Below are 64,147 nucleotides of genomic sequence, written 5' to 3' on the forward strand. Positions count from 1 at the left end.
TCCCTGTTACCTAGGATATTGGTACCAAAAGTATACATATTAGAACCTTTTTAAAGGGTACCGTCCCAATGAAGGCTTTTGTACAATTTCTTTCTGAGTGTACCATATATCTCATTCTCGGATTCTCCGTACGGAGGTCAGTTGCTGGACAGTCATATGATTACTTAAAGCATTAAGGTTGAAAGTCTTATCTGTGGTGGCTGAGGCAGACAAAGTCTCTTATATTTCCTGTGGTGTCACAATGAAGACAGATGATCTTCCAGTGCCAAAAGTTAAGTAGAGAGAAAGGGGTTTTTCTACAGAAAGAGAATAACACAGGATAAGATATATGAGGAATTAGTACAGAAGTCAGCTCATTGCTGTTGCTTTTCTTTCTCATTGTCAGTTATTCTTTATTTACTTTCACGTATGCTTCTCTTTAAATCAGAACGTGAACTCTGCTTTTTTTATAATTGTGCAAGAGATTAAATCTGTGGAAATATGCGTGTGAGTAGCAGAAACCCTCAGGCTGTTCCTCATTACAGATCCAGAATCCTTGAAGTCACGTTCGCTGCATCATTATCAGGCATGATCTGAATTTGCTGCGGTTTGGTGGACTTGTGGAAAAAGAGGGAAGAAAAAGACAACTTTGGCCTACACAGATGCATATACACGCCTAATTTAGGAAGAATGGAAAGAAACACCCTCACACCTGGACACAGTTCAGTTCCTGTTTCTTATTTCATTGGGTTTCATTGTTGTTTATAAGTTTCATAAATGTTATTTAAGTCATTCTGGCTTTTGATACATACAACCATAAAATTGAATGAAGCTATTAAAAATGCATATTGTAAATCTACACAAATCTACATGTGTTAGTTAGTTTCTTGTTAGTTAGATGTTAATTCTGTTATTGTCTACATTACTATTAGAAGGAAAGTCACAATGTAAAGTCTCAAAGTCACAATGTAACTGAAGTAAAGTGACAAATCTTTCTTCGATATGTACATCCAGTGAAAGTGGCTATCAAAAAGAAAAAAGAAAACGTAGGACAGGGAGTTGGTTCTATCCATCGGTTATTGATTGAATGGAGGCTGAAAGTGAGCATGCAGTCAGCTGTAAGAAAGAGGCAGTGTTTAAGCAGAGGAAATTACTGAAGTCACGCATACATCCATTTTGTGCCGACTATCTCAATTCTCAATTTTTCTCCTCAGTGAGATTCTCAGATGTTTCTCTTGAGTAAAAGAAGAAAAATTATATTAAGAGTAAGATGTGTTTTGCTTGAACTGGGTATACACATTGTGAGCATATAGTTGCTCGCACTGAGAGCTTTTCTCTGATGCAAGAAAAGCCACTAAATTTCAAAATATCGCCAAAGTGAACTGAGCTGTGTCACATGTGCTTTAGGTCAGAGGTGAGATTGTGTTTGTTTGAATGTTTATGCCTCTTTACAGCCACAATAAGCAGAAGGTGCCACTGTGGACACATAGAGGGAATACTCCACATTCCTCCATGTTTTTGCTATAAAGATCCGACTGTATGTGTGTGCTTGTCCTGAATAGCCGAACAAACGCCTTTAGATTCCTGACAGATTCTTTCACATTTTGGCTGACTGTTGTGTTTACTCAAACAACAATGCATTTGTGATATGGGGGGGGGGGGGGGTTGTGATTTCATTTTTCTTCGAAAGAATTGCGATTTAAAAAAAAAAAGTTTTCTGTGCTTGTTTGTAAGGCTTTACAATTGATTATATATCATTATGGCTATAAAATAATTCTAACAATTACAACTGTAAAATCCCAATACTAATATTTATGGCTGTCTTAATTTCTTAATTTTTAAATGTTAATTATTTTTTGACGGAAAACCACAGGTAGCACTTAAAGCCTCTCTCTTGTTGATAAACGCTTATCATTGCAAGTTTTGGTAGATAGTTGGCGTATGTTGAGTTCCCAAAATCAGGTTGAAGTAAGCCAAACTCAGTGTCATGAGTGTGGGTTGCGTATAAAAGATAGCACAACACAGGACTACATACACACAAACAGTATTTAATACCATAATCCAACAGATAACATGTCATATTTAGGAGATAACACAACCACTTAACGTAGACGAGAAAGGACATAGAACTGAACAAACCAGGAAGTATACACACACAGCCTAAATGAGGGAGCTAAACAGGCACAACTGAACAGAAAGGTCACCTAATGAGTTAACAAGGAAATAAACTATGAACACAGGCAGGCTTAACAGGAACTAAACAGAACAGACATGTTACTCAGGCCTCATCCACACTACTGCGTTTTAGTTTAGAAACGGAGAATTAAAACGAATACGATCTCCGTCCACACCAGCGTTTTAGCTGCGTATTAGAATTGATCTCCGTCCGCATTAAAACGACTGAAAACGCGGATCACGTCACCATTCACCTACACTGGGCATGCGCGTGCCGGTGTAAACAGGGAACGGATTGACTATTCCTCAGATTTCGCCAAGGTTGATAAGTTCCGATCTGGACATTCGAAAGTTTTCGCACCATTCCTCAGGTACCACAACTTCATTGATAAAATTATCCCACCATGCGCTGGTTCTTCCCTGCTTAACCCAAAATCGACGCTCCATGTACGGTTGATACCGCCGCTGCATATGGGAATAGTCACAGATCGCTCGAATAATAGATTGCCTCCGGCGCTTGTAGGCATTTATAGCATTGTAAAATGCAGAATTTACTTGCACTAACGTAACTGGTAGTCCAGGCTGTTGTTGTAATTTTTTCTTCCGTTGTATGATGACACCCAGAGAGCCGAGCGTGAGCCTCTGCGTCATCGTTTCTAAAGTCCTCCGTTTTGACCCGTCTACACTAAAACGCCCTCCGGAGATTCAAAACGCAAAACGGGGTCGGCAGCGCTTCTAAACTTCTCCGTTTTAGGTCTTCGTTTTTGCCGTTTTAGTGTGGACGGGAGGTGCAAACGTAGCAAAAGGTCTACGTTTCTAAACTAAAACGTAGTAGTGTGGATGGGGCCTCAGAGTAGATGCAGAGATGGAGTGTGTCTGGAGCAACATTTACTGTGAACACCGGTGGATAATGAGCTGTTCATGTGTAAGAACACAGTGCTTTGCTTCGCTCTGAAACACGCAGAGCATATATTTATTTAATTAAATTACAGCCATTGTGATTTAATAATCACACAAAGCGATTTCATTTTCTTTTTGATCAATTGCGGAGCCCTACTTTTATGCATATTTCACCAAGGAAACGTTTACACGACAATGATGTACTAAAAACGGATATGTTTTTCCTTTGCGTTTTTCGCGTACTGATCGACAACTTGTGAAAATGATCCCGCGCAAAATGATTAAAAATGCTGTATTATGTTGACAGGCAAGAACTTGTAAGAAACAAGTAATAAGCATGCGCATGGATCACCATTTTCAAAAAATTTTTGTTTTGTTTTTTACACAGAGACAATGACGATATCATTTTTGAAAATTTTCACTTTGAAACCCTTTTTAAAAAGTTTGCTTTTACAGGCCCTCAAAACGCCATTTTGACATGTAAATGAACAGCTTAAAACACATACAAAAGTTTTAGTTTTTAGTTGAAAAAGGTGTCATGTAAGTGTGCCCCTTAATCAACAACTCTAAAGTCTGCTGAATTGTGTGTTCTAGAGCTCGTGATGATGTTTAACACAGATTATCAACATTATATAAAAATGTCATTCAATGCTGTCTCTAGTAAATCTGTCATTTTTAAAACATGACAGATGGAAAGGACAAAAAAAACTGTGAAGTGACTAATGACATCTTGTCCCATTTTCCCTTTCCATTTCATCATTCATAGGAATCATCAGCATATGAATGCCAGTCAGTCAGCGCACGAGCGCACGTTAAGCTTTCCACTTGCGTAATATGCTTTTATCACATTCATTCATATTCATCTAGACCTGAAGAATCATGAGGTCTTATGAACAACCACGGACGCCACAATGTGGGCCATGACTTCTACTGACCCACAATGCCTTTCATTAGCAGAGAATCAGCCTTGCTGATGTCTGAAACACAGGAAATGGTTTGGAATGGAGGAGTGGATGTTCTTCTGGCCTTGCTACAGTTGGAATGGGACTCATAGTGATAAGGACACACACACACTCTCTTTATATCTTGCTCTCTCTCTCTCTCTCTCTCTCTCTCTCTCTCTCTCTCTCTCTCTCTCTCTCACACACACACACACACACACACACACACACACACACACACACACACAAAGCCGGTTCTGTTGAGCTCTGTGGCTGGCTGCAGGGGTGTAAAGTGCAGATGAACAGTGATCGGCCGCCGGTGGCGACCATGATGTCACCCTGTGTGGCCACATAAAGACTAGCTTTGGGAGACGGGAAGCTGAGGTCAGAGTCCCGACCCTGATGCGGAGCGTCTCTGTGGCAGACAGTAGAATAGACATGTCAAGCGGTGTCCCACACTGATGCAGAGAAGAGACTGGCTCAGTATGAATGAGAGAGAGAAAGAATTGGGTGTATATTTGTGTCGTCTTAAAGTGTCTTCCTGTGTGTCTGAATATTCCATTCAAATTTGAAGACCAATTTCATTGGTCTGTTGCTCTTATTAGTTTTTCATTAAATTTAAGCTCTAGTATCTGTCACAGTAAATGTGACACTAATAATTTAATCTTAGCAAATCTCCAATTTGATACTGTACCTTGTTATGTTGTAGCATTTAAAATGACCGATTTTAGTTTTTAGTTTATTATTATTGTTTTTAAGACAAAATAGTATAGAATATTAGCCAATTATCAGTTACTGGCCATAACATTGTTACTGAAGAAAATGGAAAAATAATTATGGGCTAATTGCCCATTTTACACCCAGAATAATTTCTACAAAAATCATGTTTACAGTGATGTACTTATTGTGGATGTCAATGAATGAGGCACTGGATTGCATTAATGTTAAAGTATGTTTTTAAAAAAAGATTTGAAAGTAAAGAGTAGGCTATATCAAAAGTATCTGAATATTGAAAGTATAGCCACAAGACTTGTGCTAACAATGTGGAATTTTATATCCAACATTTCCAACTCTTGATATTTCATTCATAATAATATTATTTCAAAGTGCACGGATACCAGAAACCAACTTTTTACATAAAAATTCACTCATAGCAAATATCTGTCCTGCTAAGCCAGCATAAAAAAGCCATACTGTTCCATTGTATGTGTATTACTGTAAACCTTTTTTTGCCTGTTTTTACAAACGAGACGGGTTGAAATAATAACTGAGTCCGGAGCATTCCTTTAAGTACCTCCTAATTGCTTAAGTGCATTTGTACTTTCTCCTTATTTATGCAAACAAGAGCTTCTTTTTCTGTGAATACTCAAGGGTATTATATGACCAGACCAGACACGATGATTTTATTTTTGCCCTCACAGAACAACACCATTGCGGCAATAGCATTCTCATTAAGATAAACACATGGTGATCATTGCTAAGCTTGAGCGATGATGTAATACTGTATTGATGCTCTCTTTGGGTTAAGCTCAATAGCTCTTGTGGAAGAGCTGTCTGCTTGTCTGTATGGGCGGCAGTGGCCGAAGAGGAAGTCAGCGGGCAGTCTCGTAGCCTAGAGAGAGAAGGAGAGAGGGATGGAGAAAAGGGGAATACAGAGGGAGAGTGGGTCTTGTGAAGGGTCACATGGCAGCCGCACTAACCGTATGACCTCGGTGGATAATGCTTTTTCACAACCAAAGCATTCACATTCCTCTTCTCTAGCTCCATTACATTTTTACATGTAACATTTTTTTTACCATTTTATGTAAATTATAGCTACAATTATACAGTAAATCATACATAAATTGTACAGTAAAAAATATTTGAGATCTATCTATCTATCTATCTAGCTATCTATCTATCTATCTATCTATCTATCTATCTATCTATCTATATCTGTCTATAAAACCGTGTCAGCGGCTGCTAGAATAAAATCAGTTGGCACGTGACCTATTCGATTTTAAATATCTTACCCTAACAAACAACAATTCCAGCAGTAAATTTTTAGCTTCTTGATTGATGTTGTCATCCAGGCGTATCACTTATAATTGCTGGGGTTGAAATTCTTTCAAAAACTGGTATTCCTTTGCCAATTAACTACAGCTTTTCTTGAAAATCTTGAAAACGGTCTGGATAATAAATTAACAACGATGTCCTCCTCACTAACATTGCGTTCTGCATAGCAAATAGCGCTAGCATTTCCCCCCCACCCCCGATCACGTTCCCCACTGCGGTCGGAACTTTTCATAAACTTAGGGTACGTTTACATGACAACGATGTACTAAAACTGAAAAGATTTTCCTTCGCTTTTTTCACGTTCAGACAACAACGCAGTCAAAATGATCCCCGTTCACACAGATCAAAGAAAACGACTAAAAACGCTGTGTTTCGCTGACAGGCCAGTAGTTGGCGATGTCACTTTGTAAAGAAACACTACGCGCATATAGACTGAACAAGTAATATGCACCGTTTTTGTAGTTTACGCAGAGGCAATGATGGTACCATGTCAAAAACGTGCACTTTGAAACCAGATTTCAAAGCTTGCGTTTTCAGGCCGCAAAAACGCTGTTGTTGTGTAAATTAACGGCTAAAACACATAAAAAGGTTTCACTTTTAGTTGAAAACTGTGTTGTGTAAACTTTAGAACTGATGACTTTATTTAAAAATATTTTTTTTTTATTATTATTTTTTTAACAATAGTTTAGGCCCTAGAGGGCCCTGATGGTTCCCCTCTGATATAGTGTTTATTCTCGGTGAGCTGAAAGGGGTTAGAAGGATACATAGTGAGTGTGTGCAGCCTGTTTTCTTGCACCTGGACATCTAGAGCCTCAAACTCACCTGTCAAACCATTATACACACACATGAGAAGCTGGCCTAACAACTGAGTAAAACATTAAACTATGCACACAAGCACCACTGCCAAAAACGCGTACATTCACAAATATGTACAGTTGTGGTCAGAATTAATGGCACCCCTGGTAAATATGATCAAAAATGGCTCTAAAAAATAAATCTGCATTGTTTATCCTTTTGATCTTTCATTAAAAAAATGTGCAAACATCTAACCTTTCATTGAAGTGAAATTGAAAGTGGGGGGGAAATCCCATTATGAAATAAATGTTTTTCTCCAAAACACGTTGGCCACAATCATTGGCACCCCTAGAATGTTTTACGAGTAAATATCTCTGAAGTATATTCCCATTGATATTTACCTTTTTTAGCACACCAGTGGGACTAGGAACATGAAATTGTCTAGCTAGGATTAGCTATTGTACCCCATGCCTACGGTTAAATATACTGCTGGATCTTATATGTTGTGGGCCTATTTTTTGCTGGAGGTCCTGGACATCTTGTTCAGATGCATGCATTAGGGATTCTAGCAAATACCAACAGATAAATAATCAAAAACCTGACTGCCTCTGCTAGAAATCTTATAATGGGCCGTGGTTGGATAACTGAGCACAAAATGAAGCTTCTGCCATAACCGTCCCAGTCCCCTAAACTGAACCCTATAGAAAATGAGTGAGGTGAACTGAAGAGAAGAAGCACTAACATGAACTTGTGAATCTGAAGGATCTGGAGAGATTCTGTATGGAGGAATGGTCTCTGATCTCTTGTCAGATGTTCTCCAAACTCATCAGGCATTATAAAAGAAAACTCAGCTGTTATCTTGGCAAAAGGAGGTTGCAAAAATTATTTTTATAACAGGGAGCCAATAATTATGGCCAGCGTGTTTTGGAGAAAAGCATTTATTTCATAATGTGATTTCCCCCCCACTTTCAATTATTTTATCTCAATAAAAGTTTAGATTTTTGTGATTTTTTTAATGAAAGATCAAAAGGATAAACAATGCAGATTAATTTTTTTACAGCCATTTTTGATCATATTTACCAAGGGTGCCATTAATTTGGACCACAACTGTATAGGTGAAGCAGAGAAACCGAATGTGTGATTTAGTTCTGTTCCTAGTCAGCTTGTGTATTCAGCTATCTTCTAAAGCAGCATGAGTTCAGAAGATGAAAGTGAAGAATGGAAGATCATAAGTGACTGATTTGGGATGCTCTACATAGGCGGAAACTTTCGTTACTTCTTGCAAGCGGTAGATTCCAATAAAAGTTGGTATTAGCATATTAAGCTAACAATAATCACAAAAATGTATTGTATGCCTACTTTTTGCATTGATACTTTGCAATAATTAATAGCTTATAAACTTTATTGGTTGTAAAAGTTACTAATAGCAATTTCACAAACTTTTGTTTCATTTCTGTCTAATTGTACAACATATAGGACAGATGTTTTTCTCGAAAGAATCTGATTCAGTTGTTTATTGTTTTCTTTTGAATTCTGTCAGTCACATTGACTAGAATTTCAAGTGCTGCAGCTTAAGTCAGAACAAACGGATAATCAAAGCACAACTGGTTTGGTAAGAGAGAATCAATGATTCGGGTAAAGCTTTTACAATGATACCATTTTTAACTGCTCCTAGAAATACTGACTCTTTTCTAATGTTTTTTATTAAATATCACACATATCATTAGTATAAAATTTCAAATTAAAATGAGCATAAAATGACAAATGTCCTTTTTGTAAAAATGAAAGTATCTCCCTCTCTTTCTTCATTACCCTTTTTGATAGTCTCTTAGCGCAACAAGGAGAAACCAGTTGAAACTTACTGGAAAAAATGAGAATCACACATTCACAATCTTCCTAAGTTGGACTCTAAGCAGTCATGTGGGGGATTGTCTTATTGTGTCCCTGAATTGCTATCTAACATAGCATCATTTGATCACATTATTTAAAAGAGAGATATTAAGTTACCTAATCTGTTTAAGGGGTAATTTGTCCTACAGATACCACACAGTGTCCTCTGCATTTAGCTGCATTTATCCTTTTCCTTGAATCTGTTTGGGTGTATTCTTGAAGGGTAGGACTCATTTTAGACCTAGTATTAGCATGTAAACCCAGTTATCTCAAACCCGTCTACAAGGGCAATGTCACACGTGAGGAAGTACAGTCACGCTATGACATTGGATTGTGTTTTAACGGTGTAACGTTGGAGTGTGTGTAATGAGTTGAGTCAGTGACAGTGGCAGTGCCGCTACAGGGCACAAAGGATCGTGGGAATCCACTGTTGTGGAGATACCTGCAGAACCAGCTACACATGCAAACGAGGAGGAAAATGTATACAAAAATAGCATCCAGAAATTCCCACTATTAACTGTATGGGTGTGATAAGTGTAATATTTTCTGAAAAAAATGTGAATGGTGCTTGTCCATGCAAAACTCACTGCTGCAATGCTAGAGTTAGCCTGACTCTCCCAATATTTTATATGGAATTGCTAAGTTGTTTTGAGTGGTTTCTTGGCCATTTCTAAGGGGTTCTGAGTTGGGATATGCAAGGCTAGTCGACTAAACGATACTGCTGCTGCTAAAATTTACAAGGAAGATAACATTGCAGTGAAAAAAGTAATAATGGTAAAAAAATGGTGGTCACAACAGATACTGACTGGTTTTCAGACCCCCCCCCCCCCCCCACCCCCCCCCAATACAGTAAAACTGCACATTTTAGAGTGGCCTTTCATTGTGGGCAGCCTAAGGCACACCTGTGCAATAATCAAGCTGTTTAATCAGCATCTTGATATGCCACACCTGTGAGGTGGATGGATTATCTCGACAAAGGAGAGGTGCTCACTAACACAGATTTAGACAGATTTGTGAACAATATTTGAGAGAAATAGGCCTTTTGTGTACATAGAAAAAGTCTTAGATCTTTGAGTCCAGCTCATGAAAAATGGGGGCAAAAACAAAAGTGTTGCGTTTATAATTTTGTTCAGTTTACACACACACACACACACACACACACACACACACACACACACACACACACACACACACACACACACACACACACACACAGATATATATATATATATATATATATATATATATATATATATATATATATATATATATATATATATAGGCCTATATATATATATACAGTCATGGTCCAACGTTTACATGCACATTGCGGAATCTGCAAAATTATAATTATTTTAACTAAATAATTTTAATTTTATTTACATCAAACATGTTTACATCTTGTCCACAAGACAAAATAAAAGTTTACTTATAAAAATGACCCGTTTAAAAGTTTACATTCACTTGATTCTTAATACTTATGTATCATTACCGGTTTAGTTTTGTGCTGGTTGTACTTGAGTCGCTTGTTTGTCCTGACCAGTTAAACTGCCAAATTTTCTTCAGAAAAATCCTGTTCATGTGTAGCAAAAGCATATTTTGCATATTTGAACCCTTTCCAGTAGTGACTGTATGATTTTGAGATCCATTTTTGCACTGACAACAACTGAGGGACTCTACAAATATAACTACAAAAGGTGAAAACATTCTCTGATGCTCCAGAAAGAAAGCTCTATGAATTAAGAGCAGGGGATGAAAACTTTTGAACAGAAAGAAGATGTGTAATTTTTGTTTTGTTATTTCATATTTCTCCATTTAGTACTGCCCTTCAGAAGCTACAGAAGCGTACATGTTTCCCAGAAGAAAAAATAAGAACAATTTACTCTGATCTTCAAATTCAAAAATGTTACACCCCCTGGTTCCAAATGCATCGTGTTTGCTTCTGGATCATCACCATTTCAACCTTTTTGAGTCGTGGATCATCCAGGTAACGGCACACAGTATTAAGAAACAAGTGTAAACAGGGTCATTTTTATAAATTCCCCTTTTAAATCATATCAATTCTAAGGCTAACTTGTTTGTTGGCATTAGTCTGTGCGTTGTGAATTGGCCTTAATAGGTATTTTGGAATTGATCGTTTTCTGATTTTTCTAGTTTTTTGCACAAAACATGTGAATGTGAAAGAAACCAGAGGCCAAGAAATATAATCTTTTTTTTTTTTTAATCAATGGCAGGATGTGAGATGGGGTCATGTCACTGATGACCATTCCCTTCTTTTCATTAGCCTCGTGTGTAGCCGTAGGGCAGACAACATCAATAGCTACTAACATCTGACAGCACAGACTGACCACTGTCTGCCTAATTACCCTGAGGAATCTGACCCAGCACTGCCCCTGCTGAGAGCCCATCCGCCACTACTGCCCGCTGTACGACACCAAACACAAATACTGCCCTGAGCTTTCACTGTGCCCTTCACTCATGATTTTTCATATCAGCATTCAAGAATTATTTTATGATTTCACATGTATAATTGCACAAGGTGATACAGCTTTTAAAAAGCTTTCCTAGACTTGTTTTACTAAATTCACTTTTAAAGCCCCCCTGTGGTGAAAATCAAGCTTTTAATGTTTTTTATGTCTATGTGGTGTTTTTTAATATGCTTTAAAGACAAACCAACTCTCTAAAAAATGCTGGGTTGTTTTAACCCAATTTTTGGTCAAACATTTGTTTTTGGACAAACCCAGCCATTGGGTTACATTTTTGAATAACATTTTTAACCCATTGTTTGAGTTTGTCCATATTTGACCCAAAATTGATTAAAACAACCCAGCATTCTTTTTAGAGTGAAGTCGTCACCATTGCTGAGTATTTTCTCCTTAAAACTGCAGTGAACCAAAGACAGTCTCAAAAAGGCTGTTTGAGACAGCACAAACTATCTGTAACTATCTGGTCAATGTGTGATTGTCAAACAGTGGATGTCTGAGCTGTTGTGTGTGAGTGAAGGCGGGGCTAATTTGCATATTCATAGAACCACGTATACTAAATGAGGCAAGGGTGTAGAGTTACATTCAAGCTAATTTAAGGCATGAAGACATTTTTTTTCAAGGAAAAAACATTTAATATAAGTAATTTTGGTGATCAAAGATGAGTTTTAAGGGAAATGATGCAAATAAACACAATAGACAAACAATTGTTTTTATAGCTGGAAACATAAAATATGTTCCAGCTAGGATTTGGCATTAGACAAAATAGTTCAGCAAAGTTAGTTGACCATCATCACCTGATTTCACATGTCCGTGGATGTTTATTCTTGTACCTTAACAGAGTACGTAAATCAAACACTTGCCAGTCATGTATTAAGAATATAATCATGATAAAAACAAAAACATTTTTGAAGTATTGTCAAGTTGTGGTAATTATTTCTTGTGCAATTCCCCACTTGAAAAGGACAGTCCCTCCACATGAAGATCTTAACTGGATTTCACTCAATAAACAGCCATGGGATCAGTTGTTTGTCTTTTATTAACCATTCTTTGGTAGACAGTAAACAGGTAAAAAACCCCAAAAGAGAGATAAGTACAAGTTATTATCTGAGTTGACAGCAAAATTAAATAAATAAATTCATTCACATTTAACTCAGATAAACACATCACTGTCATTATAAGTTACAAGGTTTCCAATTTTAAGCAAATGTTATCCAAAAAATACCCACCATTTTAAATCAAATGATCAGAATTAGAATCTTTAGCCAAATGCAATACAAAATATTTTTTTTTAGTAGCAAAAAATTCTATTTACTTTCTAATCATTAGTTTTAAGCCGTATATTTCTAGTAAAGAATTATTATAAAGTATCATTGTAGCCACACAACTAGATATGTTATACCAAACAAATCAGTTGGTATTTTAATTTTCAAAATGTATATATATATTCATTTCCTTTAACCAAGTATCTTTTCTTTCTTTACCTTAAATTTTTTGATAAAACCAAACAACTTGAAGTCACAAATACCACTGCAAAAAGTCCTATAAAAGTCAACAAAAGTTAAGAGTCTGTGTTTTTCCAGAGCAACATTAGCACTGCACTGCTTAAGTCAATCTGTATGGTAACTTTCTCTTTCCTGAGAATTATCATTCAGGTCAACCGATGCATGTTTGAAGTGAACGTCTCAGACAGACATCCGTGTTGAGTAACCGCTGATTACAGCATTGTTGACTGAGATTCTTGGCTTGGATTTCAGGAAATTCGACGATCTGCCTTGTTGATTAATGTGTTACTCACTATTGATCACAGAAACGAGACTGATGCACACAAATGCTTTCCTAAAACCCTTAACTTAAGTATTAAACTTTGAAGTGTAACTCATCTTAGTAACTCAACAAGTACAAAAATCATTAAAGGATGGATCAAGCCTTATCTAATGACCAGAATATCTAATTGTGGTCTGAAATTAGTGGTAGACTGAATTACTAAAATCTGTTGAATTGTCAAGCAGGGACTGACAGATCTCATGTGACTTATTATTATAAGAGTGAATTTATTTTCTGACACCTGTTGGTCAATGCCATGGACAATTACAGGTGTGTGCCGGACGTGTTGATTGGATTTGGCTATACCTGTTGATACTTGTTCCCCAGTGACCTAATCAAGATGGGACAAGTGTTTCTGCAGGATTGATGAATGATGAATTTTTGCTCATTTATATTCAGCACATACAATATCAGCCTAGATGAAGATATGCGCATGAAATGTTTTGTATGAAAATGTATTACTATTTAATCTTTATTAATCATTGTCAGTCCAGCATCTTTGCTCATTGTACCTTGTTGCTGCAGTTTCTCTCACAATATATTGATTAAGACTGAACTAAATTGTTTTAACTCAAGGCTAAATGTATTGCAGATTATTTTATCCAAGTAACTAAACAGCATTGTTTACCACAATATGAATAATCTGTCATCATTTATTCACCAATCAACTCACAATGGGATCCATGTTTGGCATCCAATCTGGTGTGCATTCAAACATTTTTGAATATATGCAATGAGAATTGAGAGCAATTGTGGTGAATGATTTTCAGCGAATGAAAATGTTTTTTTGAACAATAGCTGGATGAATCATATGGACCACTTTTATGTTGCTTTTTATTGTGGTCCTTTTTGGACAAAAAAGGTCACTGTTTGCTTTTGATATATAAGAGCTGTCAACATTATGCTGAAATTAGAAAGAAAAGAAAGAAAGTTTGGAAAAAACATGAGGGTGAGTAAAAAATGACTCATTTGATGTTTTTAGCTGAACAAACCCTTTAAAACTGAGGATGATTTCAGCGCTGATCATGCATCATTAGGAGACTATAAAAATTAGGATGGTTTCTATGAGAATTCACCAATGCATTATGCATTTTTCAATTAGAATCTTCAAAGTCTTGAGACCAGTGAGGCAGAGATAGTTCAGCACAAAACAGTCTTGTCCCTCGCCAATGCGATCATATAAGTGCCTGATTGTTTCTTTGTAATCCACTTCCTCACACTCATTTTATTACGCATCTGGGCAGCCTGTGGCCCTGATTAAAGAGAAACGCAGTCCCTTTAAAAGAAAAGGAGTGAGTCTTTAACGTGAAATGCTGAGAAGTCACACAAAGTCGTATTACCCGAACCAGGCCCTGAAGGCATCCGTCCACATTACCGCTCTTTAAAAGTGCTGCATAAAGGATGTTGTGCACAAATAGCTGCTCTCTTCTCACACTAAACACATTAGCATTTAGAGGGCGGTCATGTGGATAGCATTTTCCCCTCTTTTTCCATTCTTTTCTTTTCTTTTTATTCTCCCTTGTGAACAGAAGGGCTTTGATGACCAAAACTAAAACATTCTTTGTCAATTATGACATTAATGTATGTCACGTTGTGCTTTATTTATTTCAGCATCACATCAACACACAAATAATCAGCCTTGTCTGCTTTAGGTTTCCTTGATGAATTCACTTTTGATCATTTTGTTTTTTTATGCTTATGTCAGTGTTATTATGAACATGTGGTAGACTGTTGTCTGTAACGGATTCAGGATTGGAGCCGTTTTAGCAGTTCTGATGACAGATCTGAATAAAAAAGACTTTTTGATGTTACAGGCCACAGGAAATGGGGCTCACTTTTGACCTTTGACCCAAGGAATAGTGCAGGGCCCCAGTCTGGTGTGTGTGTGTGTGTGTGTGTGTGTGTGTGTGTGTGTGTGTGTGTGTGTGTGTGTGTGTGTGTGTGTGTGTGTGTGTGTGTGTGTGTGTGTGTGTGTGTGTGTGTTTGGGAAGGATGGCATATACACATATGTGTATGACTATAACTTTGCTTGTGATCTGCATCCAAAACGTAGGCAGCATTATAATGATTTTAGCAAATATGATCAATTATGGCTTCAAAGATGCCTTCTTTGCATTGCAAATATCCTTCATGAAGAAAGTATTCCCAGAATGCATTGTGGGGGGGAAAATTATCCAATAGCAGAAAGTAATAATAATTAAATAATGATTATAAAATTTATAATAATTAGGATAAAAATACTGTAAAGTAACTATGTATTTATTGTTTATTTGAAAGTCTATTGTGTTAGCAAAATGTTAACATCAAACTCTACTGGATTCAGCTGAGACACAATGACAGACAGAGAAACTGACTTTGAATAATGGCTGCTCCCTTTTGGGACACAGCAGATGTCAACTTTATTTCTGCCATTTAACTCTGTCTGCTGGGTCAGACTGAACTGAAAAGGACCAGCTGTTTTGAATCTTGGCTCGGTCTGACGGTCAGTGTAGGCTGTGCTGAAGAGATCGTAATTACAGGGCGGATGTATTTCAATAAGTTGAGTGGGAGCTGGTTCACAGCATTGTGTTGCACCTCAGATCTGGAATTAGAGATTTATGAGATGTTAGATACTTTTGGTCTTAAAGTATTTTACTATCATATCACAGACTTTTTTATGGGTTATATTGTTCTCTAGTAAGTTTACGTTTTAGGTCAGATAAAGATGATAAAGATGCAAAAAGGTTCCAAAACAAAGGTGTTTATTAAATAAAACAAACACATGTAATCCACAGATATGAAGACAACGTAACAGCATAACACAACACGGCCAATACCAGACAAAGAATTGAATGAAATGAGGAACTTAAAGGTGCTCAAAGCGATGTCACGCGTTTTTTAGGCCAAAACATTTTTTGTCACATACAACAAACATCTCCTCACTATATCCGCTAGCTGCCTGTCCCCTGAACACACTGTAAAAAAAAACACGGTCTCTGCAGACACCCCAGGCTCCACAAACGGCAACAAAAACAAACTGGGCTTACCCGCACCATGAAACATAACAAACTGTTCCAGCCAATAACCAATAAGAAGGGTTTGGGGGTGCGGTTTGGGGGGTTAGTGCGCGGATCAGGAGGAGGGAGGGTCTAACTAGCCTTCGTTTTGTTTGACAATAGTTTAAACGTCAACAAGAAGTGATGTCACCCGACATCGCTTAAAGCACCTTTAAACACAAAGCGTGAATAAACTCAATGATAAACAAGACAACTAATCAATCAAAAACCATGGTATCAAATGAAGAGTGGGAAAATGGAACAAAGGAAAACAGGTAACTGAGAGAAACAAACTAAAAGTCCATGGAAATGAAGGTAAACAGGCAGAACATGGCAGTTTTTTTACTTTTCTGTCTCAAGAATGAGCTTCATTTGACTTGCCATTTTCTCAGACCCCCAAATGCTTTAGAAAATATGCAGATTTGCTGAATATTTATGCATAATATATACATAAGCATCACCTGGAAGGGCTTTATTTTAAGGACTGCCATGTAAAAAAAAAAAGAAATTGAAAGCACAATTTTTTATGAAACTATCTGGTGATAAATGGGACTGTTTCCTTTTTATCCTCAACCTTCACCAGTAGTGCTGACAATATTGTTTCTAGTCCTTATGTTTCGTTCACCTTGATTAAGAGAAGAGCAGTAAATCTGAGCAGGCCAGCTAACCTCAGTCCCCGCTGGGTTAAGAGCAATCACTGCACCAATTTACATCAAATCCCCTGTGTGCTCGCCTCTACTGCTGTCCTCATATCCAGTTACATCCACATCAGTTCTCACACCTGACCACACAACAGCCAATCTACACGCCAGGAATGCTTTGCATATATAGATATATATAGATATATAGATTTATATTATATTAAAATAGATTAGATTAGATTGACGCATTCATATAGAATTCAGTTGATGCTAGAAGTTTGTTTGAAAAGAGTAGAAATAATGATGTTTATGTATTTTGTTCTGAAGTGAGTGTCCACATCAGGATTAGAGGAGTGCAAGCAGTATGGTGTGGTTTCCTTCTCTGACTCTATAGGAGATTATTTGCATGACTCTGAAGTATACAGAAGCTTTCAACCATCTGGACCTCCAGCAAGAACGTCAGTGTCATATATAATGAGGGCGAACACACACACACACACACACACACACCAACACACGCGCGCATGCACCCCACAAATCATTCAGAGCAAAAACCACCAATTAAACTGTAGAAATAACAATCAGTTTGACAGCTGAGAGGAAGAGATTGAAAAGCCACATATGAGATTCGCATGGCTTTATTCTTTTCTTCTGCACCCTTATGTTTACTTGTTACCCACAAAGAAGGCGATATCCGAAATCCTTGTCCTTGTGGGGGTTTAGGGTTAGGAGAAAGAATATACAGTTTGTACATAACCAATCTATGTCTATGGAATGTCCCCATAAAACATACAAAAACGTGTGTATGTTTGTGTGTGACAGAGAGAGAGAGAGTGTGTATGTGTGTGTGTGTGTGTGTGTTTATAGATGCACATGTCTTGTTTAGAGCTTTAGATCAGACTGCTGTAAAAAGAAAGAGAAGCACAGGTCTCAATTAACAGTCTCTCAGGGCTTCAGGCCGCTTAATTACAGCCACATGCCACCCTACACACACACACACTCCATCTATCTTTCCATCTATCGTTCTGTCTATCAGTCTATCATTCATCATTAGTTATTTTGTTTCAATGCTTATTATACCCAGTTACAAAAGGTTTTTACAATGTAAAAGTTTCCCACCACATCTGTGTTAATAAGTGCAGCTTCTGTGACTGTTAGATCATCTTTTATGCACATTTGTCGCTCATCTCAACTGACTAAGAGCAGAGAACATCTGCAGCTGTGGTTTGTTTGAGAATACACTGTGAGCTTTTCACCCTCTTGCTTTAACTCTTTGTCACAAGCTATTCCATGAGAAACTGCCTCTTTAAACTCTGTCAAAGCGCCTGTTTATTCTCTGGATCACTTGGTGTACAAATATAGGCAAAATGTGAGGAACAGAATGATATACTGTGGCCTGTGCTTCCAGCAGCCTGTTACAGAAACATCCCTGCTGCTGTTGCCAAAACTGGCTGCATCCCGGCGCTGTGCGGCTCCGCTGAGGAGATCCAGATTGAGTGCGAGCGAATTCAACCAGTAATTTCACCCCTGGATGCGCTGTGCATGCGTGACACTCAAATAGATCTTTCTTTTCTTGATTTCATGGGCGTTTCCATTGACACAACCACACACATTTTCTATTTCAGACTGAGATAGGTGCGGCCCTTGATTGACTGCACAACGGACCACAGTAGGTACAGTTTTAGTCATACTGCATCTTTTGCCACATCATTTATGCCAACTCATTTATGTCTTTTTTTGCAATAAATCATAACCAGTCAGATTGCAACAGTATTTACAGTGTGTTTTGAATAAGGCTATCAATGTAATGTTAATGATATATAAATATAATCAATTATTATAAAAGAAATAATATATATACAGTATATATATATATATATATATATATATATATATATATATATATATATATATATATATATACATACATATCCCCTACCATCTGAGCTATTGATCAACAATATAAAAATAATATTATTAGAATAGAATGAAAATGTGTTCTATAAAAATATGTAGAATTTTATATGTATATGTATATATATATATATATATTACAAAAGATTCTATTTCAAATAAATGCTGTTCTTTTGAACTTTCTGTTCATCGATGAATCCTGCAAAAAATGTGTACACAACTGTTTTCAACATTGAATAATAATAATTAATGCTTTTTGAGCATGAAATCCGCATATTATAATGATTTCTGAAGGATCATGTGACACTGCTACAGTAGTGACGCTGAAAATTGATCAGCTTTGATCACAGAAATAAATTACATTTTAAAATGTATTAATATAGAAAGTATTTTAAATTGTCATAATATTTAACAATATTACTGTTTTTTGTATTTATATTCAAATAAATGCAGAATTGGTGAGCAGAAGAGACTTCTTTTAAAAACATGAAAAATCTTACCGATCCGATATACAGTATATAATACATTTTTAAATATAATCAAATTATTTAAGTTTTAAAATGTAAATGTTTTTACATACTTTCTAAATAGATTTTTTTTTACTATCTAATCCACGGACCCCCAAAAAATAAATGAAAGAAAATGTTTTAAAACAAATCCATATATTTAATCTATTGATAGCTCCAGTTTTAAAATGATGTGTTCTTTTGGGTCAATCGTAGGCCATGTGTTTTCATATGAGACATGTTGGCGGCAATGTTAGTCTCCCTTATTTGTGTGGAACCTTATAATTTAGGACGCAGCCTCCCCATAGATTCCCAAGTGCCCGCCTCGGCTAACCCTCAGCCCTGCTGGGTTGCTATAGGAAACCTCCGCCTGGCTGCCAGCACCTGCCCAGGTAAAGTTAAGGGCTTACCTCACCGTCCAACAGAACAAAAAGCTTTGAAGACGGCAGGCTGTGACATGCACTGGCGCAGAAGAATCTGCTTAAAGAAAATAAAAGGCGATGAAAATTCGAGGAAGTGAAACAAAATACATTGACAAGAAAGGTGAAATAGACCGAGGGTAACTTGCTTAGATAAACAAAGAAATGAAGATTAGCCTTGAACGCCAAAATGCACTGGAGTGGGCTATTGACCAATAGTCAAAAGACAGTTCAATTGCTCTAATGATTGGGTGTACTGTGTCTAGATGCTTTCAGACTCACAGTCATGTCAGAATGACTCGGAAAGGAAACTTTAATCTTGTGTTCTTTTGACTCTTTTTTCCTTTTTAAACTAATTGCACCTCCACAAGTTACTGCAGGGAGCTTTTCTTTTCTAGCGGAGCTCAGTTTTAACAACATCATCCTGGAATGACAAATCTTTCCATGGGCTTATTTGAATTTTTCCAGATGTCTTTAACACTGTTCAAGCATTTGTCTGAGAGAAGCCATGAATTACACAAATACGTGTATTGAAAAACTGAAAGTTTGATTGGAATTCAGTGAGATTTGTTAATAGAAACAAATACTGATTTGCTGTGGATCATTTGTGGAGTTTCTAAATGATAAATTAAACTGTATCTTTCCTGTAGGATTAAGTTTTACAGAGAATATAACGAGTAATATGTGGTAAAAAATCAGGGTCATCTCAAGCATGGGGCACGTCCCAGTGCAGGTTAGAGAAAGCGGGGCCCTCCTAGGTCAGTCAGTTCGCGACCCCAAAGTGCGGGTCCCAGTTGCACCGCCCAAAGAACGCCCTGGTAAAAATCATTCTCCAGCCAGAAGGGTGATGTTGCTTTTTAACATGCATTATTTATGTAACACAATGAAAGGAAGATGGTGTTGATTTAAACCCAGAACATTTTCATATTTAATGCTTGATTGCTCATGATGTTAAAAATACCTAAAGACTCCAGGAATGACCTATCTTCCCAACTGACTTCACTTTTGGGAGTGAAACTGTGCTCAGTTTGAAATATCTGTTAGCCTCCCATGTAGACTTTCCGCATTCTTACAAAAGGGAAAAGATCAACAAGGCATCCCTAGCGCTACAGTAATGCACACAGGACAGCCCAGGGGTCCTGCCTCAGTGTGGGGGGTCTCACTCTGGCACACTTCCTCCGACCCCAGGGTCATCTCCATGACAACCCACTCCTACGGCTCCCATAGGGAACGCTACTGGGTTGAATTCAGATGATCTGTGGTGCTGTCTGGTGGTATTGATTTAGTAGTTTAATTATTTTATTTTAGTATTTTATTTGGAAGTAGCTTATAACAAGATCCATCATACATCCATCCATTGGTCTATCTATCTATCTATCTATCTATCTATCTATCTATCTATCTATCTATCTATCTATCTATCAAACTGTTTTTATTTGAATTGTTGTCTTGGTAATAATGCATGTAAAACAATAATGCAGATGACACTACAAAACTGAGAGAAAGACATGTGCTTCTACGACCTTAAAAAAAACAAAATATACTAATCTGAATGGGTTAGAAGTGCTGGCAGTCAGTGTTCGTAAAGCCAAATAAATATCATGCTCCAGAAGCAGATATCCCATGACAAAGAAGACATCATAAAACGGAACCGAAGTTATCCCCTCAGCGCTGGATGAGGTACAGGACTGTTATACAATCAAACCACAGATCCTCCTGGTCAGCAGGTTATATAACTACAACAATCCTCAGCTAATGTAACCACCCTGACAAACACACATACACACACTTCATTCGAACATAATCAGCTGTATTTTTATGGTGTGTGTGTGTGTGTGTGTGCTCGAAGTTTCAGGCGTTCTCCAGTGCAGCAGGACGGGATGTTTGGGTTGACGCCAGGGTCAGTTGGCTCTGCTTTGACAGTTTTATATATACCCAATAGATGGCTGGCTACATTCACTGGAAGGTTTCATATCTTCACTCCCACCGGTATGGCTTTCTCTTGATTCTGAACTGGCTGTATTATTTACGTTTGCCGAGCTGATGAGACTCAGTCTGCGTGGGCGGCCCGTGGCTCCTTTCATGATTGGGTGTCTCCCGTATTTGGCTCTCCTTTGTGTTTATATTTGAAAATCTTGCCCTGAAACAGGAGCTGTCTGAAAGAGGAAGATTCAGAGATGGACTTGATATTTCTAACTGATAAAAAGTGAAAGGAAAAGGAAGTGAAAAGACAAAGTGGATGAGTATGAAAACCCCCTTTTCCTCCTCTGGCTTCTCTCTCTCTCTCTCTCTCTTTCTCTCTCTCTCTTTAGCGATTAGCACAGAGGTCTAGATCACAGGCACCGATGGGAGAGCAAATCTGTTTCCAATATGACTTCTTCCTGTGAAGGCAGGAAATGGCCCTTCACTCTCAAAAGCCCCAACAAAGCCTCCCTGTCTTCTGCACGAGCTCTGGAAACTGCTTCTCTGGCGTTCCTAAGGTCAGTTTCCCCACAGGAAGCCACATTAGAGCTGCCGAGGCCTGGGGTGAAGCCGTACCCGCCCGCCTTCAAAGGTCACGGAGTCACTGAAAAAATCTGACGCCCGTCAGCAACATGTGGAGCTGACCTGACACCAAACTCAATATGATAATGATATTTTCTTAGGCAAAAATATATGGGCTTTTTCAGGCCTGAGCTGCACACCTTTATATGAAGCGTATCAGAAATCAACAGACAAATATCTGAGCGTGAGTTTTGGGTTTCCACATTCACAGAAAATGTTGAACTCATTCCAGATCGCTTAATAAATATGCTGGAGGGATTGTGATTGGCAAAGCAGATGTGTTTGATGGCACAGAGTTTTCCTTGAGGAGCCATGAGATAAGAAGTTGATCCCACATTCTGGATTCATAAACGGCTTATAATCTAGGTTATTTCCTACTGGCCAGCACCATTACCATTTGTACTTAATTAGTAGTAGTGTTTTTTAAGGTAAGCACAAATTAGGGATGTACTAATATTAAAATTACAGGTTAGCTGAATTCCATATTTCATATATTTCCAATAATCGATAAATGGCAGATATTAAAAGTCTATACTTTTTTGTATAAATGCTAAAAGTACATTTAGGCATAAAAGCAAATTAATGTACATTGTGAAATTAGATATTTATTTAGAGATTTGCTAAAAGTCTGTTATTAAATTATAATTGTTTGTAAGCTTCTTGACTTGAGCCAGAAATGACAACTTGGCAACCACCTGGAAATTTTATTTTATTTTAATAAAAATGTAACAGTGTTACTAGATTATGTATAAACCTCTTAAGCCTCTCTCAGTATCCTAACATTCAGACGTCCACTTTTACATGCCCAAGTAGATTACATGCTCAGACTTTCATCAAAAAAAGAAAAAACTAAAAAAAAAGATACAAGTTTAGTATTTATTCTCAGAGACTGCCTTCTAACCTCAAATGGCTATTCACAAGTTGGCATACTATAATATGTTGTACAAGCGCAATGACACACTATATAGAGCACACTATAGGACTCATTTCACAAATACTAGCATATACGTACAACAGGTTATACATATAAAGTGTCATTGGGCTGGGTAGACTGTCCTAGAACAGAATGTAAACTCTTACTGTTGTCAAATGTCACCGTTTTTTTTTTTTTTTTTTTTTGCACGACTGAAGTTAATTGTCTAATATAAATATATTTGGAGGAATGCCATGTACTCGTGTTTGATGAATGTTTGTTTCTGTATCTAAGTAGTGTGCATCGTAAACCAGTTGCCAGATATTTTTAGTCTCCATCATTGCAGTAATGGATTGTTCTGTTCTTCTAAAACCCTTCTTATTATCATTGCTCAGTGTTTTATTTTGCTATACAGCTTGTAATATTATAAATGAATGTCTCTCCAGGTGATTAACCAGCGGTCAAACCATCTAACGACTGATATCCTCCATTCCTGAACAGTAAGATGTCTCACCTCCTGCAGTATGATTAGCTTCTTTTATATGTTTGACACTTTTAAAATGCATGTAAACATTCCAACTGCATGTTTTCTCCGAGCATGGTGGCCATTAGTGTCTCAATAGAAACGTTTGCCAAACACTATATGGAGATATGAGGAGCATTTTGGAGTGTGTCTGGGTCAGTGACATATAAGGTTATCTAAGATGATAAAATCGTTTTAGAAAACCTATATTAAAACCTTTAAAGATTTCTGGGATGTGGTGGAACGGGAGATTCACATCATAGATGTGCAGCGACAAATCTGCTGCATCTGCATGATGCTATCATGAAAATATGAACCAAAATCTCTGAGGAATGTTTCCAGCACCTTGCTGAATCTATGGCATGAAGAATTAATGCTGTTCTAAAGGCAAAAGGAGGTCCAACCCGGTACTAGCAAGGTCTACCTTATAAAGGGGCTGGTGAGTGTGTGTGTGTGTGTGTGTGTGTGTGTGTGTGTGTGTGTGTGTGTGTGTGTGTGTGTGTGTGTGTGTGTGTGTGTGTGTGTGTGTGTGTGTGTGTGTTAGTGAAGGTTGCTGGTACAGATCAGGTAGCTCACATGTAATCTGAGAACCCAATCAGTGTGCTCCAAGACCGTGCCAAATGCCCTGTTTCTCTCTGCCTCATTAGGCAAACACATCACTATGACCATTTACAATTTGCCTAGAACATCTGAAGACTGTTTTTAGGTCCAGTGAACGGTTTGTGAAAAAGCAGTATATTACAATTTCAGCATTCAGCATTGTCAAACTTCACTCTTGCAAAATGCAAAGGACAATCATTGTCTCTCAGAGAATACTTCAGTTTGGTGTGGGGGTATTTGGATTTAGATTAAACATATGTTCACTTCCTGTCTTTCATTTCTTCCATCTGTGTAGTAGCTCAGGTACACCAGACTCACACAAAGGAAACACCATGAATTACCACTATAGGGTAACTAAATACAGGGGCAGACTAAATCCCATCTGGCCCTTAATTCTCCTACCTGAGACCTTTCACCAGTGGGGTGTTTTTTCTTTCAATTGAAGACATTGATTTTATGGTCATGACTTATTATTATCAATGATTATGTAATATTAAAGATGTTAGCGAGCCCGATCTTATGAAAGTGCGTATCTATACAACGAATGTTATTTCTCGTGCCATTTATACGCCAAAAATAGTTTTCGCGTGCATATGATACGCACTTTATGGCGTGTAATATGCACGCACTCCCTATCCTACCCAAAGGGTTTTCAATGCGTAGCATATGCACGCTAAAACTGTATAATTGGCACGAGAAATAACATTCATGGTATAGATACACACTTTCATGAGATTGTGTTGAAATTAGCACGTAGCAACACATGGCTTACATAAAATGCATTTAAAAAATTTGGGGTCAGTAATATTAAAAATAACAATAATAATAATACTTTATTTCCAGTAAGGATCATTAGTGACAGTAAAGAGTTTTACATTACAAAAAAAATTGTATTTCATATAAAAGCTAGTCTATTGAACTTGTAAAAGAACACCATGGTTTCCACAAAAATATTAAGCAGCACAACAGTTTTCAATACTGATAATAATAATAAATTTTTCTTGAGTATCAAATCAGCATATTAGAATGATACCTGAAGGACACTGAAGACTGCAGTAATGATGCTGAAAATTCAGCTTTGCCATCACAGGAATACATTTAATTTTAAAATATATTAAAATAGAATAGTTTTAGAAATGACAGAGTGAATAATTTATGACAAAATTTTTCATTTTGTGGTGAACTATCCCCTTAAATTTTGCTGGTCAACAGCGTGGTTGGCCTAATCCAGCTAGTTAGAGCCAGACCAGCCGATACACCATCATAAAGCAAGCTGGTCCTTTCAACAAGGGAAACTGGCAAACTTTTTATTTTTAAAAAATTACATTCTAATTTGATTGACCAATAAGGGTGGCATTTCATTTCTGACGCGCACTGTAAGCGGTAGACCAATCACAAGACTGGGCCATCTGACCAATCAGAGCAGAGTAGGCTCTCAGAAAGGAGGGATTTATAGAGACTGAATAATTTATCGAACCATTTCAGACACTGTGAGAAAAGAGGTAATGCTGCAATGTATATTATGAGAAAACTAAAGTGTTTCTTGACATTGGATGGAGGTAAACCTATTGTAGGAGACATCCAAAACCAAAATAGAAATATTTAAAATAGCAGAATAGGGGCACTTTAAAATCAGTGTGTAGAAGCAGGTTTTCACAGAAGCTAGACTGCTTTATGAGAGCACAATAGAAAGGATTACACTATCAGCACGACCTTCACATGAAAGCTAATATAATCTCTCCCCCTCCTCTCTATCATGAACACTCGTCCACCCTCATAAGAGCTGCATTCATAATTCTCACCTCAACTGAAGCAATAGTTCAAGCTCTAACTCGCATGTAAATCTGTCATATACTGTAAATCTATTTTAGATATAAGACTCAGCTTTCCTTCTCACTTTATCACAGGCCTGGTGTAATTCATCCCAGATGAGTGTCGGTCAGAGCAACTGCCACTGGTTTAGGGGTCAGCAGGGGTCACAGAGAGGGGTTACGATTGCCCCGAGGGGGCCAGAGGTGACGGCAGCCGTGAAACAAGTCCACTTCAGTTACTCCTCGCTCAATGATCACTTCGACAAGGAGCTTTGAGTGTTTGACAAGTTTAACCGATAACCGCCTGTGCCTGATTCTAGATCTGATACTCATCAAAGCATTTTTATCAGACCTTCAACAACACTTTTACCGTTAACTGGTTGCAGTATCCGTGAGAGAGAACTGTGTTTAATTAAATTGCAGTCCTGAAAGGGAAAGTTCATCAGAACATTTAACTTACGTCATTATTTACTCACTCTCATGTCATTCCAAACATTTATGATTTTCTCCTGTGGAACATAAAAAGAGTTTAGATGTTAAGAGTTTAAGCTGTTGATGCTATGCTTTTCCATCATATGAATCGGTATAGAATGGTGACCAAAACCTATACAAGTTTTGCACTTTATACCAATATTTGTGTGTGAGTAAAGACTGAAATTTAAGTTTAGTCATAAACTTAAATGGAATAATAAATGATGATGAAATATATTTTTGGGAGGTGAACTATTCCTTTAACCATGTCAAATCCATCTATATACATTAGCATGATATTTTTAATAATAAACACACTCGCTTGCGATAGACCATGAACCGTCATTTTTGATCTTTAGCTTACAAAACAGCTCTGGAATTTAAGGGAAATGGGGTGTTTTTCATGAGAGGCCCAGTTACAACTTCTGGAGGAACTCTCTGCCCCTCAAGCATGGCTCTGAGCCTGGACTCGCTCCTCTGACAAAATCTATTATGTCAGCGTGTGGTTGCATTCAGTGTAGGGTGAACAGAGACATGTGTAGTTAAATGTGTGTGTGTGTGTGTGTGTGTGTGTGTGTGTGTGTGTGTGTGTGTGTGTGTGTGTGTGTGTGTGTGTGTGTTCTTGGTGGGGAGAAAGTGAAACGTTCACTAGTGTTCAAAAGTTTGAGGATTAAATTTCAAATAAAATGAATACTTTTATTTAGCAATAATGGTGCTTTAAATTGATGAAAAGTAACAGTAAAGACATTTATTGTCGGGGAGCTTGGGGGGTGTGTTTACATGCGCTTCGTGAGGCACACACGCACATTTGCACACACTCGCAAGGTCTTTCGCTCTCTCCCTGTCATGCGCACGCTACACGGTTTGGAGCTCGCGAGCTCTAGACCCCGGGAGATTTTAACTAATTTACGGGCATCAGGGAGCCGCTATCAATATGCAGGATTTTTATAGGTTAATTTTTTTAAACAATTCAGCACAACTCCAAAAAGGAGGACAAATGAGTGTCCGGCTTGAGGCTGCGTCGGACGCCGGACAGGGGGCTTAAAAGTATGGCCACCCTACCTCAAACACTGTATTGTAGCTGAGGCCTGGAAGAGTTTGGTTGGCAACATGTTGTTGACATGTCAAGAAGACTGTGTTTTCTGGGCGCGAAAAACAAATCCACTTCGTCAACTTCAAAAGGTTGAGGACTTGGACTTGAATTGATGTGGTAAATCTGACGCCATCGTTATTGTTCGTATCGTTGTGTATACAAGTGCTGAGGAAGCCTGAAATCAGATATGGTAATTGAGGTTTGGTTTCCGACATGCGCTGTAAGCGGTAGACCAATCACAACAGACTGAGCCATCTGACCAATCAGAGCGGAGTAGGCTCAAAAAAGGAGGGGTTTAGAGAGAGTGAATCCTTTATTGAACCTTTTCAGACACTGTGAGAAAAGAGGTGATGCTGCAATGTGTATATTATGAAAAAATTGAAAAACCTTGGATGAATGTAAACCTGTTGTTGGAGACCTCCAAAACTGAAGACTAGAGTAATAATGCTGAAAATTCAGCTTTGCCAACACAGGAATAAATTACATTTTAAAATAGAAAACATTTATTTTATTATATTACATTTATTTATCACATTTATATTACATTACTGATTTACTGATTTTTTTTTAATTAAATAAAAGGTTCATAAGACTTCCTTCAGTAATATAAAAAAATCTTAAAGGCTCAACTTTTGATTGTCGTTTACATAAATATTACATCCATAAATATGGTGAGAATAAATAGTCATGTGCATATAAATAAAAAATGGTAATAAATAAATGTAAAAAAAAAAAAGCTAAATTAAGTGTAAACAAATGGAAATTGAAAAGGTTGCTTGCAGACATTCTTGGAGAGAGTTCCCCAGCTCGGGTGTGTGTGAAGTTAAAGTTAGTGTGTATGATGACATCAGATGACATCAGGATGTTGTGTCTTTTTCGGTATTTTGTAATTATTGCATGTTTTTATGACCTTGTTAATAATGTTAACGCTTCTCATCTTAATCTGCATCTAACAAATATTTTAACCTGCTTTACTGACAGTGCATGCTACTTAGATTGCTGCTTTTACGCCTTTACAAAATTTGTTGTTATTGCTGCTTGTGCGTATAACTATGCTGCTTTTCAGAACTCATTTTACTGAGTTTTAACACTTTCATATTGTTCCTCTGCAGCAGCTACCCGGTAGCGGACAAACACAGCTGTACTACTATAGTTGTCCATTGTTTATAAGGTTTTATGCTTTCCCTAGGGTGCCACTGTACAGCTGGCCAACAGGACTACAGATGGAAACTAGCCCTTGGCTAATTCTGGCATATTACAGGTGTTCTGTTGTCAATATGCACTGTCCTGGTAAATAAATAAAAAAATAAAAAATAAATGAATGTAAAGTGTGTTTGGCTGGTATGAAGATGTGAGCATGGGGACAGTCTGGTGAATGAGCTTTGGACCAGAATGACATGTGGAAACCAGATGGTGGAGGGAGAGAGAGAAACTATGAGATGAGGAGTGAGGAACAAATAGAAGAATGAAAAAGAAAATTGCTTATGACAATAATGGCGGCATGACCATCGTCGTAAAAGTTTGTCCTGATATAGGAAAGAAACATCAAACTAGATTATTAATTTTTTTGCAAAAACAAATTAGCTTGTGTTGTTTGCTGTGCACAACAAGTTACCAGGCAGTTACTAGGGCATTCTGGGTGGTCACCAAGGGGTTGCTATGGTGTTCTAAAGGCTTCTAGAATATTACTATGCAGATAGGGGATTCTGGGTGGTCACCAAAGTGTTGCAATGGTGGCTTGAGGGTGAGAAAATTATGTGATAATTTTCCATTTTGGGTGAACTAACCATTAAAGGTGTTCTGAATGATTCTGGTACATTGCTAGGGATTCTGGGTGGTCACCAGGGTGTTGCTATGTGGTTGCTAGCGTGTCTTGGAATGGTTGCTACAGTTTTTTGGGTGCTGCTAGTGCATGTAGTTCATTAGGTGTTCTGATTGGTTTTAATACATGATTATGGAGTTGTCCGGTCATAGATTGGTTTGATGTTCTCCTGAGTGGTTTTAGCATGTCGTTATGCAGTTGCTAGGACATTATGGGGGGGGGTGCTATGTGGTTACTAGGGTGTTTTCGGTGGTTGCTATTCCATTAATAGGTTATGAGATGGAGGTTCTGGGTGGATGTGCAGTGTGCACTAAAACCAAGAAAAAAGAGCCTCTGTGGAACCTTCACTGTAAGTCTATGTGATATTCTCTCATTTAATATTGCATACTTCTCAGAAGACTTATTGCAAAAACTTATTGGTCCAGTTTGAAATTCATGTTGAACTGTATATAGACAAAAAAGGCTTTTATTCACACAATTGAGCAACATGCTTTTATTTGAGTGTGTGTGTGTGTGTGTGTGTGTGTGTGTGTGTGTGTGTGTGTGTGTGTGTGTGTGTGTGTGTGTGTGTGTGTGTGTGTGTGTGTGTGTGTGTCTTCGCCTTGAGTCTGTTTATGCACACTCTTACTGGAGGACTGCCCGGCCTTCACATGTCTGCCAGAGGAGTGTGTGAGGGAGTTAGGTCAAGCACACACTCACACACACTTACACACACATAGATTATGACTTCCCTCCACCTGGCTTGGCTGTTTGTGAAAAGATCCACTACGGTATACTGTTGGGTTTGGTCTTTGGATGAATGTTATGTTAGGACTAATGCTGAGTTTTCTCCAGAACTGTCTGACCTTGAGGTCTGGTACCCATTAGACGCCGGAAACAGAGAGCCACTTTAAAACATGCAGGAAACAAGGTCTGGACCTTAAACACTCAAACTCACACTCGTAGCTCCCTCCCCATGAGGACCACTAGCCAAGACCCCAGCCGACAGAGCTGACAGACTGTCTCACATCTCTCTAAAGCTACGCTCACACACTTCGCCATACATTCCCTCGGCTTGTTCTCCTCACTATAATCTCTTTCCAACTAAAATCACTCTTCATTGAGGGCTTGAAGATTTATCTGAGCAGAGCACAATCTGTCTGTAACCCAAGGACTGAAGTCTACCCAAGATCCTCTGTCTTTCTTTGCTTTCTCTCGCTCGGACATGTAGATAATGACCAAATACAAATGAGCATGCATTCATCTCTGCAAGGCCGAGGAAGCCGCTTAATTCATTACCCTTCCAGCTGAGCTCTGCGGATGTCGTCACAATCCCTCTCTGAGAGAGATAATGAGCCGCCTGCATGTGTTTACTCTCTGATTAATCACACTAATTATTTTAACGGAGCCTTTTTCAGCGTGCCAGAATATCTGTTGATACCTCAAACTCGTTTTTCACCTCTATGTGGAAGAGAAAACAGCAAGTGTTTAGTGTGGCGGCAGCAGGGAGTTGAACTTGGATTTATGTTTGTTATGAAGGTGTTAGTTACACTGAGAAGAAGCGCAGAGGGAAATGCTGTTGCTCATTCATAGCAGAAGACGTTTCATTTAAATATTGAATTTGTTGTTTCTCTTAAAATGACATAGAAGAAATAGAAATATACTGTAGATATGAGACAATGGTTGACACGCTGTGGTTGTGTAATATAGCATTATTTGATTTTAAGAGAATTTGAGGAGAAAGGTTTGAGCTCATATTGAAATTTCTGACTTTTGATTGCAGACTTTGGAATCTTGTCAAGTCTGAGCGCAGTTTGAGAGATTTTTGAGGTCTTCTGATATTACTAATTGTGGTATGATTCTAAAACAAATGACCCTTTTGAACCAGTTCTTTTAATGATTTAAAGCTTGCATAACACCTACTGTAGTCAGATTACTGAACAAATGACTCTTGTGAGTCGGTTATTTTTAGTGAATAAAACACATACAGTGTACCCAGTGTAATCTGATTCTTAAATGAATGACTGTTTTGAGCCAGTTTGTTTCAGTAAATCAGAATCATACATTTCACCCAGACTGCATCCGAAATTGCATATACAATATAGTAGGCGAAAAACACTATGTGACAAAAGAAGTATGTCCGAATTCACAGTAAAGAGTAGGCAAAAAGTACCCGGATGACCTACTTCTTCCAGCGAGATTCTGAAGTGTGCATGCATACGATGTGCTCTTTACTATCCCATGAGGCCACAGGAGAGGATTAGCGAAGCGGTGTAACTGATGCTGGTAGGTCACATGACAGTGACATTTCAGATGCGATTTCAGATGCAGTCCCAGTGTATAGTGCGATTCCTGAATGAATGGTTCCTATGAGCTTGTTCGTTTTAGTGAATTAGGATCATACATTGCATCCAGTAATCTGATTCCTGAATGAATGACTCTTATGAGTTATTGGATTTCAATTATATATGCTCCAAAAAAACAAAAAAATCATTAAAAGTCTGTGTAAACACATCTTGCATTTCTTTTCCCCCCAAAATATTTGTTATTAAAAGTAGCATTTAAAGTAACCTTTAATGAACTGGAGTCATTAATAAGAATCTGAACCTGAATTATTAAATTTGTGTCTTTTCTTTCTTTCTTTCTTTCTTTCTTTCTTTCTTTCTTTCTTTCTTTCTTTCTTTCTTTCTTTCTTTTGTGTTCTTTGTGTATTTCTTTCCACTGTTGCAAGGAGTGTTGCACAGCTCCATTCATTTTCTTTTGAAAATGTAAGAATTTAGTTAATATGGACATTATGGATCTGATTGATTCAAACTGCATAATTATATGGGCAATTTCCCTGGGTCATTTTGAGGTTAAATGCCCAGCTAAGAGAGGCAAAATGGTGAAAGGGTTGTCTCGACAACTTTCAAGTTCACAGATCGCCCCCACTTAGGATGAAACCTGTGACAAAATTAAAGCATGTGGCTTGCGTACTTCAGATAGAAAGGAGGAAGACATGGGTGGGTGGTTTCTCTTTAACATGTTCAGACAGTTACACTGAAACTGATGCACCACAGCGAGTTCAGTCACACACACACACACACACACACACACACACACACACACACACACACACACACACACACACACACACACACACACACACACACACACACACACACACACACACACACACACACACACACACACACACACACACACACACACACACACGCACTCTGATTCATGCTGGATGAAAATCTGAGGGCAGTGCCAAAACTCATTGAAGACAATTTATGGCTGCAAGGCAGGTGTGTACAACAACACACACACTGATACCCACATTTTTCTTTCCTCACCTGCATGTCTTTTCTGGCCTGAATGGGCAGAAGGTGTGTGTGTGTGTGTGTGTGTGTGTGTGTGTGTGTGTGTGTGTGTGTGTGTGTGTGTGTGTGTGTGTGTGTGTGTGTGTGTGTGTGTGTGTGTGTGTGTGTGTGTGTGTGTGTGTGTGTGTGTGTGTGTGTGTGTGTGGATGGCTGCTCACACAAGTTTTTACCTTTATTAGTTGAATTGCCTTTGGCTACAGATTTTGTTATTACAGGGGCATACGCAGGCATAAAGCTAGCAACACAAACAGATTTCACCAGTAGTCTAATGGAATAGAGCATTAAAAGAAATTAGCCTGTTGGTTTTTATTTCTTCCGTGAACCAGAAAAAATAGATATTTCTAATAACATCCAGACTTTTTTTGTTTGAGTATTAAAATTACTAAAATGGAAATAAAAAGAATGCGAAATATAAACATTTAGAAAAAAATTCAAAAAAGTACATAGCAAATTTAAACTAAAATAAAAAGTGAAAATACAAAAAATAGTATATAAATAATACTAAAATAACTGTTATTTACTCTTGCATTTTTATAAAAACCTAGAATTAGCTAAATTAGAAATATAAGTCATGCTAATTTGTAATGACATGAGATAATGATTACATTTTCATTTTTGTGTGAGCTTAGCCCTCTTAAGTGACTAAACAAAACACAAATTTCAGTTCTTCTTCCATAGAATTTTTTCTGCATTGAAAGCCTTCAACTAGACTTGAAATATCTTGCTGAAAAAAACCTGTAAGCAAACAAGAGCAGTATCATTTTCATAGAGCAGCTACAGACTGATTTTAATCGTGGCTGAAATATTCTCGACATGAGGTCACTCTCTTTGCATGTGTGTTTGAGTGTGTATAAAGGATTTGGTGAAGTGACTTCTAGAGCCAGGGGGATATTTGCAGGCTTTCGTCGTTTGTTTTGGGAAATCCAACACCTCTGGAATCTGTTCATTGGCTGACTACTTGCACAGGTACTGAGGTCAGTGATGCGTGATCCAAACCAACACCTCCGCTCTGAAATCATTCACTCCGTCATCTCTCGCTCCGGCTGCTCATCCCCAGATCTGCTTCTCAGTGTGGGGAAAAACAGCAGAGCTCGGAACAATAGGACCGCCACTCAAACCAATCTCCTGCTGGAGGGAGTGTGTGAGTGTGTGTGTGTGTGTGTGATGCTTCTCAGAATGGAGAGGCTGTGGTGTCATCTAACCGCAGGGTGAAGACCGTATTCAAGGGGTTCTTCAGAAATGTGTGTGTGATATTTTACTGGATGCCCCCTCCTCTCACCTTGTATGCTTTATTCTGTTATTATATTCCTTTTCCAAGTACTTAATGAGAAAAAAACACATCTTTGAGAGCTCCAACAGTTGTGCACAGTAATGGATTTGAAGAGAGAAGAAAGAGAGAAAGAGAAAGAAATTATCTTTTTTTAAAGAGAAGGCGAAATATACTGAACAAAATTATAAACGCAACACTTTTGTTTTTGCCCCCATTTTTTCATGAGCTGAACTCAAAGATCTAAGACTTTTTCTATGTACACAAAAGGCCTATTTCTCCTAAAAATTGTTCACAAATCTGTCTAAATCTGTGTTAGTGAGCACTTCTCCTTTGCCGAGATAATCCATCCACCTCACAGGTGTGGCATATCAAGATGCTGATTAGACAGCATGATTATTGCACAGGTGTGCCTTAGGCTGGCCAGAATAAAAGGCCACTCTAAAATGTTGCGTTTATAATTTTGTTCAGTGTATGTTAGTGATTGGAAAAGAAAGAGAAATTGAGGCTCATTAAACTTTTGTTCATCAGCTATTTATTTGTCACATGTCAGGTGAATCTTTGGCTTTTTGTGATAATGCATACTCAATACTGCACATTATACACTGAATATGGATTTAATTATATTTATATAAAAAAAATTCTTATGTAAACATTGAAACACTACACGTTATACTATGGCAAAAAATATATACTAACATTCAAAATTTGTGACGAGGAATATTATTTTTGAAACACTGTAAAAATTATTTTCATGATTTGTTATCACAACTGTCAAATCAACTTAGATAATTAATGTGTGGTAGATAACAATATTTTGAGTTTCTGTTGATTAAATCAATCTCCATCATTGTATTAACTCAAACTAAGGCAACCAGGTAACTTACTTAAACCAACAATATATTTTTTTTTACAGCAGAGGAATGAATAATTTTATTCAGCAAGGATGCAATAAATTGAGCAAAAGTTAGAGTGAAAACTTAAAATAATGTATTGTGTTTTTCACAAAAAAATTAAGCAGCACAACTGTTTTTCACATTGATAAAAATAAGAAATGTTTCTTGAGCAGCAAATCAACATATTAGAATGATTTCTGAAGGATCATGCGACACTGAAGACTGGAGTAATGATGCTGAAAATTCAGCTTTGATCACATGAATAAATGAATAAATATAGTAATAAATTAAAACAGAAAACAGTTAATGTGTCACAGTATTATTGTTTTTATACCAAATAAATGCAGCCTTTTAAGATACTTTACATAAAAAAATAATAATAATAAAAAACAAAAATCTTACCAACCCCAAACCTTTTAACGGTGTACATAATACATAGCTACTGCAGAAATATGTAAGATCTACATGGCTGTATGCAATTCTGAACAAACCCTTTGTCAATATCTGAGGAACCTCATTACCTAATTTCCTGTCTAATAGCTCAACAAATCCACACTAGCCAGACTCAGAGGAGTGACGCTCCACATAATGACACAAACATGGATAGCCAGACTGGTTTTAACCATATTTTGTATGTGTACAGGTATGAGTCACATGATTTCCTGCAAACCTTTGTCTTTGTGTTTTACTTTACAGTAAAGTGTCTGTTATGTCACCGAGCGGACAGGCTCAGACATGGATCAGGTCAGGTGAGAGGTGGAGTGGCACAACAACCCAAAAGGCCAGTTTGATCAGCTGGAGACCAGTAACCGCCGCCGTGTTACGTTGTGTTGGTAGGGAGGGTCAACCTGTTTTCTCATAAACCACTTCACTAATTTATTAACCTGTTTAGATGAATTTAGCTTAATTCAATGTTTATCGTTTCTGGTTTTGTTCCTATCTCACGGACCTCATTCAATTTGTACAACTTAAACAGTTTAAATCAAAACCCACCTATGTTGTCACTGGTGTTCCCCAGGGTTCTGTTTTAGGACCTCTTTTGTTTATTATTTATCTTTTACCAATTGGCATCATCTATAGGAAATATGAAATTCATTTTCATTGTTATGCTGACGGCACCCAACTTTATCTGTCTTCTAAACCTTCTTCAAAGTTTCCCTCTTCTGCTCTTGGTGAGTGCTTAAGTGAATTAAAAAATTGGTTTTCAAGTAATTTTCTAAAATTGAACAGTAGTAAAACAGAAATTATTCTCGTTGGTTCAAAAACTACAATAATTAAGTCAAATAATTCTTCTGTGGTAATAGACAATTGCTCTGTTCCTCTGTCTAATCAGGTTAAAAGTTTGGGTGTCATTCTTGACAGAACTCTGCGTTTTGAAGCTCATATTAACAGTGTTACCCGTTCTGCATTCTTTCATATTAGGAATATAAATCGTCTGGTCCTGTCCTTTCACTCAAGAGTAGTGCTACACTTGTGCATGCTCTTGTAACATCACAAATCGACTATTGTAATGCTTTGTTTTATTGGCTTCCTTCCAAATCTCTTCATAATTTACAGTTGGTACAAAATTCCGCAGCTCGAGTCATTACCAAAACTTCCATTCCTGAACATATGTCTCGTTTTACAAAATTTGCATTGACTCCCAATCAAATCCGTGTAAATTTAAAAATGTTACTTTTAAAGTATAATCGGATCATTAATGAGTCATTTGTGATGAAATATTCACATTATCTTTGGTCCTTTTTGGAATCTAGCTGTTTTATGGTCTTTGTATTCTTTGTTTTGACCTTTTCAGAGATCAGTTAGATAAACATAGCACTGTCTCAGGTAAAGGTCAAAGAATTAAACAAACTGTCATCCATTCTCCAGACGAAACGGTGTGTCCTCAGCAGTGGATGAGTCACGGTCCACCCCTGACATTCAATACACTGATCTGAAACCAGCTTAGCTGATCCTTTGGAATCACACAGGCTGTTCCTGGATCAGAGTGTAAGACAACTATCTGAGTGTGACATTTACAGTAGAGCCATCCAAACACAACAACACAATAAAGATTCTATACTTTACGTGAAAATGTACAAGCATTCATGGCTTCAGGTCTCTATGACACTTAGAAAGCTCTCAACTTTCTAATCTTTTATTTTACCATAATTTCAGATTTGCATATATTATTATTGTGAGATATAGCAATCTTAGTCATGATGCAATTTATTTCATTCAGCTTCATTATTGTACATAAGATTTATTTAGTATATTCCATAATATATTATATTTAGTTGTACAGACAACAGTATATTTCATAGGTGGTTTTGGCTAGTACCTTTACATTGTATTTATTGTCACATAACAGAGATTTAATTTAACAGATTTAAAAAACATGACATATTTCTTAGGATATTTTTTTCCTCTATTCTTATATTTGTGTCCTTATGATTTATTCTGCAGCCTCAAAACTAAATTGTCCGTCTGGGATTAATAAAGTTGTATCGTTTTGGATCCCTCCTAATGATCAGTAATGAAAATAAAGTATAAATACAGAATATATAAGAAAGACAAGAAGGGTAGATCTTCCCTCTGTTTCCACACCAAAGCCTACACTTCTCTATTAATGAATGTGTCTAACTCTGTGCATGAGTGTGATGTTGATGTCAGAGAGGGTCTCTCCATTTGAGAAAACACAGTGGCTCAATGGGAGTCTTTCCTGTTTATGCCTCGTCCTTTTTAATAGAGTTGATTCTTTCTTCCCATGCTAAAATTCAACTTTGACACAGGATGTGAGTTTCTGAACGATGTCTGAACCATCCATGAATAGCAGCAGTCAGATTTTCACAGTCTTTTTTCTGTTTTGTTCCTTTCTTCCTGTCACCCCCAGCGGTTTTATCTCACGAGAAATTCCAGTTTATTTAATTTTTTTAAACAAACGCAGTGGAATATTGATGTAGAGACTTTCTGAACAAAGAAAAACACTCTTGTGTCGTTATTATGATGTCGTCATAATCATCATATACTGCCCCCTAAAGGGCACACGCTGTCAGGCTTTATTATTCAGTTTTCCTTGAAAATCAGTTTAAGCTGAGGTCTGTAGGTGTGTGGGGCTTCCATGAAAATGTGCAAAACCATAACGTATGTAAAAAGATATTTGTAGCAGAAGTAATGATCTGCTTATTTATGATTGACCCTATATTTGTCTCCCGTACATCCTCCCTGTGACCATGATCATGGTGACTTTTGCACAATATTCTCCAGAAAATGTACAGATCGCTTTCCTTTGACTGTTTCGTCAGTCAAACATAGGCTGAACTAGCATATTAGCTTACTATTTCTGCCATATAAAAATATAGCAGATATAGCAGTTCTGCAGTGATGACGTCGCAGCCTATTATTGTAGGCCAACATGGAAGTTAACGTCACCCTGATTCCATCAACAATAATACTTTTTTTTTTCAACTGGCCTTTGGATTATGCAGAAAATATGATCCGTGACTAACAAAAGTTTATGATTTTTACACATTTTGTTCATCATGAAAATCTTCACAAATTACCACAACGTTAATGAATTTTGAGGCCTAAATACAATCGCCAGAAGTAAGAAGCTAAATTTAGGTTGTAAATGAACATTGGCCATTGTATTTTATCCATTATATAAGTTGGAAAGTTTGAATTAGAATAGTTTGCAAAAGCACAATAAGTTGCCCTGCTTGCCATGATGACGTTTAATATCCCAGATAAACTGTGGTTATGATTTGGTGGTGACGAATTCTATATTCAGTACTCGACTCAAATTCAAAAACGACTCATAGGGACCTCGTTTTTATAAATACAACAATTTTCGGAAGTATTCAGCACAAAATAACACAACGCATTAAATGTGATGCCAAGAGCTAAACTCCCACCAAGTCAATTGTTGTCAATTGCAATAAAAGTAGTAAATAGTGTACATGCTTATTATAATTACGTAATCTGCAGGCAGCGCAAAAAGATGACTTTGAGGTGTTTTCAATTGAGTTGATCAGCGAGTCTTTAGCAAGAACCGCCTTACAATCAGATAATATCAAAGACCATTTCCTTATTAAGAAAAATAAAATGTTCTTAAAGCAATGTTTGAGAAATTCTTAAGAATTTCTACTTCTTTCTTAAGGTCGTCATGAAACGAAAGTTGCGATAGTCTTTTCTTTCCTATCAGAGAAGAAAAGAGATGTCGCTGTCAGGGGGAGGGGGAAGTTATTTTGATTAAAGATAACGAGAGCACATGAAATTTATTTGAAAATAAATCATTTATAATATTGAAAATAAATCATTTATAATAAATACTGTAATATTTTGATTTCATGGTGACTTTAAAGGGCATCTATTATGCAAAATTCACTTTTACATGGTGTTTGAACATAAATGTGTGTTGGCAGTGTGTGAGCAAAACCACCCTAGAATGATAAAAAATGAATGATAAAAAGCTGTTCTCGTTCTGATTCGGCTCAATGTGACGTAGAATTGAGCAAGCCCCACCGACGTGGTTTGATTGACACTGTGGTTTTGCCATAGACCCGGCCCTCGGTGATCTGTTCACCATCCTCCATTGTTTCAATGACAGCCGGTGTTCTGACGATTTGTGCTGCCTTGTCGAAAATGTCTCCTAAGAAACATAAGTGTTCTGTTGTGGGATGTAATAATGTACATAGTAGTTTTCACTTACTTCCGACATCAGAGCCACTGAAAACGCAGTGGATGGATTTTGTTTACGAAGGAAAGGCGCCACTTAAACTTCCAAAATACGTTTGTTTGCGCGAATCATTTTCTGACTGATCAGATCATTTTCGAGGGTCAATTCAAAGCAAGTCTTGCTTCAAAGTTAATCCTCAAGTGTGGATCGTTGCCTACTGTTCGCGATCCAACGTCACCTCCAGTAGAAGTAAGTGTATTTTATGATTTTTGAGCAAATAGTCATTTCAGTCGATGTCAGCTAATTCAACAACAAATGCGTCTAAAGTTGTTGTCGTCATCGTAGGATGTCTGTGTATATAATTCAAACCTTGTTTGTATAGTGTGTAACCACACGTTTATAAATATATTTTTTAAAGATATTGTATTAAAACTGTGCATGTTTTCTGTAAAGACAAGACATCAAAATTGCTATGTTTATACAAAGGCCAGCACATCGACACAAAGCTGTAGAACGAGGGATATTGGCGTGCAGACAGAAACATCACATAAATGTAATTTCGTTTGTACATACATTGCAAACGTTATCACAGTATTTGTGTTTGTAGTTTCAAAAAATTGCGCCAACGTTATCACAGTTTGTGTGTGTCTGTGTGTGTGTTGCACATACATAATTGCAAAGGAGGTGCGATTACAACTCTATGAGTACATACATGTATCAAATAACCATTCCGAGACGTCCTGGTCCATTCTCATTTGTGTTTCTTCTGCCGGAGTCTCTTCATCATCTGGCTCTGATTCCGGTTCAAACGTACGGTTTAAATGCCATACAAAACAGCAGGTCTCTCAGTCTCAGCCATTCTGCTTCTACCGACTGTTTATTGCCATAGGTTTGCAAGTTACGCCCTCATCCAAAGGCAGGGTGGGGATATGCAGCTCATTTACATTTAAGGTGGTACACACCAAAACAGCTCTTTTTAAAACAGGCCCCAAAAATGACATTTTCAAATGGTTATAATAAATTAACTGTGGGGTATTTTGTGCTGAAACTTCACAAATGCATTCTGGGGACACCCGAGACCAATATTACATCTTGTAAAAAGGGGCATAATAGGTGCCCTTTAAGAAGATTTTCGTAAATCCGGCCCCAGGACAGATTAAAGGAGCATTGCGTAGGTTCTGAAATTTCTAACCGTTACTGACACCAGTGGCCGTTAGAGAAACTGCAGCCAGTCTCATGCTCGTTCTCGGTGCGCACACTCGTAAACAATAAAAACAAAAACCACAAAAACAATAAAATAATATATTGCAAAATGGCCTGTAACTATGTCTTACCTTTGCAGTAAAAAGAAAGCCAGCTCGGGGTCTGTTTTTATACCCAGCGCTGACCGGAGCTCCCTCCAAGAATCCAAGAATCAAAAGCCACTCCAATGTTGACTCTTGTCTTTGCCCGACGCCGGTCACTCTCTTTCTTGGCCGCACTAGATTAGGCTTTTTTTTTTTAAAACTTACGAGGAGTTGCCGTGGGTGTCTGGACGATACTGCTAGCGATTGCCGGATTTGCCGCTGCTTAATAATAGCCGGATGTAAGCCCAAGTACACGAGAACGCGCATGCCGTCACATTTTGTGAATTTTCCCGTCAATCCGGACCCGACTCCTCCGCACACAATTGAGCCTACAGGCTAATGGAGGCAACCGTGGTGGACATTAAGGTGTCATTCTTTCTATTACATTATGGTTGGCTAATAAATGTACAAATGAAAACTCTTAAAGATTTTTTTAAGTAAAAAGATACACAATGCTCCTTTAATGTAAAAGTGCACATGCCTACCCACACACGTATACTTGAATATGAAACATGAATATGAAGCAGCAAAAATCGAAACCTGTTATTTAAGATGGGAAATTATGAGCATTTCTCACTTGCTTTTACCACTTGTCAAGCGTCTGTGCGCAGGAGTTTGGGGTGATAAAGCATTTGTGCAAAGATCTCAACACAAACAATACATGATCTATGATTAGTTTCCAGATCTGTATAGACATAAAATAGAGGAAATGGAGGCCCAGCGGAGCCCCTCTCCTGCTTTAGCTCTGCCCACTCGCTTTAGTTCCCATGCAGTTCCCCCACAGGCTCTGTGTAAACACTCCAGGATCTGCTTTAAAACAGCCCAGAGGAGCAGAACGACCAAATCAGCCACAGATGTTTATACTGCCGCCCAGCTGCTGCCCTGAACAGGAAGTGGCCATGGCCAGAGCAACTTAACTCATTGCTAAATGTGGCTGTAAATATTTTCTGTTTGGGGAACATGAGAAAAGCCACACTAATTTCTTCTCAATCCTTTTTCTAAGTCTTGTAGGAAGTTCAAGGCACTAGGAGGAGATCGAGAGGTCAGTTCGGCTTAGTGTGTTCTGTGGGACGTTCATGCGCAGCTTCCTGTCAGTTCTGCTTTCCCATGAGCCTCATGGTCCATAAAAAGACCTCGTATCTTATCTATCATAGCTTCATTAACCTAACGAAAACAATTACGGACCACGAGTCGGCACAGATGGTTCTTATAAAGCGAGTGCACTGATCTGACGGGAACACGTTCAGACAAACGTTCGGAGAAATCTGAGAAGGGAAGTTTTGGAGGGAGACAAAACCTTTCACGTCTACACATATGACCTATCAAGTCCAAAACAGTGTCCAGAAGTATTTTGGTGCCTTAGACAAGATATATTTCCTATGATACCGAGATCTGTTATATTGACCTTTAGATTTCCGGATAGGAACAGAACGCTTTTTCGTGTTTTCTGTAATGTTTTTTTTCTATCTCCAATGCGACATTGAAGCTTTAGTTGTGAAAATCATCACTCGTTAATTTGGCTGATGCCACTATTAATTCATAAACTATTTAATTTCAATATACACTAAATATTTGTATTTCTGATCACCGTCTTGATAACATTTGAAAAATTCCATCTTTCTTAAGCTCATATTCAGCCACTTAAATGTAATTAACACAATTTGTTTTGCTGCTAAAATGCAGTGTCAATATGTTAACATGCTAACTGTGGCGTTGGGGCTTTTCAGGTGGCCTGTGCCTGGAAACGACCCTGACCATGTCATTCCAAAAGCCTATTAGTAGACCGCACGGCTATTTGAGTGGGAGAACTAGAGATTGCTCATATAGGAACAGGAAAAACAATCTTCCCAATAAGAACAAAGACACAGACACTAAGACATAGGTGAAAATTGCATGAAAACATCACTCAGTGCTCCATTGGTGTACCTCAGAGAGAATTATGGGTACTCGGGAAGCACCGGGAGGCTGTGGAGAGATAATAACCTCTACGACACAATTACCTGCTCCATGAGAGGCTTTCAAGATCAGTAATCATCCCATCAAAAACAGATTTCCTTTGTGTTCGCTGAATAAATCCCTGGCTCCTCAGCCTGATGGAAGCCTTCCAGAGTATGAACAGCATTCAGCAGGTCGTCCACACACCTCATAAAGGAAAAATATGGGACAAAATTGGAACTGAGAGGACCTGATGCACAAGAGGCTTAGGCGTGTAATGATGTTGAAGTGCCAGAACTGATGATAAGATTAAAATTATTCTCCACAGGATGTCACAAGACCTTTCCGGTGATCAATAAGTTCCTGCTTTATATTGGCTGTCTGAGATTACAAATAGATGGGTCTTGTGGTGTCTGCACTTCAGTGTTAAACTGCTTAAGGATTTCAAGTATTTTTGAAATAGGATTGAAACAATTCATGAAATAGTTATTTCATGGAAAGATGTGCCAACTGGAAGTAGACACATTGGATATAGTCGTTCGTAGTATTGACAACAGCTAAAAATCATTTCAAATAGGCAATCTTTTTTTTCTCATCAATAGATCATCTGGATGTTTGCATGACGTATTTTGTGGGCGGAGCCTATCTGGTGGTGGGAAATGACAGTTCTGCTGTAGAAATCTATGGAGTCTACGAACAAAATTGTAAACAAGGTAATTTTGAGATTATATCTCCCAAATTTTGACTTTTTTCTTGCAATTTCGAGTTTATATCTCACAAGTGTTTTCTATTTTAAAATATAATTTATCCTAAGCTAAACTTTCAGCTTTATAATATGCTGATTTTGTACTTAAGAAACAATTGTAATTAATGTTGAATACAGTATAATTGTGGAAATCATGATATGCTTGTCCCAGGGGCCTATACCATGAAGCCGGTTTAGATGGCTAGCCAGCTATGTTTCAGTTTAGTTTGCGTCAACCCTGGGTTTTAGGGACCATGAAAGTGGTTTGGCTTTTAGCAGTCTTCATCGCCATAGTAACTTACGCTCCATGGCTAACCTGGTCGGGGGCAGGTTATGTTCCAGGTAAGAGGTTGCAAACCGAACTTGGACCAATCAGCTGTGAGCAAAGTGACACATGTCTGATGCGAGAAAGTCACTCCACCTGTTTCTACTCCAAATTAAAGGTCACTACATAGCAAATGATTTTTACAGACAAAATCGTCTGGTTTTTAGTGATGCTTATTTAGAATAATAAATTTGTATGATTTAGATATTATTTATGTAATTAGTATACCCTTTATCAATCACACATGTACAATTTTAGTTCATCAATTATTATTATTACGCAGTTTAAATGAATAAATATATAAAGGTAATATAAATACGCTTTTGCATCAATAGATGAAGCTATAAAATGACTACATCTGAGCTTAAATGTTCAATTGTCTCTATACCTTTATCAGCTGTATAAAATAACTTCAGAACTTTTACTTGCACTGATATACAGTAGCGAGACTTTTTCTTTTAGTTGTCCTCTTTCATAGACAGCTGTTTTCTTCTTGCTGTGTAAATTTGTTTAAATTCTTACTATTTTAATACTTTTATTTAATAAGTGAATTGCGCTGCTTCTCTCGCGAGAAATTAATCTCAGTTTCACTCTTTCTCAACATGTTATTGGCTGTTCGCTACTGATGTCACACTTAAACTCCTAAACTCAGGATCAAAGCCTGAGTTGACAGAGAAAGTTGATGATCAGCATCATGGTACCAACAAAGCCTGGTTGGATTGGTTTGGTCAACTCTAAACTAATCCTGTAACCCTGAGTTTGTTCAACTACCATCATGGTACAGGCCCCAGGTCCAGTGTTTTTCAATGGCTTGATTATTGAAAGAAAAAAAAAAAGCCCTAAAATACACAACCCTGTAGCGCCCCCTGCTGCCTGCATATGAAGACTCGCACTCGACTAGGGCCAATTACATTTTCAGTAGGTTTTTGTCTGGCTTATACAATATGTTGGTGTTTGGATATATTACAAGGAACCTTTTAAGAATTTCAAGAACCCTGATAGGGATTACAATGGAGATATAAATATTATTTAAAAAACTATAGTTTATTGTTTCAAATTATACTCATCTATGCAGAGACAAGAGGAAAATATCAAAGAACAAAGACAGAAACGTCTATAGATCAAAGGGAAAAAAAACAAATAGAGAAAATGGACACACATTCTGATCTAAAGACACTGAACGACAGAAATGCGGCCCTGTTAAATTTTGATGGTGAGCAAAGTCAAAGTAATAAATAAAACTTTTCTATCTCATGACAAGTTCATTCCAGCGTAATATGAGGTGCCCACTACCCAGTGGGACGATTCAATCTGTACAAGGAAGAGCTTAAAAACAAACACAGATAAACATACAGATGAGCTCAGAGTGGCCATTGAGGTTTTCACAAACACAGTTTAGCACTGGACTTCTTCATTTCAGTCTCTACTAAAAATGTCCGAAAGCAAGTGGCATCAAATGTTCTCGGTTTATCACCAGATCACTGCAGATGAAAGTCCCCCTGAAACTGGTCAGATGCACAGTAAAACTGTTCTTAGCATTAACCCAATAGAACCACTTCTGTTATTGAATTTGCTGTAAATAGTTGCTTCCCATATTGCTTTTTTTGGGGCAGGCATCAAATGTTAGATGTTTTATTCCAAGAAACCATCCAGAGTGGTCAGGCTGGAGGTGGGCTTGCTTGTCACAGGCCTGGAAACCTTCCTTCTCTTGGACTTCATGGCAAGGGGTCGAATCTCAGATAGAGGAGACTGGTGCACGTACTATAATTAAGGAAATCTTATGAACAAAAGCAATAACTTAAATCATTATTTCCATGCATAATAGTAGCAATATAACTAATTTCATGGGTTAAGGATACAGGTTGTATAAATTTGGCTCTTCCTCCAAGTCCATCATAGCCGGATCTTACCTGGAATAAAAAGATACATGAAGGCAAACTGCACAAAAACAACAAACCAAAAGTATATATTAACATTTAATGGTTGGAGTCAGTCAGATTTATAAAATATATATATATATATATATATATATATATATATATATATATATATATATATATATATATATATTTAGCAGAACAACTGATTTCAAAATTGATAATAATAAGAAATGTTACTTGAGCAGCGAATCATATTAGAATGATTTCTGAAGGATCACGTGACACTGAAGACTGGAGTAATGATGCTGAACATTCAGCTTTGCATCAAAGGAATACATTTTTTAGATATATTATTAAAATTTAAAATAATTCGTTTTTATTTTAATATTTCACAATACTACTGTTCTTACTGTATGAAATAAATGTATTCATGGTGAGCATAAAAACTACATGAATGGTTTTGGAGAATAAGTTACAAAAACATATGTCTCTCACAGTGCCAAATTTGCATGGGTCCAGCATGCTCCCAAACGCATTCTTTCTGAAGAGCAGCGAGTTCCTTAACATGGGCCCCATGACATCATCTTCTTTAACACGACCATTCTAGGAGCAAAAACACAGACATGCAAATATTACACCCTCCATCTAATCCAATGTCATATTCTTCAACACCAAGACAGCCCGTTTGAATACTTACACTACGTCCATGTGCATTTTCCATGTTGTTGGGTAAGGGTCTGTGGAAAAACGAAAACCATAAGGATATCACTAAAATTCAGATAAACAGTGATTAAACAGTACAGCGCAGACTGAAAACTCACGCCGAAGGGTCCAGACGAATCTTCTTAGACGGGACCTGAACGGGTTTCTTCTCCACCTGTTCAGGTGTGTTGATGTCAAAGGTCAGGTTCAGGTCAATTTCCTGAGAGTCTGTCATCGGACCATGACCAGGAGGCTTCAGCTCCAGAGGAGCAGGGCTGGAAATGCAGGAATAAACATCTCTTTCAGCAGATCTATCAAATCAATTTAAAAATATATGATCTACCAAAGATCATGGTAGATCATATACTTGGTGTACCACAAGGCTCAGTACTAGGACTGCTGCTGTTCACTCTGTACATGCTACCCTTAGGAGATATTATTAGGAAGCGTGGCATTAGTTTTCACTGTTATGCTGATGACACTCAACCCTATATTTCTTCACGCCCTGACGAAACTTACCAATTCACCAAATTAACGGAATGCATAGATAATATAAAAAAATTGGATGACTAGTAATTTCCAACTACTTAATTCTGAAAAAACAAAGATTCTAATTATTGGACAAAAAACTTCCTCGCGTAATAACGTAGAATACTGTCTAACACTTGATGGCTGCTCTGTCAAGTCTTCGTCGTCGGTTAGGAACCTGGGTGTGCTCTTTGATAGCAATCTTTCATTTGAAAGTCACGTGAATAGAATCTGTAAAACCGCATTTTTCCATCTAAAAAATATACATAAATTACGTCACATGCTCTCAGTGACAAATGCAGAACAATTAGTTAATGCGTTCATGACATCAAGGCTAGATTATTGTAATGCTTATGGGTGGTTGCCCTACACGCTTAATACACAAACTACAGCTGGTCCAAAACGCTGCAGCTAGAGTTCTTACCATAACCAGTATGACCATATTAGCCCAGTTCTGTCAACACTGCATCGGCTCCCTATTAAACATCGTATACATTTTAAAATATTGCTGATTACTTACAAAGCACTAAATGGTTTAGCTCCCCAGTACTTGAGCGAGCTCTTAACGCATTATAGTCCTTCACGTCTACTGCGATCTCAAAATTCCAGCCAGTTGATAATACCTAAAATATCAAAATCGACTGCTGGTGATAGATCCTTCTCCTATTTAGCACTAAAACTTTGGAACAATCTTCCTAACATTGTCCGGGAAGCAGACACAATCTGTCAGTTCAAATCTAGACTAAAAACACATCTCTTTGGCTTAGCATACACATAACGCATTATAGACTTCAATAATTCAATGTTAGGCTGCATAGTTTAGACCAGCCGGAACCGGGAACACTTCCCATAAATCCTCTATGCTAATGTTTGTCTCTCTGTTTATCAAGAGCTTTACCACAGTCCGCCAGATCCAGGCCGTATCTGGATCTGATGAAGGACCTGCGCCTGGACACAACAACAACGCAGTCCTGAAATGTCACCTAGTCTCTCCCCTGTGAAGGCCTCCTTCCCTTTACCTCTGTACTGATAAAACGTAGTCGGGATAATTCCGATTCACGTGGCTACGCGGAAGCAATAAAAAATTCTCTGAGCCACCAGGCACTGTTTTATGCAAATGAGCGGCCGGATCGCGTTAAAGAATTTTCTGTTGGAACGGTGTCGTGTTAGTGGCCCCTAAGTTAATAACTAATGATCGTTGCGACGGAAGTGAATCAATCAAAACTGGCGTTAGCTGTACAATAACTTTATTCTAGAGCTGCTGTAAAGCCAAAACAATCTCTGTTACTTTAATTTCCAATTATCACTGTAAAGCTGCTTTGAAACAGTCCATATTGTTAAAAGCGCTATATAAATGAAGGTGACTTGACTTGACAAAGAGAGGATTTAGTTCAAATAAAAGTAATTTCTGACCTTTCAAACACCAGTCTGCTGATGGCCTCATTAGTGCGAGTTGGAGTGCTTAACGTCCGCTGAAGAATTTCCACCTTCTTCTTCAGGCTCTGCAAAACATCAGACATCAAACCAGGAGTTTAGAAACACAGCTGTAAGGGTCAGTTAGGAATAACTGCCATTCAAAGTGTGCATCTTGTCAAAGGATGTCGATACTTTTTATAAATGCATTTTTCCAGAACAGTAAGATTTCTCATTTCATTTGCAGACGAATAATGTAAATTTTAACCTTAAAACACACCAAACTGGAAAAACAATCAATAGAAGTTATAAGGGTGTTTGTATATATTTTATATAACAAAATTGTGAATTTCTAACAGTGATCTCTTTGTCTGCGTTGGACAGGTCATTCTGAAGTGCCTTCATGTCCTCCTTTATCCTGTTTGTCTCTCTAGTGGCTTTCTGCAACTGCAGTAAAAAAAAAAATATATATATATATATAAATAAGAAAGTGATAATCATTAAGCAATTATACATTTTAAAATCATATTTTTAATGTATAGTTACACAGAAAAGAAAGTAACCTTGCTGTTAGAAGAGATCAGTTCCCTTTTTAGCTTCTCGCACATTTCATTTGTTGATTTCTTGCTTTCTTTCAGATTTTCATACTCCCTAAGGACAAATACAATAAGTCTGAGCAAGTCCTAGTATATATGATGCACAACTGGTGTATTGAGGAAGTATTGATGGGTTGGGAAGTAAAACTACTGAAGGTCTAGGTTTAAAACTACACAACTGCACTAAATATACAGCGGTGAGATTGTGTTAATTTGCTGGAATTAAAACTTACTTTTTAAGTGAGATGCAGTATATGGAGAGCTGTTCAACTGCAGACTGACCAACACCCATATCAGTGATCATAGCCTCCACCTCTGACCTTTGACCCTGTAGGACCACATCTAAACTAAAGGACAGAAACATATGCAAGCGAGCACATAAAATAAGAATAAAGCTCAGTAAATATTTATTATCCATATAACTTGCATCAAAACCTCAATAGACCATTTGGGAGTTTGCAAATGGTGATGACTTGTTTTGTGGTTGGATCTTACCGAGTTTATATCTCACAATTCTGAGAAGAAAAATCATATTTGTGAGATATAAACTCAATTTTCAGATTCAGAAATTTTAGATGCCACAGACCCCATGCTAAAATTTAAAAAGCATCAATCTTTAATAAATACCCAATTTATAAACTGAAAGATATAAATTATAAATATAAATTAATTTCCATTAAGATATATTATTATATACATTTACTTCACACTATAGTAAATGTTAAATGTGTTATTTTTTTTATTTTAATTTGTTTATTTATTTATATATATTAATCAATCATTGTTTATTAATTTGAATCAAATTTAATCTATTTATTAGAAAAATAACCACCTATATTTTTATTTTAAGTTTTTTATTCATGTATTTTAATCTAATTTATTCATTTACTTATATATATATATATATATATTCTTTTTTTTTTTTTTTTTACAATTTTTCTCTAGACTTTTTCACAGACCCCTGCATTAAAAAACGAAATGTTCTGTCTTACTAGACACAAGACTTGTACCTCTCATAGGTTTTCATTTTGACTCTGAGTCGCTTGGCTTCCTCCTTAGCTGCCTGTCCATCATTTTTCTGACTCTCCAAGAAATTCATCTGTTTCTAAGAATTTCATACACAACAAAAAGACGACAAGCATTAAATTAGTGCAGAAAGCATTCCAGACTAATAGACAAGTTTTCCACTGAAATAAACGTACCCGGAGGACAGAACACAGCATCTCTTTGTCTCCGATTTCCTTCCGGACTCTATCCAGGTCCTTTTTCTGGCTCTCAATTGTGTCTTTTAGAGTGTCCACTGACTTCTGCTTGTCCCTCCATTCTTTCTCTAAAATGTACAACACATGCAAACATACAAATATGAATGGATGGATGGATGGATGTACCAATCAACAACTTGAGGAAATGATTTTCGTCTTACCTTTTACAGACAACACTGCTTTCATGCGATCAAGCTCATTCTGAAATCGTAACAATAAAAAAATACAATTTTGTCAATATACGTTGTTAAACACTGAGCACTAAATAAATTCAACTGCATGCTTTATCACCTGTAAACTTTCGGGGTCCACTGGCGTCCCATCATCCTCTGGGGCTATGTCAAAGAACAGCTTGTTGATAATGTGTCGTGTGCTGACCTTAAACAGAAAGAGTGAGGGTTTCATTTCAGTCCAGAAATTCATTTAATTGTACAGAAGAATTAGTCAGTTCGCAGATCAAGCCAAAGGTTTACCTGTTTCCTGCATTGTGGACAGGTTTTGCTTGGTGCCGACTGAAACCACTGGAGAAGACTTTGTTGAACGGAAAATAAGCATGGAAAGTCTTTTAATATCATTAAGAAACATTCACTGTTTAATTATTCAAACATTGACTTTTCAAAAATTTTAAATGTACATACATTAATACTCCGTTTAAATTTCCCCACAACTTCATTTTTTTAAAATAATTTTGTAGAGACTGCATAAAGAGCAATTTCAGACAATTAAATATAGTTCAGAATACCTAGGTCAAAAATATTTAAATTCACTATAGAAATGTACATGACTTTTCCATATCTTTTGACAACGAGATCTTGTGTTCAGCAATACCTAATGTTACAATAATTGTTGATATTATGAATAAATATATACAAGTCTCACCAATAAAAACAAACATGGAGTAGAATGAAAAAGGAGACACTTACCAGACATAGTGAAAAGTGTGACCACAGTGAATTGCAGCTACATCTTTGGAATTATCAAAAAAATCCGAGCAGATGGTGCAGTATGCGCGAATTGGCATTGTTGATCTAAAATATTAGACACAAACATCTTAAAAACTCCATGTTGATGGAACGTTTTGTGTTTTGCTCTTTACTGATGTGTTGTGTAATACCTTGTGCTACTAGTTTATTACTTAATGTGCTGTATTTACTCACCCAGAGGATGCTGAGACGGTTGAAGGGCCTTATTCACACGAATTTGTTCAATTAAACGCCATAACCATGATTAAATGGTTTGTTTTTGGTTTAGTTTTGACCTCCCGATTACAGCGAAGCAGCGCGCTTAGTTCAAACGTAATGACTCCTCCTCTTTGAATGCGTCATCAACATACGACTCCGAACTGCCTGAGAAATTTACAGAAAACCGTCAATATCAAACTGTTGTACCCAAGCGAGATTTATATGGTTTGCGTGTAAAATTAAATTTGACATAAAAAGCGTGAACGCTGTATTTGAATATCATTTGGATGTTTGCATGACGCATTATACCTGGTGGCAGAAAATGACAGTTCTGCTGTAGAAATCTATGGAACAAAATTGTAAACAAGGTAATTGAGATTATATCTCCCAATCATAGACTGTGCTGCCAATTCTTTAGAGTTTATATCTCACAAGTGTTTTCTATTTTAAAATATAATTTCTCCATAGCTAAACTTTCAGCTTTCTAATATGCTGATTTTGTTATTAACGCTGAATGCAGTAACGTTACATTTGTGGAAATCATGATATGCTTGTCACAGGTCCAGTGTTTTTCAATCGCTTGATTATTGAAAGAAATGCACAACCCTGTAGCGCTCCCTGCACATGTGAAGACTCACACTCTCATAGAGGTATTGTTACATTTTCAGCAGGTTTTTGTCTGGCTTATACAATATTTTGGTGTTTGGATATATTACAAAGCACCTTTAAAGGATTTCAAGAACCCTGATAGGGATTACAATGGAGACGTAAATATTATTTAAAAAAAATATAGTTTATTGTTTCAAATTATACTCATGTATACAGACACAAGAGGAAAATATCAAAGAACATAAAGACAGAAACTTCTACAGATCAAAGGGAAAAAACAGAGAAAATGGACACATTCTGATCTAAAGACACTGAACGACAGAAATGCGGCCTTGTTAAATTGATGGTGAGCAAAGTCAAAGTAATAAAAACTTTTCTATCTAATGACAAGTTCATTCCAGCATAATATGAGGTGCCCACTACCCAGTGGGACGATTCAATCTGTACAAGGAAGAGCTTAAAAACAAACACAGATAAACATACAGATGAGCTCAGAGTGGCCATTGAGGTTTTCACAAACACAGTTTAGCACTGGACTTCTTCATTTTCAGTCTCTACAAAAAATGTCCGAAAGCAAGTGGCATCAAATGTTCTCGGTTTATCACCAGATCACTGCAGATGAAAGTCCCCCTGAAACTGGTCAGATGCACAGTAAAACTGTTCTTAGCATTGACCCAATAGAACCACTTCTGTTATTGAATTTGCTGTAAATAGTTGCTTCCCATATTGCTTTTTTTTTGGCAGGCATCAAATGTTAGATGTTTTATTCCAAGAAACCATCCAGAGTGGTCAGGCTGGAGGTGGGCTTGCTTGTCACAGGCCTGGAAACCTTCCTTCTCTTGGACTTCATGGCGAGGGGTCGAATCTCAGATAGAGGAGACTTCAGGCATCTTCCGGACTTCAAGCTCTGCAAAACACCAGACCTGAGGCCTGTACCATGATGGTAGTTGAACAAACTCAGGGTTACAGGATTAGTTTAGAGTTGACAAAACCAAACCAATCCAACCAGGCTTTGTTGGTACCATGATGCTGATCATCAACCTTCTCTGTCAACTCAGGCTTTGATCCTGAGTTTAGGAGTTTAGGTGTGACGTCAATAGCAAACAGCGTTGAGAAAGAGTGAAACTGAGATTTATTTCTCGCGAGAGAAGCAGTGAAATTCACTTATTAAATAAAAGTATTAAAATAGTAAGAATTTAAACAAATTTACACAGCAAGAAGAAAACAGCTGTCTATGAAAGAGGACAACTAAAAGAAAAAGTCTCGCTACTGTATATCAGTGCAAGTAAAAGTTCTGAAGTTATTTTATACAGCTGATAAAGGTATAGAGACAATTGAACATTTAAGCTCAGATATAGTCATTTTATAGCTTCATCTATTGATGCTAAAGCGTATTTATATTACCTTTATATATTTATTCATTTAAACTGCGTAATAATAATTGATGAACTAAAATTGTACATGTGTGATTGATAAAGGGTATAATAATTACATAAATAATATCTAAATCATACAAATTTATTATTCTAAATAAGCATCACTAAAAACCAGACGATTTTGTCTTTAAAAATCATTTGCTATGTAGTGACCTTTAATTTGGAGTAGAAACAGATGGAGTGACTTTATCGCATCAGACATGTGTCACTTTGCTCACAGCTGATTGGTCCAAGTTCAGTTTGCAACCTCTTACCTAGAACATAACCTGCCCCGGACCAGGTTAGCCGTGTAGCGTAAGTTACTATGGCGATGAACACTGCTAAAAGCCAAACCACTTTCATGGTCCCTAAAACCCAGGGTTGACGCAAACTAAACTGAAACATAGCTGGCTAGTCACCTAAACCGGCTTCATGGTATAGGCCCCAGGAGTCAGTTAGGAATTAACTGCCATTCAAAGTGTGCATCTTGTCAAAGTGTTTTGATACTAATTACTGTTCTGGAAAAATGCATTTATAATATTTCTCATTTCATTTGCATACGAATGATGTAAGTTTTGACCTTAAAACACACTAAACTGGAAAATCAGCATGTAGTTTTAACATCTACTCTCGTGTAATGGAAATCATAAGGGTGTTTGTATATTTATATAACAAAATTGAGATTTTCTAACTGTGATCTCTTTGTCTGCATTGGACAGGTCATTCTGAAGTGCCTTCATGTCCTCCTTTATCTTGTTTTTCTCTTTAGTGGCTTCCTGCAACTGCAGTAAAAAAAAGTATATATGTGGGTACAAATAAGTGAATGAATAGATGCTAAAGAAAAGTATAAAACAATCAAGCAATTATACTCTTTAAAATCATTTTTAATGTATAGTTTCACAGAAAAGTAACCTTGTTAGAAGAGATCAGTTGCCTTTTAAGCTGCTCACACATTTCATTTGTTGATTTCTTGCAGGTTTTCATACTCCATGGACAAATACAATAAGTCTGAGCAAGTCCTAGTGTGTGTATATATATATATATATATATATATATATATATATATATATATATATATATATATATATATATATGTATGAAGCACAACTGGTGTTTTGAGGAAGTATTGATGGTTTGGGAAGTAAAACTACTGAAGGTCTAGGTTTAAAACTACACAACTGCACTAAATATACAGCGGTGAGAATGTGTTAATTTGCTGGAAGTAAAACTTATTTTATGTGAGATGCAGTATATGGAGAGCTGTTCAACTGCAGACTGACCAACACCCATATCAGTGATCATAGCCTCCACCTCTGACCTTTGACCCTGTAGGACCACATCTAAACTAAAGGACAGAAACATATGCAAGCGAGCAAATAAAATAAGAATAAAGCTCAGTAAATATTTATTATCCATATAACTTGCATCAAAACCTCAATAGACCATTTGGGAGTTTGCAAATGGTGATGACTTGTTTTGTGGTTGGATCCTACCGAGTTTATATCTCACAATTCTGAGAAGAAAAATCATATTTGTGAGATATAAACAATATTCATTTGAGTGCAAATCACTATTGAGGGGTTCATAAAAATACATGAATTATTGATGTTGGGAAAAAAACAATAATTCACTTGTCTAGTTCTCTATAACTCACATTTGTTAAACTAGAGGTTTTTAAATTTTTGGATGCCACAGACTCCATGCTAAAATTTAAAAGGCATCTATCTTTAATAAAACCCAATTTATAAACTGAAAAATAATAAAATTATAAATATAATATACATTTACTTCACACTATGTAATGTAATGTGTTATTTATCTTTAATTTGTCTTATTTATTTATATTAATCAATAATTGTTCATTAATTTGAATCTAATTTATTGATTAGAATAACTACCTATTTCTTATCTTAATTAAGTTTATTCATTTATTTTAATCTAATTTACTTATTTTTTTTACAGTTTTTCTCTAGACTTTTTCACAGGCCCCTGCACTAAAAAAAACAAAATGTTCTGTCTTACTATTTTCACTTGGACTCTGAGTCGCTTGGCTTCCTCCATGATTGCCAGTCTTTCATTTTTCTGACTCTCCAAGAAATTCATCTGTTTCTAAGAATTTCATACACAAAAAAAGAAGACCAGCATTAAATTAGTGCAGAAAGCATGCCAGACTAATAGACAAGTTTTCCACTGAAATAAACGTACCCGGAGGACAGAACACAGCATCTCTTTGTCTCTGATTTCCTTCCGGACTCTATCCAGGTCCTTCTGCAGGCTCTCACATGTGTCTTTTAGAGTGTCCACTGACTTCTGCTTGTCCCTCCATTCCTTATCTTTATCCTCTGGGGCTATGTCAAAGAACAGCTTGTTGATAATGTGTTGCCTGTTGACCTTAAACAGAAAGAGTGAGGGTTTCATTTCAGTTCAGAAATTATTTAATTGTACAGAAGAATTAGTCAGTTCGCAGATCAAGCCAAAGGTTTACCTGTTTCCTGCATTGTGGACAGGTTTTGCTTGGTGCCGACTGAAACCACTGGAGAAGACTTTGTTGAACGGAAAATAGACATGGAAAGTCTTTTAATGTCATTAAGAAACATTCACCGTTTAATTATTCAAACATTGACTTTTCAATTTTTTTATATGTACATACATTAATACTCCGTTTAAATTTCCCCACAACTTTATCATTTTTTTAAATAATTTTATAGAGACTGCATAAAGAGCAATTTCAGACAATTAAATATTGTTCAGAATACCTACGTCAAAAATATTTAAATTCACTATAGAAATGTACATGACTTTTCCATGTCTTTTGACAACGAGATCTTGTGTTAAGCAATACGTAAAGCTATAATAATTGTTGATATTATGAATAAATATATACAAGTCTCGCCAATAAAAACAAACATGGAGTAGAATGAAAAAGGAGACACTTACCAGACATAGTGAAAAGTGTGACCACAATGAATTGCAGCTACATCTTTGGAATTATCAAAAAAATCCGAGCAGATGGTGCAGTATGCGCGAATTGGCATTGTTGATCTAAAATATTAGACACAAACATCTTAAAAACTCCATGTTGATGGAACGTTTTGTGTTTTGCTCTTTACTGATGTGTTGTGTAATACCTTGTGCTACTAGTTTATTACTTCATGTGCTGTATTTACTCACCCAGATGATGCTGAGACGGTGGAAGGGCCTTATTCACACGAATTATTTGTTCAATTAAATGGTTTGTTTTTGGTTTAGTTTGAGCTCCCGATTACAGCGATCCAGCGCGCTTAGTTCAAACCATGGGTTCAAACGTAATGACTCCTCCTATTTTATACGCACAACCGGCACAACGTCATAGAATGTCTCTGGACAGATTCATGCCCACTTTTAGGGGAAAATAAAAAGACTTCCCATAGACTTCAATACAAAATAGCGTCACAAAACAACGTCCGTACACAGCCGACAGGTGTGAATAACTTACAGTGTAAATTGCAGGTTAAAATTTTCACGAAGATAATGCAATGTGCTTATTAAGCCTATGTGTTTTGTACCAGACTGCACACATACCAGCTTGGTGACGTAGGCCTACACAGTGCGAGACGAGAGATGTAGTTCATTGAGCGATTTTCACATAAAACTACTCGGTTACTCACGTAACCTCAGTTCCCTGAGTTAGGGAACGAGTATTGCGTAGCTATACGCAGTGAGGGGGAAACTCCTTTTCCTCGATTTACTGAAGCCTTTATGTAAAGCGCATTTGCAGCTGCACAGCTAGAACATGAGCGTCTGGCTCGCTCATAGGCTGCGCTGCGGCAACTGCACATCCAATGGCGCAGGCGCCTCTGACGTGCAACCAATGAGATCACTCTGCGTCATACACGTCAGAGCCCGCCAAGGGGGCGTGACCTCAGTCTATAATAGTCCCCGAATTCGCCATTATAGCAGGTTTAACGACTGAAGCGACAACTTGCCATGTTACTATAGTGCGGCTGGCTACGCAATACTCGTTCCCTAACTCAGGGAACTGAGGTTACGTGAGTAACCGAGTAGTTCCCTTTCGAACGGTCACTTCGTATTGCGTAGCTATACGCAGTGGGGACGCCATGCAAAACGCCGCACTGAGTAACTGGCTGCCACTGCAACTCAGGCCCCTGAGCATACAGAACAAGCCATAACCGCATAATTATGTATAAATAGACCAGACACCGTCAGGTCTAAAATAGTACACATCAGTTAGAAATAACCCAACATACTACACCAATGAACCCAGACACTGTCGGGGTTATTGGTATATGAACATATAACCAGTCAAGTGGGTTTATATATGAAATTATAACCGGCCAAAGCAGGTTTTATATATGTATGGAATATAACCGGCAAAAGCGGGTTTTATATATGTCATATAACCGGCCAAAGCGGGTTTTATATATATGTAAATATAACCGGCAACAGCGGGTTTATGCATGAATACAACCAGCCAGCAGCGGGTTTTATATATATATGTGAATTTGATAGTGCACAGTAATATATGACAAGACCAGCCACCGACGGGTCTTAATCATACCGAAAGCACCTTCGCCTGCAGGGAAGGCACTTCCCTATTATAGAAACTCATAAATGTGGAAGGCGAGGACCAGCCGGCCGCATCACAAATATCACTAATGGGAATGCCAGATGACCAAGCCCATGACGAGACATACCTCTGGTCGTATGGGCCTTGATACCTATAGGGCAAACTTGACCCGCTGCGGTATAAGCCATAGAAATAGTATCCACTATCCATCTAGACAGTCTTTGCTTAGTGACTGGATCCCCCTTGGATCTACCACCAAAGCAGACAAAAAGCTGTTCTGATTGTCTAAAAGACGCAGAAAGCTCCCGATAGATTCTCAGCGCTCAGACAGGGCGGAGAAGATTAACCTCTCCATCCTCTGCAGAAGGAGGGAGGGCTGATAATGTCACCACCTGTGCTCTGAACAGTGTTGAGAGCACTTTAGGAACGTAACCATGTCTGGGCTTGAGGATGACTCTGGAGTCATCTGGACCCAACTCCAAACATGCAGGGCTCACAGAGAGCGCCTGCAGATCTCCCACTCGTTTGATAGATGCCAACGCCATAAGGAGAGCGGTCTTCAGCGAGAGGGTTTTTAGATCAACCGATTGGAGCGGTTCGAAAGGCGGACCTTTCAGAGCCCCCAGGACCTTGGAGAAGTCCAGAGGCGGCACAGACGGAGGCCTGGAGGGGTTCATTCTCCTCGCACCTTTCAGGAATCTTACGACCAGGTCGTTTCTTCCCAGTGACTGGCCAGCCGTCAGAACATGATGTGCTGCTATGGCTGCCACATACACTTTGAGCGTGGACGGGGAGCAACCCGCGTCCAGCAGCTCCTGTAAGAATGAGCGAACCACTGATATCACACATGACTCTGGGTCAGCCTGATTTTTCGAGCACCAGCTGGAAAAACCTGAACATTTTGAAGCATACAGGCGCCGAGTCGACGGGGCCCTGGCTTCAGATATAGTGCTTAAAACCTTCTCAGGAAGGTCCTTGGGTACCCGTTGAGGGGCCAAACATGAAGGGCCCATAAATCGGGTCTCGGATGCCACAATGTCCCGTTCACCTGTGTGAGGAGGTCTTTCCTCAGTGGGACAGGCCATGGGATTGTGTCCGATAACTGAACTAGTTCCGGGAACCACGATCTGGTTTTCCCGAGAGGGGCCACCAGAAGGACTGGGCACCCGCTCTCTCTGACCCGTTTGATGACTTGTGGAATCATCGAGACGGGGGGGGGGGAAAGGCATAAAAGGGACGGTTGGGCCAGACATGGGCCAGCGCGTCCCTGTTCTTCGAGAAGAACAATTTGCAGTGGGTGTTGATTCTCGAGGCGAAAAGGTCGATTTCGGCCTCGCCAAACACCTTCCATATTAGACTGACCGTCTGTGGGTTCAGGGACCACTCGCCGAGGGGAGTGTTGTCCCATGAAAGCATATTCGCGCCCACATTCTGGACGCCCGGGATATGCGCTGCTCTCAGAGAGCTCAGGTTGGTTTGTGCCCATATAGAGGAGGTCTCTCGCCATCGCATGCAGGTTCCCTGACCTGATGCCCCCCTGGCGATTCATGTAGGCCACCACTGACGTATTGTCTGTGCGGACTAAGACGTAGTGACCTCTGAGGTTCGACAGAAATGCCTTCAGGGCCAACCCAACTGCTTTCATCTCCAGACAGTTGATATTTAAGCTCTGCTCCGTGCTCTACCAGAGGCCGGATGCAGGCATGCCCTCGTGCAGCGCTCCCCAACCCAGGTTGGACGCATCTGTAAGAACCACTTTCCTCCTGGAAATTGTTCCCATTGTCACCCCCTCGTGGTGCCAGTTCTGAGCCCGCCAGGGAATCAGGGTTCTTAAACAACCGTGATTCACCATAACGCGCAAGCTGCCTGACTGCCATGCATGAGTTGGCCCACAGCGTTTCAGCCAATGCTGCATCGGGCGCATGCGCAGTAATCCCATGCGGAGTACTGGCGATGCTGCTGCCATGAGACCAAGCAGTTTCTGAAATTTCTTCAGTGGCGCGCGCTCGCGCAATCTGAAAGTGCCTGCAAGCGCTCGCACCGAGAGCGTGCGCTCTGTGTGAGTCACGCTGTCATAGCTCTCGAGTCTAAAACTGTGCCCAGAAAGATCATGCTCTGGCTGGGGGTTAGTTTGCTTTTTGAAACATTGATTGTGAAACCCAGGCATTTTAGATGGCCGAGAATCAAATCCCTGTGAGCTAATAGCTCGATTCTCGACTGTGCCCGCACCAGCCAGTCGTCGAGATAATTTAACATGCGCACTCCCTGAAATCTCAGAGGAGAAAGCGCTGCATCCATACACTTCGTGAATGTACGGGGTGCCAACGATAGACCGATCGGCAGAACGGTGTATTGATAAGCCCGGCCCTCGAAGGCGAATCTCAAGAATGGCCTGTGACGAGGATTTATTTGAATGTGAAAGTAAGCATCTTTCAGATCCATTGTGACAAACCAATCCCACGGGCGCACTTGCGCGAGGATATGTTTGATAGTTAACAATTTGAACGGCCGTCTCATGAGAGCTTTGTTCAAATGTCTCAAATCTAGAATGGGTCTGAGACCGCCGTCTTTTTTCGGAATCAGAAAATAGCGGCTGTAAAAACCCATATTTTTTAGCGCGGGGGGGACTAATTCTATCGCCCCTTTTGCTAATAGATTTTGTACTTCGGTGCGAAGCACGTGACCCACGTTGCTTCTCACCGAAGTCTCGAGAACCGCCTGAAATTCCGGGGGTCTGCGAGCGAATTGGAGCGAGTAACCTCGCTTTATAGTGTTTATGACCCAGCTCGACACATCGGGGATAGCTTGCCAGGCTAGAACCAGTGTGGCTAGGGCTTGACACACTGATTGGGGCTGGTCGCCTAACGTAGGGGGACCTGATACCCTTATATTGTGATTTGTGCACACATTGAGTATTGGACTGACTGTACAAGCATTTGCGTGTGGGGAAGTCAGTGTTACAACGGGGGAGGGGCCACCTAGTGAAGGGGGACCGTGAACCCATATATTGTGATTTGTGCACACATTGAATGTTGGACTGACTGCACAAGCATTTGCGTGTGGGGAAGTCAGTGTTACAACAGGGGAGGGACCGCCTAGTGAAGGGGAACCGTGAACCCATGTGTTGTGCTTGTGAAACTGATAGCTAACATTTTGAACGGCCGTCTCATGAGAGCTTTGTTCAAATGTCTCAGATCTAGAGTGGGTCTGAGGCCGCCGTCATTTTTCGGAATTAGAAAATAGCGGCTGTAAAAACCCGTATGTTTTAGCACAGGGGGGACTAATTCTATCACCCCTTTTGCTAATGAATTCTGTACATCGGTGCGAAGCATGTGACCCACGTTGCTTCTCACCGAAGTCTCGAGAACCGCCTGAAACTTTGGGGGTCTGCGAGCGAATTGGAGCGAGTTGCCTCGCTTTATAGCGTTTATAACTCAACTCGACACATCGGGGATAGCTTGCCAGGCTATAACCCGTGTGGCTAGGGCTTGACACACTAATTGGGACGGGCCGCCTAACATAGGGGGACCTGATGCCCTTATATTGTGATTTTTGCACACATTGAGTGTTGGACTGACTGTACAAGCATTTGCGCGTGGGGAAGTCAGTGTTACAACAGGGGAGGGGCCGCCTAGTGAAGGGGGACCGTGAACCCATATATTGTGATTTGTGCACACATTGAATGTTGGACTGACTGCACAAGCATTTGCGTGTGGGGAAGTCAGTGTTAAAACAGGGGAGGGGCCGCCTAGTGAAGGGGGACCGTGAACCCATATATTGTGATTTGTGCACACATTGAATGTTGGACTGACTGCACAAGCATTTGCGTGTGGGGAAGTCAGTGTTAAAACAGGGGAGGGGCCGCCTAGTGAAGGGGGACCGTGAACCCATATATTGTGATTTGTGCACACATTGAATGTTGGACTGACTGCACAAGCATTTGCGTGTGGGGAAGTCAGTGTTACAACAAGGGAGGGGCCGCCTAGTGAAGGGGGACCGTGAACCCATGTGTTGTGCTCGTGTGCTTTATTTGGGTCGCCGTGAAAACGGCGTTTGTTTGCAAAGACGCGCTCACTGCTGCGGGCCTGTTTACAATAATAAAATCCCCAGCCGCCTGAACTGTACAGGGGGCTGTGGGAAGTTTTGCTGGCTTCTTTGAGGGTGGTCCGGCAAGCGCGGGACACGTGCCCTCTATTTCCTTTGCGTGCTAGGACGGCTTTGGCGGGAAGCGTTCGGCATCAGCCGCAGGGCGGGGCTGAGAGGCCTGTTTCGCGGGCTTTGCTGGTCGGCGCCAGCTAGCACGGTTAGTTCCACTCGAGCTCGAGGTCCGCGACGGCCTGTGTTAGGATCCGAAGCATTTCAGCGTCGGAGTTAGTCCTGCCTCGCTGGGTCCGCCGAAAGAGACGAGGCCCGCCACGTGGTGGTGGGGGGGCGCTGATCTCCCTCGAACGGGACCGGAGATGACTGAGCTGGAGTGAGTGAAGCACGCGGGGACGTGGCCGGCGTGCATTCACAAACGTCCGTGCTCTCTGGATGCCGTTGGCTGCGGCGCTTCTTCTTCCTCGGCTGAAGTAGGGCCGGAGAAGGGAGCGCGGGTGATGCGGCGCCGCCGTCTCGAGAGAGAGCTAACGTTAGCCGAGTTCGCAGCACGGAGATAGGCATGCACGCGCAGGCCGCACATCCGCCGACAGAGAGTGCATTCTCTGCGTGGTAGAGTCCCAGGCATGAAATGCAGCTCGCGTGTTCGTAGGCCTCGCATAACACGAGGCATATGGAACAACGCTGATACAGATATAAACACATAATAAACAGATATTGAAAAGGATATCGCCGGATAGCCACAGGAGAGACGGCGTCAGGAGAAACACGGTTGAGATGTGTAGTCTGCTGAACTGTAGCTCGCTCAGGCTGAAGGCTTGTTCGACGGCGAAGGCTCAATAAATGGTCAGAGACGTGAAGTTTGTCGCTGAAGGAGTAAAATCTGCTATAATGGCGAATTCGGGGACTATTATAGACTGAGGTCACGCCCCCTTGGCGGGCTCTGACGTGTATGACGCAGAGTGATCTCATTGGTTGCACGTCAGAGGCGCCTGCGCCATTGGATGTGCAGTTGCCGCAGCGCAGCCTATGAGCGAGCCAGACGCTCATGTTCTAGCTGTGCAGCTGCAAATGCGCTTTACATAAAGGCTTCAGTAAATCGAGGAAAAGGAGTTTCCCCCTCACTGCGTATAGCTACGCAATACGAAGTGACCGTTCGAAAGGGAACTAAATGTTACTCTTCTGTTTTATGACAAACTGTGACTTTCTTGACTTTCATAAATAATTATCTTTTAAATTGACAAACATAATGTGTAATTCAGGGCACAGTTCAGACGGAATAAAACGATAAGCTGTCTCTCGCCATTGACTACCATACATATTTTTTTTCCGAAATAAGGTCCCATGAGCCGAAAGCGGAGGGGAGGGACTTAGGCTCTCTATTGAAGTCTATACAAGGGGGTAATCCATCAGCCGGAAACTGAAGCCTCCCGGGGGCCGCCATTGTAGCAGACTATCACCTGCTGTTAGCATTCCATTGACTCCCATTCATTTTGGCGTCACTTTGACAGCGAATAACTTTACATCTGAGGCGTCCAAAGACTTAATTTGTCCATTGTTTATTTCAAAAGAAACACGGCACTGTATAAAAGGCTCCATTACTTTGTATCTTACGTTTTGGCCCCATAGAAGCCGTTTTTGTAAAAATAGGCTAACGATTGCGTCATAACCACGCGACTATCTGTCGCATAGTAGAGAAATTACCGCATAGACAGGAGAAGCTCGCAGGCAATTTTTACTGTCTATTTGGCAATCGGGGGGACATTGGGGCATTAAGTCAAGGGAGAAGCCCATAAATAGAGAGTCCATAAAAGCAATGCAAAATATTTCAACAACGTTTTTGATTTGGCTTGGCACAGCTACTAGAAGATTTACAGCTGTCAGAAAGGTTGCTCGCGTCACATCTACATTGTCAAGCTCAGGTTAAGCCTGCGCAGTACGCTCAGCCACCAGGAAGTGAGTGCTTCTAATCGGGCTTCACGTTTCTCTGTTGAAATCAAGGGTGTCGCCAAATCCTGTGTCCGGAAAGCCTGTTCACTCC

General features: G+C 38.7%; 2 protein-coding genes and 1 long non-coding RNA gene across 3 annotated transcripts; 1 reads left to right on the top strand and 2 right to left on the bottom strand.

Annotated features, from left to right (window-relative positions):
- The first annotated feature begins 21,319 nt into the window (after positions 1-21,319).
- LOC143711823 (uncharacterized) lies at positions 21,320-23,956 on the top strand. The gene is made up of 4 exons (XR_013194912.1): positions 21,320-21,549; positions 21,873-22,040; positions 23,464-23,517; positions 23,765-23,956. It is a non-coding gene; the product is annotated as an uncharacterized LOC143711823 (long non-coding RNA).
- Positions 23,957-44,878: 20,922 nt separating this feature from the next.
- Positions 44,879-51,589, bottom strand: LOC143711815 (E3 ubiquitin-protein ligase TRAIP-like). Its single transcript, XM_077203821.1, has 16 exons — positions 51,394-51,589; positions 51,160-51,264; positions 50,710-50,767; positions 50,528-50,614; positions 50,398-50,437; positions 50,177-50,304; positions 49,985-50,079; positions 49,208-49,321; positions 48,942-49,029; positions 48,736-48,825; positions 48,379-48,467; positions 46,557-46,712; positions 46,433-46,472; positions 46,231-46,338; positions 45,715-45,765; positions 44,879-45,604 (listed from the first exon to the last, which is right to left on the bottom strand). Exons 2-16 carry the CDS (start codon positions 51,255-51,257, stop codon positions 45,488-45,490), a joined length of 1,359 nt encoding a protein of 452 aa, XP_077059936.1. The 5' UTR covers positions 51,258-51,264; positions 51,394-51,589; the 3' UTR covers positions 44,879-45,487.
- A 758-nt stretch (positions 51,590-52,347) lies between these two features.
- LOC143711816 (E3 ubiquitin-protein ligase TRAIP-like) lies at positions 52,348-56,656 on the bottom strand. Its single transcript, XM_077203823.1, has 7 exons — positions 56,613-56,656; positions 56,379-56,483; positions 55,927-55,984; positions 55,647-55,832; positions 55,464-55,550; positions 54,134-54,223; positions 52,348-52,933 (listed from the first exon to the last, which is right to left on the bottom strand). Exons 2-7 carry the CDS (start codon positions 56,474-56,476, stop codon positions 52,790-52,792), a joined length of 663 nt encoding a protein of 220 aa, XP_077059938.1. The 5' UTR covers positions 56,477-56,483; positions 56,613-56,656; the 3' UTR covers positions 52,348-52,789.
- Positions 56,657-64,147: the final 7,491 nt, after the last annotated feature.

The sequence above is a fragment of the Siphateles boraxobius genome, unplaced genomic scaffold (assembly GCF_051911475.1).
Source record: "Siphateles boraxobius isolate OS27281-9 unplaced genomic scaffold, OSU_SipBor_1 5, whole genome shotgun sequence".
NCBI lineage: Eukaryota > Metazoa > Chordata > Actinopteri > Cypriniformes > Leuciscidae > Siphateles > Siphateles boraxobius.

Excerpts from the sequence above, each read along its gene's own strand:
- LOC143711816 (XM_077203823.1), bottom strand. The coding sequence starts at position 56,476 with ATGCCAATTCGCGCATACTGCACCATCTGCTCGGATTTTTTTGATAAT. Across the intron at positions 55,985-56,378 it reads CACACTTTTCACTATGTCTG|TCTTCTCCAGTGGTTTCAGT; the intron begins GTAAGTGTCTCC and ends CGTTCAACAAAG. Across the intron at positions 55,833-55,926 it reads GTCCACAATGCAGGAAACAG|GTCAACAGGCAACACATTAT; the intron begins GTAAACCTTTGG and ends TTTCTGTTTAAG.
- LOC143711815 (XM_077203821.1), bottom strand. The coding sequence starts at position 51,257 with ATGCCAATTCGCGCATACTGCACCATCTGCTCGGATTTTTTTGATAAT. Across the intron at positions 50,438-50,527 it reads TGGACCCCGAAAGTTTACAG|AATGAGCTTGATCGCATGAA; the intron begins GTGATAAAGCAT and ends TTACGATTTCAG. Across the intron at positions 46,713-48,378 it reads AGCAGACTGGTGTTTGAAAG|CCCTGCTCCTCTGGAGCTGA; the intron begins GTCAGAAATTAC and ends CTGCATTTCCAG.